This window comes from Syzygium oleosum, unplaced genomic scaffold, assembly GCF_021117445.2.
Source record: "Syzygium oleosum isolate NSW1041296 unplaced genomic scaffold, Sole_v2.1 Sole_v2.06, whole genome shotgun sequence".
NCBI classification, from domain to species: Eukaryota; Viridiplantae; Streptophyta; class Magnoliopsida; order Myrtales; family Myrtaceae; genus Syzygium; species Syzygium oleosum.
The window spans coordinates 6,211,970-6,265,048 of record NW_026607490.1 but is presented as its reverse complement, the minus strand read 5'-3'; the positions used below and the strand labels follow the sequence as shown (position 1 = coordinate 6,265,048).

The following is a 53,079-nucleotide window of genomic DNA, read 5'->3' as shown; positions in this document are numbered from 1 at the left end:
ATATTGTATGAGATTTTGTATGAAGATCACAACAAAATGCACATATTTTTTTCGAGATATGACTGAAACTTAAAAGAGCATAGTACATCCATATAAACAATCCCCACAATTTTGATCCCCTAAATGTTAATGATGGAAAATTGATCCAAGGATGCTCAACGGATAACAACTGATATTATAATGTTTGTGTTGAATGGGCAATTTGAAGAATGCTTCCTTTGTCGGGCAAGATCAACCACCCTTCGCCTTACTGCCACCTTCGTGCCCCCTTCCATAACCTAACCTCTGAACCCATCCACACAACTGTTCTTGTTCTTTAACGCGGCACTCACCCACATCTCTACATTGCTCATGTGCCACGCAAAGTCCTACCCCATGACACAACCTGAGCTCCCTCATCGACTCACCAAGTGGTGCATGAAGTCGCTCATTGTTTAGAAACAACAATTTAGGGAGAAAATTTGTTATGAATTGAAGTCCATGTTAAGTCAGGTCAAGTATGAAGTGATAAAATTAGTTTGCATAAAAATGGGTCAATTTGGGTTCAACTGACCCGACCCGACCATTTGACGGGCCTAGAGAGGAGCTAAGGGAGTCAAAGGTGACCCATATATAATTCACTTCAATTAATATGGATTAAAACATGGGTTTTTGACCTATTTTGACAGCCCTAATCTCTATATTATGATATAAATAAAAAATTTCGCTAGCATCCTTGTACAAGAGTGAAGTGAGCAACTTTTCCATTGATTACAGGTAATAACACTATCGTAATCATACGCTATGTGAGATGTATAAGAACATAACGAGCCGCAAGCTTTCATCTTTTTCTTCTTCTTTTTCATAATCTTGGATAAGCAGAAAAGGATACGGAAGACACGAAGGAGATTGTTATTCATTAATGTTGTAGCTTGTTGAAATAGTCGATCTGAGGGCACGAGTCTTTGGTTAATGTTTGCTCTGAAGTGATGGTAACAAAGTCATGTCGGTAAACTTCTAAAGGCGTGTATAATGAGGATCCCATCGTAATCTAGCAAGTGTTCAATTGATAAGTGAATTGCAGGATATATATATAGCCAGACCCTGTGGAGAGACTAATCACAGAAGCGATCCGTCCAATTGGTATAATAAGCCAAACCCGGTGTCCGCTTGATATGCATCCCGATCAATTTTGTGTTTGAATTTTACAAACTCTCGCTCATGATTGGCTTATTTCTTCACGTGTTACTATCATATGGCACACCCAATGCACAAAACAGCTTCGCGCCTTCAGTACTAAAATGCACACATATGATGATTCTTATCAATATTATCATCATCATATTATCCTAATAAGATTTTGACCATTCTAGATGCTAGCTATTTGATCGTTGATCTTTCGGCCACTTATAATCAAATCCAAAGTTACTTGACTATGTCATGAAAAGGACTATGTAATGAACCCTCTTAACTCAAATTAACACAATCACACTAGTCGAAACACTTCACCAAATGATACTTTCCATCAAAAAATGAGCGAAAGATAATTCAACCCAAGCAAAACGATCACGAGCACCTAACTGATCTCTTCTTTATTTTGTCCATAATATGCCTCAGTTATTACCAAAGAATGATGCGTGTGTAGCATGAGACATCATACTGTACAGAATTGAAGTGAAGCATCAGTGAACACTAACCGTGCAAGTTCTGCATATTTCTCTCCGCTCCTTCCTGCTCTCGCCCGTGAATGCTCACTCATGACATGATCCCTCTTTTGTACAATGCATCACCGCCTTCCACCCCGGAATTAATAAAGCTCGGTTGCCTCGTTAAGCTATCAGCCCCATCAGATGCCAGGACCGCTTTGGCATTCCAATGCCAAGGCTGAAGGAACGGCGAAACAGGAGTAGAACAAGAAGGAGAGGGGTGAAGTATTACCGATCCCCAGTTCCGGGCTCCGGGCTTCGCTTCCTTCACTCTCCTCCTAATCATCAATTTTCCCAAGTCTTCCTTTCTCATTTCAGACAAGCTCCGCACAATCGAAATGCAAAGAAGAAGCACGAAAACCGCATCCTCCTCGGGTATGAACTCCACCGCCAATAGCTTCCAGTTTATCAGAGCAGTTGCTCTTCCTGTCGGGTGCTCCTCTGTGATACGAACAACCGTTACAAAGTCAAGTTCTTCTTCGTCCAAGTCCAGGCCTTCGTCTCCTTTATCTTCCAGCTCTGTTTCTTCGGCATCACTCTTGGGGTTGACTTTTTTGACTTTGTATTGCATTCTCCGGCCTATCAACAACTTCACCTGAAATTGGTGCATATTTGCCTGAAAATTTGGCCCAATATTTGCGAGAAGATTTGAAATCTCAAAAATGATCTTGGCCTTACTGATGAATCAGAAGACGTTTGATTTCTCAAAGAAAATGTGAGACCCGATCTTGATGTTGATGACTCCGATCGCAGCATCAGTTCATCTCCGGAGGAAAACTGCCATGCAGCATCCCACTGCTCTGGAGGCTCTTTTGGCATAGCCGTTCCCACTACTTTCTCTGCACTAGATAATAGCAATTTGTTTCAGGGTCCTTCAACAACGAGGAAAACATGAGAAAAAAAAATTGCTCAAGTCCCCATATTAGGGCATAGAAGAGATTATCAGGACAAGCTCCCAGCTACCTAGTTCTCAAATCTAGCAAACCCAAAAAGGATTTTTCACCGTTAAGTTATGAAGTTAAAATTTTAGCATTGACATTGTTTCTCAGAAATACAACTTAACAAGGAGGGATGAGTAGTGTAACTTGCATGGTGTTTCATGCATTTACGACTCACGTCGCTAGCTTGCGAAGATCTACGTCGTAGCTCCTTCACTGTAAACACCTCTTCTTTTATCAATCATATGTTTGAGTAATCCTAATTTGAACTTTAGCAAAAGCAAAACTCTGTCCAATGGGCCTTAAGTTGACAAGTAATCAGAGTGAACGATGAAACGACTTACACCAGCAAAGGTTGAAAAGTACTGGTGTACGGCTAAGACCGTTTCCTTAGCATTATGGTATTGACTGCCAAAAGATGACACCATGACTAGTAACACTCAGAAAATGGAAAGGTTTCAGAACATACCAGGAGCTCTGCCGATAGAACCAGCGACATACGACCAAGAACCTTCACGTATCTCAATAATCCGGTCTTCCCACTTAACATTTGATGGATTTTCGCCACCTCTTCTCCAGAAGCCACCTCCCACCCTTTTATCCACAATGTCAAAACTTGTGTCATAGGGAGCTAGAAGAAAATTTGCAATCTCAGGTTTTATAGTCTACCTTAAGATGCACATGACTTAAAATTATGAGTAAGGAATGACTTGTTTTGCAGCTGATCGATATTCCCAATACACAGAAATGTAGAACTTTACCTTATTCGTAGGACAAAACATTCTCTTCCTGCATGGTCGAGAACAGTCCTTGACAACCATCGACCTTGTTGAGGATGATAATGGTTCATCCTCAGTATTTCATCGGAGATCATGGCTCCTGAATCATCAGTGACTCTATCCGGCACACACTTCAACAGATAGGGTGCTTGAACCGGTGGAGTTATCGAAGAAACAATACCAACCCCTTGCTCAACTTCTCTCCCTAAAGTAAGAGTCGGCGCCCTAAGTAAATCGTTCCAAAGAAACGCTTCAGTATTCTTTAGCTTACTTCCTTTGGAACAGCGACCACCGCAATGACGAAATTCAAGAATAACACCCCTGGTTCCAAACTCACAGTAGAGGTGCCAAACCATTTGCCAAGAGTCATACAAAATGCTGGATAGGGGCTTATCGATCTTAAGCTCTTTGTGGCATCGTACAGCACGGAGACGCACAAAATCACGTGTCATCTTCTTCTGTGTCGGCTTCATCTTTGGACCGAGCCTTGCAAACATGCAGACCTGTAATATGTGCCATCAGTACATTTATATTGCGGTTCACTTCAGCTTTTTAGTCATCTTAAGCCTTACCTGTTAATCATTGTCTCAAGTCGCATTTGATGCATAAGGTAAAGATATGCCAAAACAACTCGATTCACATGATTCAGCAAATTGTCCTAATACACAATCCACTTAGGAAACTACTTACAGACCTTGTCACTGTCCTGATTGTCAATGCCCATTAGAACACTTCAATTGAACAGAGTTAATTTGGATATAAGACACAATACACCATTCTAAACCATCGTGAACATCTGCGCCCTATTGCTGTGGATTTGTAAAGCTAGAGGATCCGATGGTAAAGCCAACAGACATACTAAAACTGGTGCTCCCTGCCTTCTCAAGTCAAATCCACAAGCCTCTATATGAAATTAATTCTCTTAACCGCTGCATTCAAATGCAGATGAACCCCCTCAAAGTGAAATATTCCGAGTTACCAAAGCTTTTGCCGAGCTATCCTTGGCATAATTTTCCAAATCATAACTTGGCATAGGCAGAGGCAGAACTCTATTATTTTCCAAACTAAACCTCTGGTCTCAAAAGTTCTTCATATCCTAGACTTTAGTACTTGAGTGCATTTACCCCAATGGACCATGACCACTACACCAATGGAGAAAGGGAAGCATCACACTATAGTCTCACCTCAAGCAGGAATCTAGGCATCAAGGATTTGTATTTGGTGTTGACATCAGTGTCGGACACTTCCCAGTATACCAGTGGCTTAAATGAGGGTACTCCTTCCCGGTCCAAAGCGATCCAACCTCCTGCTTTCTCGTAAGGTTGATCAAAGGTTCTTTCCCACAGCTTCTTGGTTTCTTCCGCTTCTTCTTCCTCTACAGTTTCCCACACTCTTGCCACCTTGCTGACATCGCACTCCATTTCTTTCAAGTCTTCTGCATATACTGTTGGATAGCTCTGAATCATTATTTGCCACAGCAGAAATTCTAGTAAGACAAAGAGGCTATTTGTATATTCATTTCCACAAGAAAGAAAAGGTAATTCAGCATCTGTTTTTATTTCTTTGTGAGATCTTATAATGATTTTCATCGTATTTAATAAGTCATTAATATATGAGAAAATAATCTTATGGAAATCTTATATAAGAAGATGCAAACAGAGCCTCGGATGAATAAGTAGTTATTTAAACAGAACCTCTATATTAATCGATAATGCAAGAAAATCCTTTATGTAACCATCAGTGACCCAACAAGAACTTAAAGGAACAAACAATAGAACCCATTAATCTCACCTGATGAGTTAGCCACATGATGAGAATATCGCAAGTAGGCACGAAGCGGCTGCACTTATCCGATACTCTTGGCAAGATATACAAGAACCCCTTATATCTTTGTCTCGCCGCTATCAGGTACATAATCTCAGTCATGTAGGGTTCCGAGAACTTCGAATACAAGGTCCTTTGCTTCAACGCTTCACTCAAAAGATCTTCATTTCTCACAAGCGTGATGGGCGACTCTGAATTTGCTTCATTCTCAAAAGGCTCAGATGGGTATCTGCGCATCCAGATTTCTCTGCATCTATTCAACGCATATTCTTCGTTCTCTTCATCAAAGATGGTCGGCTTACCGATGAGTTTCGAGAATCTTGATTCACAGTATTGCCCATAGTTCACCTGGAAGCAGAGCCTTTTAAGAACCAAACTTGGAAACGAGTGATCATTATTCTCGATGGGCCTTAGCATTATCTAATTAAACAACCAAAGTTTCGAACGAATGAACTAGTTAATGGAAACTCTAACTGGATAGTCTCCTCGTTTTCACTCGAATGACATTAATTTATCCATGAACAACCAGCATAATCAGTTGAAATCAGCTCATTTTCACACAAAGTCACCTAACTTCCAAACGATCGTGAACTTCACACACTTCAATCCTTCATACTCATTACAGAACAGAGTTATCTAAAGCATATGGCAGAATCAACTTAGACTTACTGGGTTCAGTGTATGACAAAACCAAACCCATTCAATATCCAGAGGCGGAAGAACTATGGGAGGCGTTGAACCCACTGAGATTTCAGCAACCAACGGCATCCACAGCTCATCATACCTGCAAAGAAAGAGAACACGACAAGCAGGAAAATCAAAACTTTTCCGCACCACCGTCTCACAGTCCTCCACATATTGATCACGGGCCACTTGAAAAGTGCTCGAGATGGGAACTTTCTCACCTCCGGATGGCTTCAACAATGGCGGGTCTGTCGTGAAGCCAAAGCGACCCGTCCACGGTCCTCAAGAACCCAATGTTCCGCCTGACCGCCGAAACAAGATCCAAGCTCACTCCCACAGTCTCTCCCTCGGATACTTCGCTGAGGCTTCTCGACACCGACATGATCAAACGAGACAGTTGCGAGATCTAATCCGATCTAGCCAACGATTGTCAAAGACATCGAGCAGTTTCGGTGAGAAAAGGTGATGAATGCCGCTGCGGGTGGTGCTGGTGCGAGAATTAAAAAAAGGAATGTCGTGAACGGACAGGAGGGACACCTTTAACAAGAAGTGAAGTGATGGGGAAAGAGAAGGGTCTTCGCCACGTGGCAAGCTGATTTCGGCTTTCGGGTATTCGGCAAGCGTTTAGGAGAAGAGCTTAGACTGTTCGTTGCTTTTCATTCTCGGATGTCAACTCACGATCGATTACTCTCTTCCCACAGTATTGACTATATTTACGTCATTCCAAAATCGCATGCCATTATGATGAAGGTCACCTCAATTGACAATCGAAGTTAAACTCGAGGCATTTCGACACGAAGCCGAAAGGCGCAAATATTTATTTGCTTAGCTAATTCGTGAGGGTCGGTTGCCTTTTCAATTGTATTTCATGAGCAATTTGCTTTCTTATTTGCTTTGGTAGGATAAGGAATTGCGTGAGCGATGGACTTCCCTCTCTCTCTCTCTCTCTCTCTGTCTTCACGTGGATTCCTTTCATTGATCAAGAAACCATCCTTTCTGGTTAATGTTTGTTTAAGGGATTAAAATAAGGTGGCATAATGCATAACGACATAGCCAAGACAGCGAAGCACGCATTAAAGTAGAGAGCAATTCTTGTCGCCGAATGAGCATTTCCCAGACGTAGAAGGAAGAGATCTTTGACAGGTGATGAAGCAGTGCAGAGGTTTATAGATCGGCCAGATGATTTCTCTGTCAAATGAATCGTGTAGGTGTAAGAGAGCCTGAGACTGCATGCGCAATCATGCCATGGAGATCTCCACGGATTTCACATTCAGCAATGCAGAAGAAAAAGAAAGCTAGCTTCCCGAAAAACGGGTCCGATCTCGCAACATCTGCGTTGAATAGGATCGCTGATTCAATTGCTCACTTAACAATTCGTCTGGCTGTATCTCTACGAACCAATTTATGAAGAATTCCATTCGCTCGTTCGTCCAAAACGCTTGTCATCGCAAGATTGGAAAGACCATTTGTCTCGTTATCCTCGCGGACGCGATCTTGCTTACATATTCAAGAAGGGAGGCCAAGAGTTCTCGGGGTTCATTGTCAATGGGGAAAAATCAAGAAACGGGTGGCTGATGAGCAAAAGAAACGTGACGATATTGATGGTAACATCCACCTTGTAATTCCACTTTCATTACACGCCACGACACCATCCACTTATAAAGATTCGGTGAGGCATTGCTTCGATTTGGTACGTAGTTTGTAGCCTTTAGCAAGGTCCCACGTGAAAGGAACGAAGCCATCGCCATCCAACTCCCACCCCCCCACCCACCTTTTTAATATCTTTTGATCCGATGAATGGATTGATTGATCATCACAACCAATTGCCTAAGTCAGAAGAATTACGTGCAATAGCAATAGTAGCCGACCTACACACTCCGATAATCTGTTAGAGAAAATAGAAAGAAGGGATCTTGTAGGATATGATTAAAGCCGATCCAATCCTCCGTTCGTTGGAAGTTGATCGTTAAGATGATAATTGATACAACAATTCAATCATTTCATTTAGGGTAAATTCTACCCTTTGTCTCTATACTTTCACATAACCTGAAATTAAATCCATATACTCTTAATTTATCTGATCGAGTCCATCCACTTTCTTAAATTCTCTAATTTAAATCCAGCCATCTTTTTCTTTCCGGCATAAATGTTCACATTAGCTAAATCTTATCCGCATCATCCTCCGACATAGTTCATAGTGGCTAAACTCTTCCACGGCATACATGTAGGCAATTTTTGTTTGCTAAATTTTGCCCACAATTGAATTTGGCCTGATTTTATGTCAAAGAGACTTGATTAGAATATTTATGAAAATAGGACTTGTTCAGAAAAATTAAAAAAAGAACAAAAACTTGGTTAGAAAAGATGCAAAAGCACAGAGACGAAAAGTAAAATTCTTTCTCTAATTTAAATTCAGCTACTCCTGTTATCCATTCAATATGCGTACATATTCAATGATTTTTCGAGCTTTCAATCCCATCCAATGATCGTTGCACATTTGTGATTGGGTCGCTCATCTCTATGTCAAGAATTTTTCAGTCAATCCTAATTCAAGTGAGTCCAACATCCTTAAATCATTTAAATGGTCTGGCGGTTCATGTGAAATGGGCAATCACATGATCAGGCTTCCTAGTCTGGGAATCAATGAGTCGACCATCACATGCACAGACATGGGCACTTCTAATGTACCTTGAGTGCACCTTTCAACCTGGCAAGTTAGCAACTAAAGACAAAAGTGAACAACAGCAACCCACAATTGAACTGATTCACCCAAGAAATTGCATTAAGAAGACAAAGTACAATTATCCAAAGTTCAATGCCTCAATGAGTCATAACAAAGAAACAGGGTCTTGTTCAATTTGTCATCCTTAAGTTGGTCGGGCCCTTCGTTTTCTCCGTTCTCTTCTCTTTTTCAGCCTGATTGGTAGAATTACTTTGCTTGATTTCAAACATTTAAGCACACAATCAACTGCAGAGGTGACAAAAAACTAAAGTTTTGGCAATGCCCGAAAGTTTAATGAGTTGAGGCTGATGTATCAATCTACCAATAGTACTGTTAAAAGTACCATTGCAATTTGCAAGTGTTGCTGAGGCACAAGCAAAGAAAGCGGTAGAGATACACAGTTCCAAGAAGAAAGAGCAAAGAGAAAAAAAAGAAAAGGAGGGAAAAGAAGAGCATCAGCTCAATCAATGAGCCAAAAAAAAGGCAGGAATAGTTCCCTCAGAAATCAAATATGAAGAGATCATTCAAATCATGGGATGATCAGCATTAGCATGGTATGTCATAAAGTCGTCACAGGGAACTTCCTGCAGAATCCGAAAACATGTTTCTTCCCACAAATGAATTGCGTCGACACCCACGAACTCGAACAACGTTGCAAACAATCAAATAGAAACAGGGCATGTTACGTGCAAGCAGTAATCAAGAAATCTGAAAAGGCAGAGATTTGGGCCACAAACACAGAACAACTCCTTCAAATGGGTCTTCTTCACTGAGCCCTCAAAGAATGAATTTCACAGCATTAAGAAGAACCATTCGAACAGACAGAAATCATTCGATCCACTTCCCTCGGAGCAAACTAGAAACAGCTTTTTCACTCACATGAGATCAGGTACATTAGCATGGTTCAATCAAAATCGTCATTGGGAGTATAACCATGCAGCCTCCTTACGAATTCATCAACACAGACATTGAAACAACCGAAATCAAAATCAGAGGAAACCCAAGAAACTGTTCCGGATCGACAAAGGAAACCACCCATCGTTGAAATCAGTCTTTGACGAAAAGGGGGTGACTTTCAAGGGCTCAGACAAACGTTGGAAACAAGAATTCAACTCCCTGACCTTGTGACGGGTCTCGTAATGAGCTGGGATTATGAACATTTATCATCACTGCTACAATCACCCACCAAACGACAACGACAACGACAACGACAGTAATTACCCATCAAAAGAAAGAAGCAGACAGCGCGAAACAGAGAGAATTAGCAAGGGAAGGAGAGAGGATTTGCCAAGAACACTCGCGAAAACGAAGAAGAATCGCGGGCTTAGCTTGACGGCTTCTGCTGCCGCAAGATTGACTGTGGGCGTAGAGGTTGAGGGGGGTTTTATAAAGAGGGGACGACGAAGAGCTCGAATTAGGGTTTTGCTCTCTAATGGGCTATGGGCCCAACGCTTATCGGGCCTAAACAGATCTTTGGGCTTGCATGGTTTAAGTGCTTGTTTTGCGAGCGGGATAAGTACACTAGAAGTCTTAAAACTTATCACGAAAATGCAATTAATTCATAAAACTTTCAAAAAGTGCAATCAACAGAAAGACTTGATCGAACCAATTTAACAAGTTTTAGGACTTGATTGCACTTTTTGAAAGTTTTAGAACTCGATTGCACTTTCGTGATAAATTTTAGGATTTCCATTGCACTTATCCCTTTTGCAAGCTAATTGCTCAAGGCCCTTAATATAGACAATTAATATAATTAAACAGTGAGTAATTTATCTAGCTTTCCCATCCAAATAAAAAAAATCTATGCGAATCGATGTATCGATATACTTCAGAGAGACAAGCACGGGAACTTCATTGAAAACTAAGAAATGAATCTCTATCTGGCTAAGACTCCATTCTAACCAAAGAAAAAAAGCAAAAATCAAAGATTGAATTCAATCATTTCAGCATCAATCATGCCATGAACTGCCTCCTCTCTTTCCTTTAATCATTGTCATGGGCCACATAACTTCCAACTTTAAAGAGGCGCATTAACCAAAACAAGGCCCATCCACGTCTCTATTTTGCTTAACCTAACTTTTGGGCCTCACTTCAATGCCTTCAACCACAAGCCCACCTTTCAGTTGATAGCCCTTCACTTGCTTCAAGCTCATCCTCACCTCCTCATATCCTTCACCACCCCCCATCAAGAAGAACTCTCCAACCTCAACCTCCATCCAACGATCCTCTCTCTCGCTCGGTACTCCGCCGCCTCGACAATCTCCTCCCATCTCCCAGTGCTTCCTAAGCATTTCCAACCGGTTCGCGTACATCAATCTCTCGAGGCGGCGTTTCTTCTGATCAGGAAGTTGCAAATGAGCTGTGCCCGGTCGAACCCGGTTTCCCATCTCGATCGATGTCTCGAAGGGCATCAGGTCGAGCCCGAAAGCATGTTCGGAGAGCTTGAAGATGAGGTGCGCCCCGTAGAGAGTGTTTGGGGATAGGGCTTTGGTTTTGATGCTCCCTTGAATTTCTATTCGATCGATTGTTCTTAGCTCAGCCACCTCTTTGAACCTGCTAGAGAAGAAAGGGAAAAACACAAGCATTGTCATCCAAGTCTGACTTTTTTTGCTGGTCAAACCACGACTAATGAATTTTCCAACTTGGTAATTCTCTTTATCAAGGTAAAAGTATTGCCATCAGCATCAGAGTCTAGCTCTGACCTCTTTATGCACCAATATATTCAAATATTAATATAACAAGAAAATAAAAATGGAAAAAAAAAGTTCAAAATCTCGCCTCGACTCGGGTAGGGTTTCCCAGATCCAATGCTCGGGATCGTCGCTCCGGTTTATGGAGAGCTCCCTTGCTGAGAATATGTACGATATTGTTCCGGATGATCTCTCCAACTTGAAGCTCTGAAAAAAAACATCAAATATCAAATAAATCGTCCGAAGGCATGAGCATGAGAACAAAGATTCAATCTACTTTTCAAAGTTCTGCGAGAAATATGATGTTGATGGAGGAAAATGTTCTGTTTTCTTTGTCTGCTGGCCTTATTAAGATCGTAATGCGTGCACATACTTTAACTTACATGCGCATAGGTCTTGATCATAAACAAGAAATGCCATATACGTGCACGAAACGCGTGGGAAGCAAGAACGTTGTTATTAAAACAGAGAAAAGAAACAACTCATCATGTGGGAACTTTACCTTTCTGCCGCCATCTACGAGAAGAGGGCGGCGGCAAAGCCAAAGAAAGAGCTCTTTCTTCGAAGAGAACTTGACGGGAGCGACCAAACCGGAGACTATATCGACTTGATCAGACGGCAAGAACCGTGCCCAGACAACGTCGGACTCGGCCGCCGACAGGAACGTGGAGGACACGAGAGAGAGCCGGCATGCTTCGGCCGGAGACACGAAGGAGAGGATCGCGGAGACGCAGCTTTCTGGCAATTGATTCATGTCGGTCTGCATGAGCTTTTCCGTGGGAAGAATTCAGCCAGAACCAGAAAGAGTGGTTAACGCTTAGCTAGATATCGTCCGAGTGTACGGAAATGCTCCTCTTTTCAGGTTTGGTTTGCTCTGATATGCACAAGAGTTCGTGTTGATCAGGGAAACGAAAGGTCCCGTGTAAATCGAGGTCAACAGCTGCAACTGATGTGAACCTACCCAATTCATCAAACCCACAACGTGTTTTTCCAGGAGGTAAAAGATACGGCAGAATATATTATTGTTGTTATTATAGTAATAATAACGATAACAACAAGAAAAAGAAGAGCACGTCATAAAGTAGGGTTAGCTCCGGGAGGTACAAGAAAAGCGAATTTCGTAATAAATGTAAATAGATTAGACTGTTTTTGTAAAGCATAGTTAATTCGATATTTTCATAGATAGGTCCGGTCTTTTGAGTTCGTGTGAATTCATCATTTAAATATATAAATTCATTTCGACCCTTTGTCTATCTATGGCATATATTATGTGATACTTGTGAATTATTTAATCTGGAGAATGTATACTTCATTGTGAAATCATTCAAGGTCGATCGTGATTTAAAGGAGTTGAATATTGGGCCTGACGGTTTGTCTTGACTAATCCCGATGGACACCTTCAAATCGCCTTTTGTCCGTGTGCATCTTATTTTGAACGAAACTCCACATCCTATATTTATACGCAATCCATGAAATCACGTAAAGTTGTGTGAATGCACGACGATTTCAATGTGGGGGAGGCTCGAGAAAAGCCAAGATAGAATTCTTGAGAAAGATAATACTATCATTATCATTATCATCATCATCTTCTTTGATGGTATTTGAATTTTCTAGAACTGTGGGCTATGAGAAGAATTTCAAAGGCAAATGAAAAGCATCCCATCGGGAAAGGGGGAGCAATGCTCACATGCTTCAAGCGTCCACGAGCATAGAGAATGTCGATTATCAAATCATGAAATTCCAATGTAGGATCCACGTGACAAGACGATCGGGAGTGATCAAGCTCATGTATGAGCATAATTCACGCAACAAATTTTCCCGTAGAGAGGAAACTTGGCGTTCGAAATGGACGGGAGAGAGGGAGACACTTGAGAACCTGGGGAGGGAGAAGAATTCGGTGGTCTTGAACCTCTCTCATCCAAAAACTAGCTCAAAGGACGAAACTCTCTCTCATACTTATAAACTGACCACCAACTCTTTCCACAACCGATGTGAGATGATCTCAACATGACGATGAGGACGGGATATGAGAATAGGTCCTTTCACCACCAAAGTGAATCGTCAATGGTAATTGACTAGGACTCCAAAATGCGCGTGTGTGCAATACAACGTGAAAATTACTTTGGTCTCGTTACAAATACTTTCTTTTTTTTACGAGAGGTTTCTTTTCAATCTTGGCTTAATAACCTAGTGGAGTCATTAATTTTTCATAAATTTCAATGATTTCGAAAGAATTTAACGTTCTATTTCTCGTTCTTGCCGTATAGCTCTAGCACAACGCCAACCTTAGGGAAAATTTAATTTTAATAGTCAAATCGAACGGTCAAGATTGCGTTGAGTTCAAGTCTAGTCCTATTGGACGTGCATTGCGGAATCTACTTCGCGATTCTTTCAACTATTAAAATTGGCTTAAAGTTTGGTTGAATGCCCACGAGTCACGTATTGAGAATATTCGAGAAAACTACCAATTCAATAATAAATTTGATATGGATACCAATTCAATAATAAAATTTTCAATTTTACTAATATAATCCTAAACCTTTGCGTAAAATTTCAATATAGTATTTCCAGTCAATTTTCGCTAGAAATTATCGACCCGGTAGTTTAATACTCAACGACCGTCTTACGTGGCACACTGTCACGTCAACGGTTTCCTGCTAAAATCGATCGGTCGAAAGGCTACATTAGAATTTATCGCAAATGTTTATGACCATATAGACATCCGTACAGTAAGTTTAGAACTGATTAAATAATTACCCGATAAGATTAGTTTACTATTCTACGGAATAAAATATAAGCTGATGAGCATACGTGAGCTTGACAGCATGTGGTTGTGTAGTGACTACGCAACGTATGAGATGGGAGATTGGTCTTCATGAGTCATGACCATGGAATTCGTCGGTTTAATAATAATCAGTGTCATATTGATGCGGACCAGACTCTTCATTCCTTCGTTTGCTTTTTTAATATACGTATATGATGAAGTCAAAAGACATAAATTAGGATATTAAAGAGAAAGAAGCTAAATCGAAAAAGTAAAAAGTTATTTTATCAAGATTCTCGAGAGAAACTAGAAAATTATAGTTAATATGGTCAAAATACCCCAAAATCGTCAAACTGGTACACATGTGACAAATCGATTCAAAACTAATTTTTGGATTGTCAAAAACCCCAAATTGGTATATTCATGATATATTTACCCTCCGTTAGCTTCCGTCAAATTTTATCATGAAATTACTGAATGCAATAGCTCAATTAACATGGCAAATTCATGTGGAAATCCATATCAGTTTGGGGTAAATTTGTCACAAATGTACCAATTTGAGATTTTTAGTAATCCAAAAATTAGTTTGGAGTAAATTTGTCACGGATAATAGATATACCAGTTTAAGGTTTTTCATTGTATTAACCCTAAATAAGATACATTTGCGCGCGCACCTTCATATATATGCATTTAGGACAATATTTATTATCTGTACTATGTCTCTATAGTTTTGCTCCTTTATCTTCCAAAAAAAATCATGAAACGCGATCTGAAAGGAAATATCATTAAAATAAGGCTTTCTATACATTTTTCATTACATGGATGACATTAATATGAACTCCTAACACGTGGTGGTACGTGTGCCATCTATTTAACAATTAACGTAAAGAAAAAAAATTTAAAATCGAAGATGGATGTAATAATAACTCAAAAATCATTTTTAACCAAAAATTTACGATGGAAGTTCCATGAGAGCTGGGTATCTTATTAAAGTTTAATTAGAGTTCTACGTCATCAAACAAGGGAGAATTGAGTTCAAGTTCCTATGGAAAATTCTAAATAAGAGTTCGAAGTGTCCTCATTTTCTCAAATAAAGATATAAAGTGAATCTTATTTCAAATAGGAGCTGGAAGTGCCCTCATTTTATCAAATAAGGATCTGAAGTGAACCTTGTTTCAAATAAAGGTATAAAGTACCCTTATTTTCTCAAATAAGAATTTGAAGTGGACATTGCTTTAAATAAATGTCTGAAGTGGTCATGTCAATCTCAAAAAAGGGCTTGACCTCACCAGCAGTTCAAGGGCATTTTCATCTTTTTTAAATTTTTTCGTTTTTTGCTTTCTTTTTTCCTTTTTCTATTTTTTTCTTTCCATAAAAAAAACTCAAAAAGAAAAAAAAAACTAAAACTTGGAAGAGAGAGACACACACACAGAGGCCCTCCGCCTGTGGCCGCCGCCCCATTGCCGCCGGGGCAATGGTAGTGGTGAGGGTCGCCGACCCTAACTAGGAGAGTTCTTGTGAGGGCCTGCTAGCCCTCGCCTCTGGTCAACAAGGGTCACCGGCCATCACCTTTGCCCCACCGGCGATGGGGGCTAGAGGTGGGAGGGACGATTCTTATTTGAGAAAATGAGGATACTTTAACCTCTTATTTGAAATTTTTCCAAGTTCCAATCATCAAATCTGAATCTAAATTTTTCTTATTTTGTAACTGTTCAACTTTATTTGCAAAATGCACGGAAGCTTCAAACGATTTTATTTATTATTATCGTGTTTAACCATTTTCACTTTATTTATTTTTTCATTGACATACGTTCTTTCATATACAGAGAAGTACATGCATATGTATATTGGCAGCCAGCTAGAAATGAATCTTTCTTTAATAAGACTATGTGGTGATTCGTTCCTTAAACTATAAGTTGACTTGGAATATTGACTTGTCAAATGTCTTGATGCTGACATTAACACTACGACCCAAATTTTGAACCGCACATTACACTAATTATAAAAAAAAAATACGTGGAAGAAGAAAGATAATTTAAGATTTTAAATATTTTAAATAAGGTTGTTGTCGTCGGAAAAATAAACTATCGAGGATATTGAGGGAAGAAATAGGAACTTCTATTTGTATTATATAACATTATATATTAAATTAATTGAGCATGATAGAGAGATTCCTCGTACAAAAATTAGGATGCCCACTTGACATTCGAAATAAAATCATATGCTGGGGAAGCTAGAGGTAATTAATTATATTGTAATGTTGGCTTTATAAAGAAAATATATTAAGGGCTAAAAAAAACATTAGGTTAGTAAAATTCAAAACTCCATTTTCGTCTTCTTATTTTATTTTTCGGGAACGCATGCACCGGGTTATAAATAAAGAAAAATAAAAGCATGTTATGCTTATGTTTGGAGACATTAATTTCTTTATGCCTTTTGTTTTGAAAAAAAAAAGTACTCTCGCAATATGAAACTAGCAATAAATTTGAAATATTGACTAAATCCTTGCTTTTTTAATTTAAAATTATGATAAAAGCGTGACGAGTTTGGGTCAATGAGAATAGCCGTTTGAAATTTGATGTTGAGAATGGATGTAGGTGGATTTTGGGGGAGAAAATAGGGAGGGGAAATTACAAGATCTAAATTTATTGCGATTGTACTAATTCAGTCATAAACCTTTCAATAATATTAATTTAGTCCTAAACATTTTCATACTTTGCTAATTATGTAAACTCAGCCAATTATGGGCGAAACTCGCTGATGTGGACGTTAGTCATATTAGATGGAATAGCCTGCACTAACGTGGACATTTTTAAATAATATTTTATTATTTTATTATTATTTTTTAGTAATTTCTTGTTTCTTTTCTTTACTTTTTATTATTATTTTTCTCTTTCTTTTGTTTTTTTTCCTTCCATTTTGGCCAGCAAGGGCCACCTCGCCCACATTTGGCGGGGCCAAGAAGGCCCTAGACGAGGCCATCATAGCCTTGTCGGCCGCGAGAGGCCAAAATGAAAGGAAAAAAAAAAGAAAGAAAAAATTAAAAAATTTGATTTTTTTTTAAATTGTAAAAAATGTCTATATTCGCGCCGACCGTACCAAGCAAGACAGCTAGCATCTACATCAGAGATTTTTTGCCATAATTGATCGGATTGACTCAATTGGTGAAATGTTAAAACGTTTGGAACTAAATTGGCACAATTAAAATATTATTTTATTATTTTATTATTATGTTTTAGTAATTTCTTGTTTCTTTTCTTTACTTTTTATTATTATTTTTCTCTTTCTTTTGTTTTTTTTTCCTTTCATTTTGGCCAGCAAGGGCCACCTTGCCCATAGTTGGCGGGGCCAAGAAGGCCCTAGACGAGGCCATCACAACCTCGCTGGCCGCAAGAGGCCAAAATGAAAGGAAAAAAAAAGGAAAGAAAAAATTAAAATTTGATTTTTTCTTAAATTGTAAAAAATGTCTATCTTAGCGTCGACCGTACCAAGCAAGACAGCTGGTATCTACATCAGAGATTTTTTGCCATAATTGATCGGATTGACTTAATTAATGAAATGTTAAAACGTTTGGGATTAAATTAGCACAATTAAAATATTTATGATTGAATTAGTGCAATTGCAATTGGTTTATGATTTGGTAATTACCCTATTTTACCCCAAAATAGGGATAGAGGTTTGATGTGTACAGTGTGCTTGGCAGGTGCAAGTATTGCATCGGGGAAACACTGTAAAAGGATGACTATTTCGGGGCGGATATCAAATTCAAAAGTTGACTTTTCATTTAGTATATATAAAAGATAAATGCAATTAAAATATAAAAAATAGTCGAAAAAATGCAATTAAATTTCAAAACTTTGAAAAAGTGCAATCAAATCATAAACTTGTCAAATTGGTACAATTAAGCCCTTTTATTAGCTTCATCCAATTTGGTTAAAGAAAAATGTTGAGGTCGTTTTTTTTAATGTTATTCGAATACGAGTGATAATGATGTGGCACAAACTAAGCACAACGTTGCAAAAAAAGCTTGAAAAATTAAAAAGAAATGCTATGAAAAAAATAAAAAAAAATAGAAGAAAAAGGAAAAAAATCGAAATAGAAAAGCCAAAAGTAAAAAAGATTGGATATGTTCACCGAAAGTCCTAAAACTTGTCACGAAAGTACAATTGAGTCATAAAGCTTGCAAAAAATGCAATCACGTCCTAAAATTTGTCAAATTGGTTTAATCGAGACCTTAAGTTAGCATCGTCTAACTTGACGTGGCTTATTTTAATATTTTATCTCTCATTAAGACTAAAACGTCGTCGTTTTATCCCAAATTTAATTTTTTTATAATAAATTGAAAAAATAAGATAAAAAAATTGTATAAAAACAAAAATAGACCCGCAACTAGCGGCTATGGCCAAGCCCTTGTCGATGGTCGCCGCCACAACCATCGTGAAGGGCTGGCGAAGGTCACTTGGGCTTTTCAAAGCTCGACTATCCTCGTTGGCCCCAGGCAAGGTCAAATTAAACAAGTTTCAAGATTTGATTGCATTTTCATGATAAATTTTGAAAACTTCGAATACACTTGTGCCTTTTTATTGATTAGGGCCAAGGATGACTTTTCGAGTGCGGACACCAAATTTAAAAGTCGACTCTAGTACTAGTTCCTTTGCTAGCACTAATAACCCGTTTGATTCAGCTTTCCCAATGAGTTTTGAGCCACTAAAGCCTCTTGGGGAAAATAAGAGGTGTTTGGCAATTATTTCTGGGATCCCATTGGCCAAAAATACTAGCATTAGGAAAGCTGAAAACCCAAAGTAATAGGGGCTTTCAGCAATTTCGTAATGTTATTGTGGGGGTTTAATAACTTTTTTTTCTTTTCAATATTATCGTCATTGATAATTGTGTGTTCCACGTTTTCCTAAAAAAACACTATTCATCTTCCTTAAGCTCCTTGGTTCATCATTGAAGTTGATGTCTAGGGTGAGGTCGCCCGTCGTCGAGGTTGAGAGTCACGCATGCTGCAAGCCCTCATCTTTGCCGGAACTGCTGTCTTTGTCTGAGCTATTGTGGGTCGAGGTCAAGGTTGACGGTCAAGCGACCAAATCTAGCCCTTCAACCGTGGTCACGTCGCGCATCCTCGACGACCATTGCCTAGGTTACGGATGGTCAAAGAGCCCGGATGGTCTTCGCCGGTGAAGCTCCAACGTTGCAAATCTCCAAATTAGAAAACCTTAGAATTGATGTTGCAAATCGCTAGTGAAGCCTCTTCACCTTGTTGAGGTCGCGTGTGACCGCAGGGGTTGCCTCATCTAAGTTCGTGCAAAAACCTTAGAATTGATGTTACAAATCACTAGTGAAGTCTCTTCACTTTGTCGAAGTCGCGTGTGACCGCAGGGTTGCCTCATCTAAGTTCGTGCAACCTCAGCCGACAGTTGCCATCGATGTTTGCCTGTGGTCAACGTTGGTGAAGCTCGCTTAGTCGTTGCCTCTGCAATGCTCACTTAGATCTATTTTTCTTTGTTTTTCTTTTCTTTTTTCTTTTTCCTTTTTTTTTTCGCTTCAAAGATGCTTTACAAAATATACATCAATATGAGTTATCCAAATACTATTGCTTTTACCAAATGCCCCTTCATTCAAAGATACTTTCGGAATGCAAAAACATTTTCTCAATGTTGAACCAAATAGGGCATTTTAGGTGCATGCAAGATTTTAGATAGACATGGATGATTTTTAGCATAAAATATGAATATAAATTCGAATTTGACCATATTTGCTCACAAAATAGGAGACTTGTCGGGCAATCAACCAGCGATATCGCATTTTAATTATCAACGATGCATATTATCATCTTTAATTTTTCTATATTGAGATGAAGTGAGATAAGATTATTTATTTCTCTGTATCGTTGTTCTAAGAAATAGCTTCATGGCTCTGCGCATCAAATTAACGAACGAATTTGTGTTTGATCCAAAGAGTAAGGATCAAATTGCACAAAAATTAAAGTTCGGGGGACAAATATGAAAATTCAGCACACGGATTATTTTAGTATTGTCCCAAGATAAAATAAAAAGGGGTTAGTATCATGAAAAACTCTAAATTGGTACACTCGTGATAAATTTACCCAAACTGATTTTTTTACTATCAAAAACCCAAAACTGGTACACTTATGATAAATTTACCCAAAACTAATTTTTTGATCACTAAAAACCCCAAATTGGTACACTTGTGACAAATTTACCCTCCATTAGTTTTCGTTAAATTAAATTAATCTCACGAAAAATCATAAACTAGTACACCTGTGACAAATTGAGGATAAAATCCTAAATCTGTACACTTGTCAACTGTCACGTGTCATCCAACACAGCAATTTAACGATAAAATTTAACAGAAACTAATGAAGAGTAAATTTGTTACGAGTATACTGGAATTTGGGGTAAATTTGTCATAAATTCATAAATTTGAAGTTTTTCGTGGTGCTATCCCAATAAATAAATACAGAAAATCTCAATAGCCCTGGTTTTTGGCGCCTTATCTTTGTCTCCCAAAAACCAAGAAAACCATCGGAGCAATCTTCGCTCGCTCTGTGAATCCATGGCGTCGGTCAACAGGCTTAAGCCCGCAGTCCTCCATCCCTCCCACTTCTCCAACCCACCACCACCTTCATCTCCCTCGTCACTTCCCACCACCACACCCAGAGCCCCCAAGTTGTCACGCTCTTTTAGCTCCGTTTCTTGGACCGTGATTCAGTATCACCGGAACCCCATCACGACCGTGTCTCGAAGGTTGTTCCTTCCTTCTGTTTCGGGCATCTGGGAGGCCCTCACCGGAGGAGGTGGAGGAGGCAACGATGCCCGCGAAGCGGTTCTCGCTGTTCGACGGGGAATGCTGCTCTTCAGACAGGTCACTGCGATTTCTATCATTTTGTTTTCCTTTCTTTTTTTGGTAGTTGTCATGCTGGGTTCTTGTGTTTGCCAATAATGTCTCTGTTTCAGCATGCTTGTTCGGTTCGATGGTGATTAGCTCAGTGGTCGTGGATTTTATAGGTTAATTAGGACGTCGGCATAGTGGTTCTTGCCATATGCTGTCATCTTGTGTACGAGCTTAATCTTTCTTCAGTCTCCTGTAGGGGGACGTTATTGGTTCTTTGATGGAATTTGATAAGGCGATAGAGCTGGATCCTCGTCAAAAGGCATGTAAGTTGCTCGAATTTTGCGAGAAGTGCTCTGCAGATTCTTCTTGCTAATGTCATGATGTTTTTGTGCATAACCGGAGGACTTCTTTTGGTGTGTTTAGATCTTTGGCAAAGAGGGCTGTCACTTTACTATCTCGATAGGTAATTGAATGATGCTTTATCAGCTTGAGTACTACCAACCCTGGTGCACCTATTACCTCTGCGTGTGAATGCTTGTTAAAGTTGTGTTATGCTAACACGCTTTAAATTCCTGAGCCTTTCAGTATTCATGCGATCTCTCTACATTTCTGTTCTATTTTCTCCCACCATCTTCGTGGAAATTCAAGTGAGGCCGATGCTTTTTGAATTTAGGATGTAAGAACAGTCTGATCCTTAGTTTAGGTTTATTTTTATGAAGGTTCGAAGAAGGTGCAGAGCAGTTCAGAATAGATGTTGCACAAAATCCAAATGACACTGAGGAATCAATATGGTGTTTTCTTTGTGAGGCTCAACTTTATGGAGTGGATGAAGCAAGGAAAAGATTTCTCGAGGTAAGTGCCTTTTCTTGGTCCAGCAAGTGTAGTAAAATCGCAATGTTGAAAAAATAGTGCATAAGCTAACTCTTCCAGCGGGCCAGACTAAGAATGTTACTCATCGTTGGAGTTTAGCTATTGCCTTGAATTTTGGGTGTTTGACCTCATGCTTTCAGATTGGGTGTACACAAAACATGCTTATGGTACCTCTTGCAATATTGTAATGGCTTTCTACTTGCATTTACTTTGCTGAAAAAGAAATTTCCACACGACTAATTTTCAATAAAAGCTCTGTATATGATTGTAGGTGGGGAGGGATCCACGACCTGTAATGCGGGAGGCATATAACCTGTTTAAAGATGGGGGAGATCCAGAAAAGGTGCTCAACCCGAATATATTTTTTTGGAACTGAAATTAGTTTGCATAAGATTTTAGGATGTGTTGATTGCATCTCTTTACTTCTTCGGAAAGATCTATGCGGAAACAGTTACTCTCTTTCTATTTCTTTAGCTTCTTTGTTGAATTTAGGAATATGCCTTTCAAAGGACCTCCCGTGCAAACACTTTCTGGCCTTTCCCCTTGACATTTTATTTAGTCAATCTTGGCTTCTATAATTTCTAAACATTTGGTTTCTGTTTCTCTGGGTAAATTGGTGGGCAGATTTTCTCTAGTTCTGGTAGATAGCTAAGAATCCTGTATATCTTAGTTCCTTTGCTGATTTCTCAGGGCTTGAACTGATGTTATGAGATAATCAAGATTCTACCTACTTTTAGGACCTAATGTTGTTTAAATTGGAGAGGGTTAAAGATTATCGATTGGTGAGCACTCCGGTTATTCCATTGCGTGCTTCCGAGCTCATCTGCTTATTGGGATGGTGTATGCACTCTTTCTTTCCGGATCTTCTTTATAGTTTTCTCTGATACTGAATGTCCTGAACAAAAGTTGGAACTTACTGGTGCTTCTGTCTGAAAATAAATGCAGACTCAGTTGAAGTCGAAGAAACAGAGTTGAAGTTGATGCTTAAAACTACTAAAATGTTCCTGCTTGGTGGGCTGAACCGGATAATTAAAAAATAAAGAAAAAATGTGGAAACTAAGTCTTGCATTTCTCAGTTCAGACGCCAAGTGAATACTGAACTCGTAGTTCATGCAGGAATACAGTACCAGTCTATCGACATTAAGACAGTGAGACAACTTATAAAGCTTCATAGGAGAATGAGGGGACATTGTAATCTGTTACTGTTTCCTAATAGAATAACATCCTCCAATCTTTTCAACATGCGCATGCTCTCATGTGCTTGTTATTTTCTCATGTTACATGAAGATCATATTACTCCCCTGTTGCAATTTGAAAAATTAACTTCTTCACGACCAGTTGCTGCTGATAAGTTCATAGCAAAATGGGGATGTTTATAGATGGAATAGGGACCAGGAAGTATAATTAAAGCCAGGCGAGAAAATATTAAGTGATCCTTAATGCCTTTTGCAGTCAAACCTGATGCCTTCAGGATGTAACATTTCTTCGCAAAATTCATTGTTGTTATTTGTTTCCGTTGTAGCTTGTTGCTGGATTTCTGAATGGACGGGATAGTGAGTACTTCTATGCTTCTTTGTATGCTGGCCTTTATTACGAAGCTGAGGTTTGCTCTCAACCCATGGAAACTTTATGCAATTAGTTGGTCCTAACCTTTAGAGGAAGACCCTCTTGCGTGAAAATATCATCACGCTTTTGCTTTAGGAGGTTTCTTGGATCACCGCTAAATCACTAATTGAGCACTCTAGCTGTTTATCTTCCCTTGCGCAACTGAAATCATGACAATGCTTTGACATTACAGAACAAGCCAGAAGGGGCTAAACGATGTATCATTGCTGCGTGTCAGTCCCCTTATGGAGAAAAGTAAGATTGGAAGATAGCTCATGCAGTTTGGTTTGTGACTACTCCATCAGAATATCATACTCATATGTGGCTTGTTTCAGGTCAGATGATTATATGGCTTCACTGGCCAAGGTTCACCGTCTTTGCAGAGATTGGAGTTCCACTTAAATATCACATTGCTGAGGGTTAACTAGAACGATTTAGAAGCTTGCATATCTGATCTTTAGGCGCTCAGCTCTGCTGGTTCATGTGAGTACTTAGTCCTTCCAAGAGCAACTTATTTAATTATTCATCATGCCTCCCACGGTTCTTCTCCTCATTTTTATTTGAATGAGAGATTGCTTATTTGTCATGAGTACCGCAAGCTTGGATCTTTGGAGAGTCTGACAAGCTTATTTAGCAGACAGTTTATGATAATAAACTGGAGAAATGATCACGTGCATGTCCAAAGCTTTCTTTCCAAATTGAGCCAGGCATTCTGATAATAAATATGAGAATGATGCCTTATATTGCCCGAATATTCTTAGCATATCGTGACGTCGTTTTTGAAGGAGCCGTCCATGTCACATATACGCTACATCGGCACCCTGCACATGAAAACCTAAATTGGCCGACCTTCTTTGCTGCTGATATGACGAGTTGAAATGTTCATAGTCAATAAAGCTTATCTTGTTTGGCTTTGGAGTACCAATCGATCTTTTCTCAAACATCAAGTTGGAAAAAGTCAAATTATTAAAGTTAAACGACTTATCTACATCTAAAGTTTGATGATGATAAGTAACACGTTGAACAAACACCGAACATCCCCTCCGTTCGGATCGAGTTTGTGTCGATATTCCCCTGTCGTGTCAAACTTCTCATTGCTGCATAACAGCGATCGTGCTTGTTCTACCTTGCAGCATATCCTCTAAAGGAGTTCCGTTCCGGGACGTTCGACGAAAGACTCGCCAAAGGAACCGGGGTAATTGTCCTCAGAGCGCCGCGTGCGCGTGCTTTTATTAACTTTTTTTAACAGTTTTTTATTCGCACGAGCGGGTCGAAGCAGCCGCCCACGATAACTTTCTGATGCTGGGCAGAGCGAGAGCTGCAGATGTCTTAGACCCTGTTATATCCATTTGGAGCTGGAAGCACAAAAGCATCCTCCAACCAAGTTCTTTGGCAGATTCTCCTTCCTTACTTGTGCTGATTCATGACCCTGCAATGATTGGTTAATATAAATACCAAAAGCCGTCCCTGGTTATTTTAAGGGGTGGCAATCATTTTGCTTTTGCAGCATATTCTCTCAGCTCCAAAGCACAAAATAGCAGGCAGGATATTCTTCCAATTGATCCCGAAACAGCATATGCTGCTTTGGAATCCCAATTTGGCTTGGGGGGTGGGGCTGAAATGACCGAGATAGCCCCCTCCCTGCCAAATCGACCTTGATGGGCCTACTTTGATTTGACCTCCCGTTGAACTTGTACAGGCAGTATTTGTGCTTCAAATGCAGAGACAGTGGTCCAGGCTTTAACTGTTTTCTCAAGTTAACGTTGTACGTTTCTTGCAAGCAAAACCCCACGTTTGGGAGGAAGGCCACGCGTCTGGGAACATTGGGGGGGGCTTTTTGCCCAAAAGACCCCAGTGACTTGGTGGGAATTCGGGAATAAGGGTAGGGGCAGAGCCGTACTTTCGCCTGACCGTCAGTTTGGGACAGCGTGGAGGTTCGGCGATATGCGAATAAAATATACGGAATCGGAACTGCGCCACTTTCCAGTTGCGTCTCGCCCTGTCGCGGGTGATCGGACCTTTCCGTGCTACCCCCTTGCCGTCTCGACACGTGTCCGCCATTTCACCCCGTCCTACCTGCGTACGATACTACCCCCTTCCCATTCGAAAAATCCTCGTGGGAAAACCCGAGGCTAATCGAAGTACAAATCCATGCATGGGTTCATCTTACATTTTCAGGATACGATTTCTACATCGCCAAGGTTGCAACGATGGTCGGACGAAATCGAGAACTAGAACCACGTAGCCAAAACGAAACAAATAGATTATAGAATCGAGATGATGTTAAGATTTGAGTTTGGAACGGCGCACGTTGCATGCATGCGACATTTTGCTCTTCTTCCCATAAGTTTTGGTCCAAACGGGACATGGTTTCACCAAAGTCCGAAGTCACCGCAGGTAACGGTCTCAAAAAACGACCCCCCACCTCTGTCTGAATCTCTCTCTCTCTCTGTGCAGCGCAGATGACATCAGATCAGACCCACAAAAAGCAGCCTCTGGCCCTGTCAAAAATAGCGCCATCTCTTCCCTGCAAACTATAAAAACTACCAAACGTCCTCTTCCCCCGAACCTCCCCCGTTCCCGTCTCTCTCTCTCTCTCTCTCACACTCCAACTCCCCCGCAAATCTCTCTCTCCCTCCCTCTCTGTGTTGTTACGTCACGCGATCTCGCGCTCGCTCGCTCGCTCGCTCGCTCTCTCCGCCGTCCCGCCCTGTCCCCCGCCGCGCGCCCGGCGATCCGAGGAGGGCGTGCGGAGCTGAACCGGGCGGCGGCTCGATCGGGTGGGGTGGGGGGGGGGATTCGTTTCGATCATGTCGACGGAGCGGCTCATCGACGAGGGGGCCGCGGTGGCGGGGGCGGTCCCTCGGGCCGCGTCGCAGCGGCAGTGCCTCGAATCGGACTGGATTTTCGACGAGCTCCCCGCGGCCACCATCGTCTCCGTGTCGCGGCCGGAGACCGGCGAGTTCAGCCCCATGCTCCTCTCCTACACCATCGAATTGCAGTACAGACAGGTGATCCTTCTCGTCGGTTCTTGTTGATGTCGTGAAGTGGGAATCCGATAACGGCTCTGTTTCGTAAGCGGTTGAGCTTTCGTATGGACACACCCTTCTCGTTTGCGATTCTTGGTTTTTTGGGGAATGTGGAGGAGGAGGTCATGTTGAGATTTGCCGGCTTTAACTCTTTTGGGAAAATATGAAAGAACGATGACATTTGATGCGTGTTGGGTTTCAGCTGTTTGCGTCCATGATGTATTTCCTTTGGGATTAAGTTAGGTCTAACTATGTAAACATTGGTGAAGATGCTAATTTAATTTTTCTGTACCTTATTCATCGAAATGGTGTTTATAGATTTTGCAATCTTTGCATGTGTCCTCTACCAAAGTTCGATTTATTCGGATGCATGTGTTTTGGCGAACGTAACAGCTTGAAGTAATTCACGCATTTAATTCGTGCGACTTTGCTAACTTGTAGAATTTAGGAATGAGAATTGAGAGCTTGAGGAATGCAGCATTGGAGTGATGAAAAGATGTGTGTATAGTTGCCAAAAGTGGATGCCCGCCCGAGAAATGAAAATTGATTTGTAAAGACCGCCATCTTCTTTATTATAACAGTTGGATGCAGACTGTTGAAGGAGAAATTTTTAAGATTCTGTTACTTAATTAATGATACATGAGCCATTTATGATGCTTGAGAGAACTATGCCCAGTTTGATTCAAAATTGTCCTTGCAGTTTAAGTGGCATTTATGGAAGAAAGCTTCACAAGTTCTCTACCTACATTTCGCTCTGAAGAAGCGTGCCCTTATTGAGGAATTTTATGAGAAGCAAGAACAGGTGCTCAGTTACATCATTAGTCATTTTCTATTTCCCCTGATCTTTTGTTCTGTTTTGTTAGATTATGTCCAAGGCTTATTATCACCCTTTTGAACCGTCAAAAGTTCTAATTGGAGGAATTTTTTGCAAGGTTAAAGAATGGCTTCAAAGCTTAGGCATCGTAGACCAGATGGCTGTGGTGCCAGATGTTGATGAACCCGATGATGGAGCTGTACCTCTAAATACTGAAGAGAGGTCTAAAGCAAGGTGAGCCATCCTGCTCCTTTCATCTTATCACCATTCCCTTACATTGGATATCTTAGTCCTTACAACATAGCTTGTTACATAGGAATGTTCCATCAAAAGCTGTTTTGCCCATCATACGCCCATCACTGGGGAGGCAGCAGACAGTTTCAGACACTGCAAAGGTGGCCATGCAGAATTATTTGAACCACTTTCTGGGGAACTTGGATATCGTAAATTCTCGAGAGGTGAGCACATTACCATGCCCACAGTTGTATTACTGAACGCCAATATATAATTGTTCTTTCTATTTCCTTTCCTTCTGCAATGCATACATTGCTTGAGTCGGCATGGTCGAGAAGAATTGGCATTGTTTAGTGTGGATGTCTACAACTCTCTAATTTTCTCATATTGCATCGGGAAGCTCTTCATTTTTGTTTCCCAAAATATCTTCTTACACAAATCTTATTTAGCATAGATATGAACTTATTTAACATTTAGTTTTTTCAAAGATAATAATACTATGTAACCAAAATAAAAGCTGAAAAGTCTGCCCTCCTGCATTGTATGGACTCTTTCTACCATATATTGCTTCATGCTTTTCCAATGTTTTTCAGGTTTGCAAATTTTTGGAGGTCTCTAAGTTGTCATTTTCGTCGGAGTATGGTCCAAAGTTGAAAGAAGGTTATGTAATGGTGAAGCATTTACCACAACTCTCAAAGGACAATAGAGAAATAAGTTGTTGGCCTTGTCAGTGGTTTGGCTGTTGCAGCAACAGCTGGCAAAAGGTATTTAATTCCTTAAACTTGAAATTAGATGGTTCAGTTTTGTCTTCGAGATGATCACTCAGATTGATCTTTTTATTTATTTGTGAAGTGTGGTTATTTCTGGAACTATTCAACACTTACTAGACCTTCAAAATGTCCGTGACCTTAGCTTGATTACAACTAAACTATAAGTTTCTGATGTTATGGTTAAGCATCTTAGCTCACAGAATAGAAACAACACTTAAAGTTGCCTTATGTTCTGATTTGGTGTCGCCTTCTATTTTGTGAAATCTTATTCGTATACATTCTTTTCCCGATAAATATAAGTTGAATTTTTAAATATATTTGCCTTGTAGTTGTGTCCCGAATTCCTGATTTACCATCAGCCTCCACAAAATACCCATGCGATAAGAAAGCAGAAGATTACCAACAAAAATTTGATGCAAAGGTCAACATTCAGATGCGCCATTAATCTAATTTATTCAATTATCAATATATATTGCTCATGGACTTGGGCAATTTGGAGCTCTTGTGATATTTAGGTATACATTTTTATGCCTTACATGCTGTCGTCCATGCAATTAGACTATTTCACTCTCTTTTTGCATACTTTATGTGAAATCATTGTGTCATCTGATTGTCATAGGTGTGGGCTGTTCTAAAACCTGGATTTTTGGCATTTCTGGAAGATCCACTTGACACGGAACCCTTGGATATACTTGTCTTTGATGTACTACCGGTCTTGCGAGGAAAGGAAAGTTCTGATACAAAAGGAAGTTCTCGGTTATCCTTGACTGATCAGACAAAGGAACGAAATCCTCTATACTATGGTTTCAAGGTAAAGTGAGAATTTGCAGCTTTCTTTGTTTGTGGAAATCTGGCCCTGGAAGGACACTAGCAGGCCAAGAAATTATTATTCCAGACTTCTTTGTTTTCGTGCTCGTGCATGCATGTGAGTGAGTGAGTGAGAGAGAGGGGGAGAGAGATTGCGTGCTCGGATACATGTACATGTATATGGCACTGTGAAATTAGTTAAGAAGCTCAAACCAGCAATTATGTATGGGCTATGGCATTATAAATTAGTTTGGCGGAAGTTTACTGTCCATTTTTCCAGTTTCAAGCTCCATATTTAGTATTCAAACAAGACCATAAATACAATACCTTTACCAATCCAAGATTCGGTAACTTCTAGATGGAGGCAGTTAATAAATGAATGCAGAAAGATGTTAGATATTATCAAATTGTCATTCTGCTTGAGTAAATTCTCAACTAGCGGCATTGATGAAACTAAGAACACGTATCTACCAGATGGATAATTTTACTTCTACTTATTTCACTAGTTTTAGTATTGGAGATTTTTCTGTTGCAGTGACACTCATATTATGGGCAGGTTAATTGCATCTAGAGGGTTGCCATTGTATCATTGTTGTCAGTTTTCTACATCTCCTAATAATGACACAAGTGATTTTTGGGCTTCACAATTACATAAAGCGGTTCCTGTAGACATTTGTTATTTTGTTATTATTTTCTGGCAATTATATATTATATTTACAAGAGTTTTGGAACATCAAAAGGTTTCATGTGGGAATCGCTCCATAAACTTGCGGACAACGAGTCCCGGTAAAGTCAGAGATTGGATTTCTGCCATTAGTGATGCTGCTCTAAAGCCTCCAGAAGGTTGGTGTCATCCCCATCGCTATGGTTCCTTCGCTCCTCCTAGGGGTCTGAATGAAGATGGGAGTCAGGCTCAGTGGTTTATAGATGGGGAGGCAGCTTTTGGAGCAGTTGCTTCTGCAATAGAAGATGCTAAATTTGAGGTTGTTCATTTCATCTATACTTGTAACAGATTAGAATTTTCATCATCTTATGCTGAAATGATGAGTTACCTATTCGCAGATATTCATTACTGGGTGGTGGCTTTGCCCTGAATTGTATCTGAGACGTCCTTTTGATAAGCTTTCTTCCTCCAGGCTTGATGCATTACTAGAAGCAAAGGCTAAGCAAGGAGTTCAGGTGAAGATGCACAAAAACCTGTCCTCTGTCATAACTCATTCTCTTGTGGTTTCGTCTTTTCTTCACCTTTTAGTGAGATTTTTTTAACATCACTATATTTCTCCATATAAAGTATTTCTTCTCCAATGGATTCAACTCTATTCCCAAAAGAGTAACTCGAAATTGTATTGAATGTGATATAATCTTTTCAGATGAATTTTTGGTTTTCCCTCTTTGTCCACAATCTGTGTTTGGGAGTCCATATAATCAGATTCACCACTGATAGGGGGAAAGAGCTAGACTAGAGAGTTTCAAAGCGAGTTCTCAACTGTATATTCTATTTTCTCTTCTTTCACATGAATATTAGGTTTTTAAGCCATGTTTACAGCTAATGTTGATTCCATAAGCTCAAATTATTTCACATGTACTTTCATTTGGTTTAATAAGTAGGCCATCCGTATCAAACAGCAGAGGCCAGATCTAAGGCCTTTGCCTCTTACCTCTATATGATGTAATCAGACACTGTTGGAATGCGTTACTTGCCAGCTGTAGAGTTAGCTGTCATAGCTATTAATTAGTATTAGCTGTCATCCTGCTATTAGCTATCTATTAGCTTCCAACTACCTATTAAATAGGTTTTATCTCTAACTGGGTTTCTGATGTATATAAATAGAGACTTATTGTAACTATAGAAAATAACTAATACATTCGTCAGTATTTTTTCTTCAACGGATACTTCTCCTTGCTCGTTGTCCTTCTCTCAGATTACCTGTTACTACGCTCAATAGACCACCCAGTAATCCTGTATCTCTTGATCCTGCAGATTTACATCCTTCTTTACAAGGAGGTTTCTATTGCTTTAAAAATCAACAGTATGTATAGTAAAAAGAAGCTCCTTGACATCCATGAGAATGTGAAGGTGCTGCGATATCCTGATCACTTGTCTACTGGAGTTTATCTATGGTAAGCAATTGTATTTAGCTCATCCTGATATAGATGCAGTCCAAACAGATAATGAAGAATCTTGTCCGGTCAGGTCACACCATGAAAAACTTGTCATTGTCGACTACCAAATCTGCTTTCTTGGAGGACTAGATCTATGCTTTGGCCGTTTTGACACCATTGATCATAAAGTGGGCGATTGCCCTCCTTCTATATGGCCTGGAAAGGATTATTACAATCCCAGGTACCCAGTTTTCTTTTTTCTTTTTTTATTGGTTGAAATAAAATTACTGTATGAAATATGTTCAAATTGCGATTGCTTAAATAAAGCAATAGATGAATCAATCAGAAATTCATGATAAGAACCTAACATAAATAAGTTTATCCTCGTGTCTTCCCGTATGCCTATCTAATGGTAGTACTCTACTGATGTCTGGCTAGAGAATCTGAACCAAATTCCTGGGAAGACACAATGATGGATGAGCTGGAGCGAGAAAAATATCCCCGCATGCCATGGCATGATGTACATTGCGCTCTCTGGGGACCACCTTGCCGAGATGTTGCTAGGCATTTTGTCCAGCGCTGGAACCATGCCAAGGTACCTTGATACTTTCACTCAACTTTATGTCACTCACTTCATGAAGATATCATATGATTAAATCACCTATCCATTTTCCAGAGAAACAAAGCTCCAAATGAGCAAACAATCCCTTTACTCATTCCTCGCCACTATATGGTCCTCCCTCATTATATGGGAAGAAGCAGCGAGATCAGCATCAAAAGTACAAATGCAGAAGAAAACCACCACGGCCATAGCAGGCGTAACTCCTTTTCCTCAGAGTCACCACTGGATGATATCCCGTTACTTCTACCACAAGAAGCTGATCAGCAAAGCAGTTTTGATCTTGACCATAAGCCAAATGGCCCCCATGCACACCGGAATCATCATGTCAAACCATCCGTTGCTTGCGAAAGTCTTTTACTTACTTTCCTGAAGTCCAAAGCTGACGATTCTGTTAAGGATACTCAGATGAAAGGTTTTGTTGATGAAGTTGATTGCCTCGAATGTGAAAGAGAAAATCTGCCCGAGGTTGCACAATTTAGCACGATACTTGTGGATGAGCAGCGGGAGACTTCAGATGAGGGTGACGATGATGTGGCAACTGGAGATGGACAAGTCGGTCCACGCGTCACTTGTCGATGTCAGGTAGATATTCATGATTGACCTTTTGAAATTCCAGAATGTTGGTTATTGTCCGAGTTTTAGGCATGAGGCTAAAAGTTCTACAAGGAAACTCTGCCATATGTAGGTTGTCAGGAGTGCAAGCCAGTGGTCAGCGGGAACAAGCCAAACAGAAGAGAGTATTCACAAGGCTTGTTGTTCTCTTATAGAGAAAGCGGAGCACTTTGTTTATGTAGAGGTAACGATCATAAAGTAACTGATTATCTTCTATGATTTGATGGCATCTACAGGATCCGCAATGGATATACTTGTGATCTCCCGTTGTATGGGCTTATTTTCTTCATTCATCTATTGCAAAATAGACCATTTGAACTACATATTGTTCTTCTGGATAAAAAAAGAAGAAGAAGGATACTACATATTCTTCTTCAAAATGATCTTGGAATCACTTGCAACTACTACCACTATATCGAATTCTTTTGCCATGTAAAGAACCAAATTATGCTGCTAAGATAGGCATGGAGGGAAGGTGCTTTTCTGAGTCTTTCGACAGATATATTTGTGGGTTTATTGAAACATGTGATGACAATTCCATGTCCATTAACCATTGGTTGAATCGTGTATTTTACATTGTGCACTCTGAAGCTGCACCTAGCCTGGAGTGGGACATCCTCTTTTACATGCCAAGTTTCGTCTTTTAGAGATTTTGAAAGAGACAACCAACCAGAAAAATAAACGCTGCTGGTTTATGGCTTTAGCTGACAGTAAGGAGCCCAAGCAAAACAGACTTTAGTTAGCCCGGGAGATGAAACGGACAGACAATTAGAACATTTCTACAAAAAATGGCCAAAACAAACTTCAGACTGTGCAACAAAATGAATTGTTTAACCCAGGGAGGTGGTCTCAACAATAATGTCATTTTATTTCTTGAAGATTGAGATTCTTTCTTTCAATGGATATGTGCAACTTAATTTTGCTCTTTTAATGGAAAAATGGCAACTCTTATTGATGGCTTCTTGCTTGCTTCCAGAATCAATTCTTCATATCAGGTCTTGCAAGGGATGAGACTATACAGAATCGTGTTCTTGATGCTTTATACAAGCGCATTTTGCAAGCACACAAAGAGAAAAACAGTTTCCGTGTTATCATTGTCCTACCTCTTTTACCTGGATTTCAGGTACTTATTATTCAGTTAGTTCTCTGATCAATATGACATGAGAGTTACTTGACATGACACTCAATAACAGGGAGGCATTGATGATGGTGGAGCAGCTACAGTTAGAGCAATTATGCATTGGCAATATCGAACCATTAGCAGAGGAAAGACCTCAATATTGCACAATCTCAAAGAAGCGCTTGGTGATAAGACAGAAGACTATATTTCCTTCTATGGTCTACGATCTTATGGTAGACTCTCTGATCGGGGCCCCGTGGCAACAAGTCAGGTATCTATTCGGAGCTTCTTGCTTATATCCATTATGAGCTCTAGTTCTTATTTCTCCCACTAATTATTCTGTTGGCCACGCTTAATGGCCATTAACTTATTGTCCTCGTACAAACAAGCAGTGGCATGTTAGGTAGATGATAGCTAGTTCAGAGAGGGTGTTGCCGTCCAATAGAAGGCGGTGTTACTTGATATAGCAGTTTGTTCCATGAGAATGAGTTTTGAGTGTCACTATTATCTTGAAGATATTGTTAAGTATATGTTCTTAATCATTAGCCAATTGGCTCGAAAAAAAAAACCATTAGCCAAAACTTCGTAGAATTTCAATTTGTCAGACAGGATGAAGTTAAATTGTTTAAGAATGTTCTTTTGGATCATTTGTTACAGGTGTATGTGCACAGTAAAGTCATGATTATAGATGATCGGGTGTCCTTTATTGGATCCTCAAATATCAATGATAGGAGTTTACTAGGATCAAGAGACTCCGAGGTAATGAGCTAGCTCTATGTCACTCTTCAAGTTCTCCAATTCGTTGCTCTTTAGATTCTTCAGCGCTTCTTTCATCTTGCTCTGCACCGAGACTAATGATGCTGCTCTTCTCAGATTGGGGTAATAATTGAAGATAAGGAGTTTGTGGAGTCATCTATTAATGGAGAGCCGTGGAAGGCGGGAAAGTTTTCTCACAGTCTCAGGTGTTCGCTATGGTCGGAACACTTAGGACTTCATCCTGGAGAGGTTTGTGACCCAATCACACGATTAAGACTCTCTCGATGCTCCATACAATATATCGCAATGTTTTTACTCAGTTACCATCATTTTGTCTAAATCCTCAAATGCCAAGACCATATATCTAATGGTGACTTCCGGCATACAATCCTTGCAGATCCACCAAATAAAGGATCCCATTGCCGATGCAACGTACAGGGACTTGTGGTCGGCAACTGCAAAGGTACGGCAAGTTTGAACAAAACATCTGGTTGCTGGTCTACGTAGGACTTTGCAATGAATTGATTGTATCATCCTTCTGCAGGCGAACTCCAAAATTTACCATGACGTGTTTGCTTGCATCCCTAATGACAACATCCAGTCAAGGTATGGTGCAGCCGAGCCTTCTCCTCACTCCTTGCTCCTTAAGTCAAGCTCTCATTCGTCTAACGTTAACCATGCCGCAGAGCATCATTGAGACACAACATGGCCCACTGGAAAGACAAGATCGGGCACACCACTATCGATCTAGGAATCGCACCCGAGAAGCTGGAGAGCACCGACGACGAAGACGCCAAAGAGACGGACCCAATGGAGAGACTGAGATTGGTCAGGGGGCATCTCGTGACCTTCCCACTGGAGTTCATGAACCAAGAAGATCTGAGGCCGATGCTGATAGAGGGCGAGTTCTACGCATCGCCGCAAGTATTTCATTAAGCAACAAATACGGTAGCAGTTGTAGGAGAGAAAACATTCGTATTCATACATACTCAAAAAAGTTAGATCATTATAGTAGGTCCAAGAAATTGTATAGTAATTACAAAAGCAATAATTGGAGGGAGGAACGCTAACATGGGAGTCGAGTCGACGAGTCTAACCAAATGCCGCATTGGCTGTGATTCAAAGTCTGTACAAATAGCAAGCAAATTAATCTATGCAATTTTTTTGATAATATGTACAGGAAGTGTGTTTGTATGAACATGAGATTGCCATTGCTGCGTAAGTATACACAATCAGCAGTGATGAAAACTACTTTCTGTCCTTCTCAGTTCTGTTCTCAGATCTTCATCTCAGTGACATAACGCGAGAGAGAGAGGCCCAGTCACGAGGGCTATGGGGATGATTGATGGTGGGCCAAGAGCCCAGCTGCGGCTGCCGCCCTCGAAGAGCAAACGGGGAATCATCTGGGTGCCATCGTCGCCATCTCGCGCTCGCCCTTGCAAAGCGATCACCGTTCGGTGTCATAGCTGGAGAGGATAAAGACACAAATAGTCCATGAACTTTTCTAAACTTTTACCCAACGTAAAATATTGTCCCTCAACTTTAATTTGTTCAACGTGGCCCTGGACTTTTAATTTGTTTAATTTTTTGAGGGGCCCAATAATGAGGGCTAGCTACGGCCCATGGGCTGACTGGTGGTGGGCAAGAGCCCAGTCGCGGCAGCCCGCGAAGAGCAAACGGGGAATCGTTTTTGGGTTGTCACCGTCGCAACCTCGCGCTCGCGCTCGCCATCGCCGAGCGTCACTTCTGCTGCGCGAAGATGGCGTCCTCGGGCCCCGCCGTCGGATCCGGAGCTCCGGTTCCGCTGGAGGAGCTCCGCCCACCGTCTCCGCTCTTCGCCGACGGGGCTTCTCTTCGCGTCCTCGGCAAGTACGCTGTCACGTCCTTCCTTCCTCCTCCTCCATCTTCGCAATGCCGTTGAATTGATCTGTTGAATCTGTGCCCCTGTGCTTTCTCCCTCCCCCCCTGATTCTCGTCGATCTGCCCGCCATTTCATTTTCCATTTGCTGCCTGGTTTGCGCTTTCGCGAGGGGTTATTGGCGCGAGGAATTCCGAGGGATTTTAGAATCTCGAAATGGAGCTTGTAGGAGCTAGGGTTTGCGTAGCGTGGCTGCGAAGCCGAGCTCCGGAGTGACAGCTCTCGTATACCTCTAGGACTAGACTAGAGTTACGACTTTATCATCAACATTCCATTGTTTGTGAAACTGAAACTGTGTTGGGTTTCATGAGGAGTTTAAGACTGATGCTGCGCGGCACATGGCAGGGCAGGGCCTGTAATGAACTTGGATCAGACATTTTCCTAGGTGATGATTCTGTCTAGATTACTTGTCAATGTGGCTGATATTGGGTTGAGTGAATTTCCGTTTCCGCGGCAAACGATCCTTATTTTGAACTTGGGATGAAGCAATCGCCTTTGCCCCGACCGTTTAGGAATCGGAAAGGCCGACAGATGCGAGGTCGGGGCAAAAGCGTTTGGATGAGTTGTCCTTTTGTTTTTCCTCCCTTTGTTGGTAGTTCCTACCGGAGAATCATCTGAACATTGTCGATTGGATTGTTTGCCGTGCATGTCTTTCGCTTTCTATTGTTAAATCAGTTTCTCCTTTCAGAATGCCATGGTTTCCAGGGACTGATATCCGCTTTTCACTTTAGGTTACAAGAGTATTCAGTGGAGACGACCGTAGCGATTATCGTTGATGCAGGTGCTAGTCTGAAGATAGACACGCAGCATCTGAGGGACCTTCATTTTCGTGTTGGCTCGATCTACCAGTTTATCGGCGAACTCCAGGTTCAACCTGATAATGAGGTGAGAACTTTCATGGTTGAGATTTGAGTTTTGCCGGCAAATGGGTGAGAGAGAGCGAGGGCAACGTGCATTGTGCGTGGTGGTATTTACCATTTGGTTTACGAAAGTGTTCTTGCTCTTCAGGCGGTGTTGCGGGCTCGAGTGGGTAGAAATGTCGATGGCCTCGACCTTAACCTCTACTACCAGTCCTTGCAGCTCGTTAGACAGTTTCAGGCCGAACGCACGAGGTATCAATCGACTTGACATGCGTTTTTTGCCAAGAGAGGATCTTCGGAAGTTCATTTAGGAAAGTTACAAAGGTCAAACAACTGGAGGGTTTTTGAACCGGCGGACCGTTTTCTTCTCAACCCCTCGGCGTCAACGACAGCGACGGTGGCTGGGATTATGCCCGCGTGGACCGATTAATATTTTGTTAGGTGATGGAAGCTGGAAGTGAATTTTGGTGTTGAGCACGGGGTGTTCCGTGTTCGTTCTTATTGTTGCCACATTGAAATCGTGTAAAATGGCCTGAGAGTTTCCCTGCTTTCCCCGTCTGATGGTGATGACCTCGCCGTGTATAGATGGCCTGAAAGCGAAGGACAAAAGCATCAGAACAGTAAGACCAAGCATATATGCCTTGCATCCAATGCACTCTCTTTGATATACGGTGGGTGTGTTTGTTTCGGAAAAATATAAATAAAAATGCTTTTTGAAAGATCATTTTTCGGGAAAACGTTTTCTCCTTTTACAGGTCGGGAAATTCATTACCCTAACTTTTAAGTATCCATATTTTCTTCAATTTTAAATGGATTTCCGTTTACTTATCATTTTCCACGAACTAAACATTCGGAAGTTCAGAAAAACTTAATTCCCTGAAATTTTTTCCATTCAAATAAACATACCCTAGAGTCGAATCACTTTCCGATACTGTGATTTACCATGTGGAAATTGCGAATGAACCTTTAATCTTTGGTTTGCCGTGGCATGTGGCAAGGGGAATAATATTCGTTCGAATCTATGACGGTGGGGGGCCGTGGATCGCGAACGAACCCCCTTTAAACCCGATTTTGCGAATCAAGGGCGCGAGCGCCTAGAGTCGCACGAACCTACACAACCCACTTTACCTAAATCCGATTTTCTACACGACCCAACCCAATGTAGGCGGGATCGGCCGCGCGATCTCGCCAGTCCTTCTAATCAGGTCCAACCGCCGCGACGAGGGTGTCTAAGGGAATTACTGTCGGCAGCTCGCTTTGCGCACGCGCTAAATCCTCTGCAACTTTCGTCGCGATCACACAGAGATTCCACGCACGTTTCATTTGGTTTCGCCTCTCTGATCGAAGTCCTCGATGCTGTCCCCACCTTCCCGTGCACCGCCCCACATGGGATTGCTGGCCAGCACCACGTGTCGGACTTCCCGTTGGCCTCTCGCTTTTGACCTTGCTACCGGCTCCGGGGCCCCATCCGACGACGGGGCGACGGGGGGGGGGCCCCCTCTCGCACCGACCCGGCGACCATCGTGCGGCCGTGGTTTGGTCCTTGACCTTCGGGTCCTTTCTCTCTCTCTCTCGACGTCGTTTTCGCTGCTCCACTTGTTTAATTTTGTTTTCGGAAATTACTAGATTCTTTTGGGGGATGGGATTCGTGAACAACGTGCGACCTGGGAGACGCACTCGGCACACGGAGCACGGTGCGCGTGCGTGCCGATTCCGAGTCACTTTGAATGGTGCTGCTCACTCGCGTTGAAAAAAGCTGCGACTCCGGCCCGCTGGATGTTGACGACACCTTGCTCGGCGTGATCGCACCGCGGGGGCGAGTCGGGCCCCCCCCTTCTCGATGCCCGGTCGCGACCCGATCCCCGATTTGAGCTCGACCCGTCCAGACCTCGCGAGTTAGGAGTGAGCAACACGGACCGACCGAATTAAGATTGGGCGGTTCCCGAGAGAGTCGGTCCGGTTTCCTAGTTCCATGAAATTGGAACCGGCGATTTTCGATTTGGTCTCGGTTCCTGAGGCGAACCGGACCGGACCGATGTTTTTTTTATTTCTCACGCAAATTTCTTTCCCTTCGCTTCTCACGTGTCCTGCTCGTAGCTACGTCGTTGAGCCGCTCATAGAATTAACCGCTACGAATATTCTATAAACTATCAAAGGGAATACAAAATCACCCAATTAGTATCATAATGGGTTCATGACGTGGTCAAATTCATGCACTTATTGCCGGAAAAGAGCAGTTTGGGTGTGCGAGGGGTTGCATTTTGTTTTAATTTTCATCTCCCATTGGATTGCTCGGGAACCGGACAGGACCGACCCGTTCCTGGGTGGGATCGGACCGTACCGGAAATCGATCCCCTCTATTTCGAGTCGCATGCGCGTCGCCAAGCAAACTGACGATGTTCCGGTTCGAGCCGTGGATTCGCATTCGCAAATGCCTGTTTCTCCCTCCAAGGTAAGGCTCATGCGACGTATTCTGCTCTTTTTTAGTTCGTTTCTTCGGCAAACGACACGCACAAGTGTCTCTTCGAGCATTCCGCACTAGTTTACGTCAGGTAAGAGGGCAACGTTAAACGTAGAAGAAAGTCATGATCGCCACCGCATTTCCTTGGTTTTACAAAGGTCAAGATTACTGTTTGTACCGACAGCTTTTGATAAGCCTCGTGAAAAGAATGCATAGAAAAAACTATTTCCGGGCCCCAAAATAGCTGGGGCTTAGCTTCGTGTAGTACAGATGATGCGCATGTCGGAATCCGCACCATAATCCAGGTGGACTTCAGGGACCACCACCAGGTGATCATGAGCCTCTTGACTTGACTCGGCCCCACCTACTTGATTTTTTTTTTTGGGGGTTTTCTTTCTTAATTTGGTCCCGGGCCGATCAATCGCCGAGGCGGTTGGTCCGGTGGTAAAGGAATCGGCCCGCCTTTCACGAGGTCACGGCTCGATTCATGTCGTGAGCAAACGTCCGAGCAAATTCGTGCTACGCTACCTGATTACAAAGATTTCTGTAGCGGGTGGGTGCGGGACCCTTATGATAGCAACTAGGCGACCATGTTCGGTTCCTCCGCCGTTTCGGCTATTAATAATTTGCTCTCAACTAAGCTCTCATTCGATGCCCATGCACTATAGGCCTTGCTTAAAGCAGCATAGCCGTGGATCTCGGCACCAACAACCTCCACAAAGCAAAAGGTGGGTCTCGATTAGTCAAATTTCCGCATCACTATTGAGTCCATGATGCAGCAAATTGCAATTGTATATGGTAAATGGTGGCTATGATGAGCAGTTCACTAGTTCGGCTCTTTTTCTTTAGTGGATCGTCGCATCCTATTAATAATGTCCATAAAAAAAAATAAAAAAATAACACAAACAGCCCCTAAACTTTTACCCAATGTATAATGTGATCCATGAACTTTAAATTTGTTCAATGTAGTTCCTGAACTTTAACTCAATGTATAACTTTTAATTTATTCAATATCGTCCATAAATTGTTGATACATGTTCAATTTAATCCATAAATTATGTGAAAATGTTCAATGACGACATAGTTCAGAGACTACAATGAACATGTATCAAAAGTCTGAGAATCACGTTGAACAAATTAAAAGCCCATGGACCAAATTGAACATTAGGCTAAAGTTCGGGTACTACATTAAACAAATTAAAAGTTAAAAGATCACATTGTATATTAGACCATAGTTCATGGATTATTTATATCATTATCCCTAAAATATATAATGATGACCTAGAGGTTTGAGACAAGATATTGCTAAAAATACTTAACAAAAAAAAAAAAGAGGAGGAAGTTGTTTTGATCCACTAAAGAAAAAAAAGCTGAACTTTCACAATTCTTTCTCTTCCTTTATTTTTGGGAAAATTTCATTTTGGTACCCAAAGTGAGGCCTTTTTCTCAATTTGGTACCCAAAGTGGACATAGTCCCAAATTGGTACCCAAAGTGCCCATTCAGTCTCAATTTGGTACCCAAAGTGCCCATTCAGTCTCAATTTGGTACCCAAAGTGAACATAGTCTCAATTTGGTACCCAAAGTGCCCATTCAGTCTCAATTTGATACCCAAAGTGAACATAGTCCCAAATTGGTACCCAAAGTGCCCATTTAGTCTCAATTTGGTACCCAAAGTGCCCATTCAGTCTCAATTTGGTACCTGAGTTCGCCGGACGGTCAAATGCTCGCCGGCTGGCAAGAAATTTACTGTTCCGGCTACCGGAACAGTATTTTTTTTACTTTTTTTTTTATTTTTTTTCCCTTTTTCTGTTTTTTTTTCTTTTCCTTTTCCTTTTCTTTTTTGTTTCCTTCTTCCCTCCGCCGGCCACAGCCATGGCCGGCGGAGGTCGCCGGCGTCGGCCCTCGCCGGCGTCGGGCGAGCGGCCCTCACTGGGCGGCGAGGGTCGCCCTCGCCCGGCGTCGAGGCGAGGGCCACCCTCGCTTGGGTCGGCCTCGCCCTCGACGGATCTGGCGAGGGTCACCCTCCGGCGTCGGGCGGGGCGGCCCTCGCTGTGTCGGGCGAGGGGCGGCCCTCGCAGTGTCGGGCGAGGGCCGACCCTACCTAGATCCGGCGAGGGCGAGGTTGCCCTCGCCGGATCTGCGAGGGTCACCCTCGCCGGCGTCGGCGAGGCGGCCCTCGCACAGGTGGCGAGGTCGCCCTCGCTGCGTCGGCGGCCGACCCAGCGAGGGCGACCCTCGCCGGCCAGGAGGGCCGGCCCAAGCGAGGGCGACCCTCGCCCGGCCCAGGCGGGCCGCCCTCGCCCGGACAGCCGGCGACCTCCGCCAGGCCATGGGCACATGGCCGGCGGAGGGAAGAAGGAAACAAAAAGAAAAGGAAAAGGAAAAGAAAAAAAAACAGAAAAAGGGAAAAAAAATTTAAAAAAAAGTAAAAAAATATCGTTTTGAGCCAGAACAAGAAATTTCTTCTTGCCCGAGCATTTGACCTCGGCGAACTCGTACCAAATTGAGATGAATGGGCACTTTGGGTACCAAATTGAGACTAAATGGGCACTTGGCGTATCAATTTGGGACTATGTCCATTTTGGGTACCAAATTGAGACTGAATGGGCACTTTGAGTACCAATTTGGGACTATGTCCACTTTGGGTACCAAATTGAGAAAAAAGCCCCACTTTGAGTACCAAAATGAAATTTTCCCTTTATTTTTTTTGCTAAGTTTTTTTAGAAATATCTCGTCTCAAACCTCGAGGTGATAAGGTCATCAAGATTCTAGCGTACACACACCTTACATTGCACGGGCAGCACATATTTTTTTTGGGGTCATTGGGCAGCACATAATAGACACTTGGACGTACGACACAGCACACCCATTGACATCTACACATTTTCAAACATAATATATATACTTCTTAATAAGGTATGGATGAACAACTTTTACCAGTCGTTGTCGAACTTCGAGATGCACATCGATTGGCGGAATGTCCAACGTGACCGTCTCACCAATTGGAAAAATCGAGAAGCACATGTAAATAATGTGCAGACTTTGCATGTTAATGACGATCATTCACAACTTAAATAAAAACGAAAAAGAAAATACATGTTCATGATTGTCCACTTAAGCACGCGCCTCCTTTTGTGGACCGACCCAAACTTTATTTTAATTCCGTCTCGCAATCATAACTCCATAATTATCCCCCAAGACTTATTAATCTTCCGTGTATTATAATCATACGGTCGTTGTTTCCTTAATTTGGTATAATGATACATCGAATTATATAGTCGCCGATTGGCCCGGTGGGAACGTCGCGAGCCAATCACGAGATGCCACGCGAGCTCGACAAGAGGGTTCCATTGAATTTTATAAAGTAGAAGATAAGGCCTCGAAGTGATATAATATATGGTTCCGTTTTTGACGTATTATAATTAAGGAGAAACGATTGCCATGGCCATGTATTGTATTGCTATTGTCATTTATATCACGCGTATGTTTTACAAGCTCACGGGAATCGACCTAACTTCATGGGGGAAAAAAAACAGAAATTGAGCCAAAAAAGGGTTAATGTTGTTGAAAATTTTAAAACGGTACCTCCATGGCATATTTATCCCATTCGTCTCGTAAAAAATTTTGAATCGAAACCTCATGACACATATATTTGTAACTAAGTTTTGATCTTACAAAAAATCTCAAACCTGTGCCTTTATGAAACATTCATCGTAAATTGAATTTCATCTCACAGAAAATCCAAACCGATACTACCGACCTAAATCTGCCCTCCCTTGAATTGCATATGTACTAACACTTATGGATTTTCCACATCGAATCTCTCATTCTCCATATCATATGCATCTTGTAGTCGCCCACCACGCGTATTAACACATGCGGCTTTTAATGGGATATTGTGTAAGATGCTAACAGAAAGTGAATTTGAATTAGGGGTAACAGTTTGGATTTTTTCGCGAGATAATTAATTTGGGGTAGATATAGCATGATTATACAAGTTTAAAATTTTTCGTGAGACGAAAATTAACTTAAAATAAACGTGTCATGAGGTACCAATGTTGAATTTTTTAAGGTAGTAACCACCACCTCCCCTCCCCCCCCTCCAAAAGAAAAACAAAAACAAGAACCGCGTGCCGTACACATTCATTGATTGATCCACAATAATTTCGAGTATACCAAATGGATTCACTTGATTATTCATGCGCTATTCCTATCATGTATCTAATAAATATTTATGTGCGACGCATTGTCATCCCAAAATATCTACGAGATGATGTTCTATCTTATTTTATTTTTTTTGCTAAATATTAATATATTCCGATGGACGGCTCACGGGTCACAGTCGATAAGACGTTTAATTCTTGCTTTTCAAACGGATTGTTTAAGGAATTAAAAGCAATTTAAAAAAGAAAAAGGTCAGCTGTTGATAGATATAATTATGAATATGCAACACAGACAAATAACTGCTAGAAAGCGAACCCCTTTCGTGTACATTAGAAAAAGGACCATTAAAGTAAGTTTTATGTCTGTGTCTCTAAGGTTTCATCAAATTTTAATTTGGTCCAACCGTATCAACATTCAACTGTTGATCTTTAAATGGGAAAGAGACACGTGTCCTGAATTACGGGATGTGTGAAGGGAAATTAACGGGTATAGAGATCTTAGTTGGAATATGTCAAGCTAAGCATCCCGCTTTTTTTTTAATAAAAAATAAATCCATGTGATCGTGTGAATTGAGTCTCGTCCAATCAGACGCCGTCAATCGTAATACTATAATCTGTTTGTTATGGTACGCCGAATTACACATAAAATCTTTCGTAAGCTAACCTCACCTCCTGTTGTCTATATAATCCGTTCTCGTTATGTTGGAATATGTCAAGCTAAGCATCCTGCTTCTTCTTTTTTTTATAAATTTTTCAAAAAAATCCATGTGATCTTACGAATTAAGTCTCATCCAATCAGGCGCCGTCCATTATAATAATATGTTCTCTTCGGTATGCCGAATTACACATAAAATCTTTTATAAGCCAGCCTCACCTCTTGTTGTTCATATAATCCGTTCTTGTTATGTTGGAATATGTCAAGCTAAGCATCCTGCTTCATTTTTTCAAAAGGAATTGTCAAAAAGATGCTTGCGATCCTACGAATTAAGTCTCGTCCAATCATGTGTGGTCGGTCGCGATGATATGTTATAAAATCTTTCACGAGCTTAAGAGAAAATAAGTAATAAAAAAAAAATAGCTTTCGCTTGCTCATGAAGCACGATGCAACTATCCACGCTCGGCCCAATCATTGAACTTTCGAATGCCATCCAAATGTTTTTTCCTTCGAAGTAAAATGACGGCAACTCACGAGAATTTATATCGCTAAAAAAATATCAGAGGCAGGTTGTACGGTCACGCGACACGTTAATTACACGGACGAAGACGCGAGAAACATATCGGCGATGATAGGTCTCCTTTTTATTGTCGAATTTATATATCAAATTTCCGTAATTACCTTTTCGGACCGATATTCTCCAAAATATTTTTTTCCCCCCATTATAATGGGGTGGTTGATGAATTCGAACGATGATGATGCGTCATCATCAACTCCTCCATATAGTACTGTACAAGGAGACAAAGTTACCTTTCCCTTAAAAATTCCCGATTTTTTACGAAGGTCAAAAAACGGAAATAATAATTATATTAAAAAAAATAAAAATCTCCTTCTCTCTCTCTCATGCTCGAGAGCCACACAAAATTACAGCAACAGTAGCCGACGACACGTCATTGCTGCTGCAGAGATTGCATGTATCTGCTTCGTTCGTACTCTTCTCCGACCATAAAAGCGATCGACGAGCACCACCCACCACCACCGTCGCCACCGTCATCATCTTCTTCTTCTTCTTCTTCTTCGGCCCCTTTGAAGAAGGCCGCGAGGCGGCGATACGCAAGGGCGGGTCTGCCTCCTCCTCCTCCTCCTCCTCCCGCTTATGGGCTGCGATCGTCTCCTACCTCCTCCGCTTCCCCCCCTCCTCCGGCCACTCCCTATCTCTCTGAGTCTCGCCTGATTCCCCGCCGTCGAAGTCGCCGCGTTAGACCACTCCCGCCGTCGAAGTCCCAGTTTTAGGCCACTCGGGTCTCTCTCTCTCTCTCTCTCTCTCTCTGTGTTTTCGTAGTCATCGCTGGCAATCTCTGCTCTGGAATTGCTGGGGAATGCGAGGGGACGGCGAAGCTACAGCGACGAGATAGTTGCGTCGAGCTATCGCTTTTTTTTTTTTGTTTTGTTTTGGCTTGGCATTGTTGGGAGGTCCGTCGGATGGAGCAATTTCGTTTTCTTCTGACAGATTTCTCTTTTTGGCAATTTTATGGATGATCTTGTGTTTTTCTCTCTCTCTCTCTCTCGCTCTCTCTCTCGGAAGAATCGTGCGATTGTACTGAGCTCTTGGTTTTTATGGAGCTCTGCGTTCTGGAGAATTTGGTTGAGCTTTTGCTGCTTCGAGAGGAGTGAATTTTGGTTTTTGACTTTCGTTTCTGCTGACTTTTCCGTCTTCGTCAGACGACGAGCAGAGCGGCGAGCACTGTTTTTGGAAATGCCGGAAATAGCAAGCGGCTGATCTCATCATCTCTCTCGCGACCTTTGTCTTCGTCGTGACGAAGCGAGGCAAAGTTCTCGTCGGACTGAGTTTTCACGTGGGACTCAATCCTCGAGAAGTCACTGGCTACCGCAAAAATTCATCCCTTTCTTTTCACGCTGAAATTTAAGCCCTGTAAGCAGAGGAAACTGTACCCCACTTCTCTATTGATCTCCGGGAAGAAGGAAAAGGTCGGGGAAATGAATGTCTGTTTCCTTTTCTGCTGTGGGTTTGTTCTTTCTCTTTGGAAAATAAGGAGGCTAAACGGCTTAGATTGCTTTCTTGTCTGGGTTCAATGAACTTTTCCAACTGTGAATGTTTGTGTGTGTTTTCCTTGTCTGCGCGTGTTTATGGAATTCCATGTAAGCATGAATATTCTCCGCAGTGTCTTTTGGATTCACAGTTTTTGGAGCTTTGTGCTTTTGAATGCTCAGTCTCAGCTATCCGAGTCAGATCGTGTTGTTCATCTAGTCACTGGGTCGGTCGAAATCCATGTGCTTTCATACTCTGTGTGGTTCTTGAGACTGAATGTGACGAATACGGAAGGGGATATTTAAAAGGGAATTAATCGAGAAAGGACTAGCTTTTCCGGAAAAAGAAGCTTTTTTTAATAGAAGAAATCTTCTTTCATCCCTCTCTTTCCGTTAAGAACCACATGGAGTATGCAATCAACATAAAAAGATGTATGGGTGTTGAATCTACACATGACGGAACACGGAAGGACTTAAGTGATCTTCGTTGTGCAGGTCATGGGGCATTTATCCACCATATTCAATGGCCTGGCAAGATCATTTTCGATTAAGAAGGGAAGGAACAGTGGGGATTGTGATGGTAGAGAGACTGCGGAAGCCATGGCAAAAGAGGCCAAAAAGAATGACTTGATACTGTGCTCATCTGGCATCGTAAATGTCGATGGCTCGAAAAACTTTGCTTCGGTTTTCTCTAAGAGAGGGGAAAAAGGAGTGAACCAGGATTGCTGCATTGTTTGGGAGGTATGCATCGAAACCTGATAGCTGAAAATTCAATTGTGGTCACATTCATTGTTTATGACATGAAATTCGACTGGCCAGTGGTTGTCATTTGCAGGAGAGAAATTGTTCTAATTTTGCAATTGCTTGGAACGTTTGGTCGCTTTTATTTTGAAAGATCATGTTTAAACAACCCGTCCTTTGGTGTATAGAAGTTCAGAGTCAATCAAATATCCACTTGCTCAGCTTTTCTCTTGTCTCAAGTCGTTAATAATACCTCACATGCTGTGAAGACAGATAAATCTGAGCTGATTTACGTTGGAGTTTCCTTTTTTTTTGCTTCATTTTGAGCAGAACTTATATGCTTAAGATCACTTGTATACCATTGATTGTTATTCATGGCTGGTATATTGTAGGTTTTCTCATTGAAGTTAGTATATACTGATGATGTAGCTTTTGGTGATAGGAATTTGGGTGCCAAAATGATATGATCTTTTGTGGGATATTTGATGGGCATGGCCCATGGGGACATTATGTGGCAAAAAGGGTCAGAGAGACGATGCCACCCTCTTTGTTGTGCAATTGGCAGGAGACTCTTGCTCAGGCTTCCCTAGATCCAGATCTTGACTTGGAATCAGATAAGAAGTGTCATCGTTTTAATATATGGAAAAGTTCCTACTTGAAGACTTGTGCCGCCATTGATAACGAGCTCGGGCAGCTTCGAAAGATTGATTCATTCTACAGCGGGACCACTGCTTTGACTATTGTCAGACAGGTATTAGGAAGAACACCTCAATTTTTCATTGCTTTACGTAGGCTCTGTTTGGCGTGCGTTCATGAATCTGCTGTCATGGTTATGCGATAGTTCTTTTCTGCTGCGGTTAGCACATGCTATAAGTTTATTGGATCTAGTTTGTTTAGGTTGCAAAATAAGAACTGATAATACGATAGACTTGCGAGAGGCAATATGAAGATGGCTAGCTTTCTAGGCAATTCAGATGTATAGTGGACTTTGTTCTCGGCAACCGTAACTTCGAATTTGGACTAAATGAGACATTTGAATATATTCATGACATGGAAGGTCAACTCCATCAATAGATTTCTTTATGTACAAGTGAAGACACCATATAAGAGAAAACAGTTGAACAACCATTTTGCTGTGCAAAGATTGGTGATTGGCCCACCAGGGGAGTGGTTGATTGAGCATTTCTACTTCTTTAGGGACCGTTGATTCTGTGGAAGCTAATCCAATTGATATTTTGGCAGGGGGAATGCATCATCATAGCCAATGTAGGTGATTCACGAGCTGTATTAGCAACTACTTCTGAGGATGGGAGCTTACTTCCTGTTCAGCTCACTGTTGATTTTAAACCCAATATACCTCGTAAGTCCCCTTGCCTATCACTCCTCTCTTGGTTTGTGCTTCTCTTCTGATCTTCACACTTATCTTGATCTTGCTGCAGAGGAAGCTGAGCGGATAACACAATGCAATGGGAGGGTATTCTGTTTAGATGATGAACCAGGAGTGCACCGTGTATGGTTGCCAGATGATGAATCACCTGGACTTGCAATGTCTAGAGCCTTTGGAGATTACTGCGTGAAAGATTTTGGACTTATATCTGTGCCTGAAGTGACACAGAGAAACGTAACCAGCAGAGACCAGTTTGTCGTGCTGGCAACTGATGGGGTATGTTGTCTGCTGCGAGTAGTTTGAGCTCTTAAAGGAGGGGGCAAAAAGAAGAAACTAAAAAGCTTAGCTTTTCAGAAAATGCATATTCCAGTTTGCCCTGACTTACCTATGTTAAGTTTTTAAATCGATATTGTCGAACAGTAGCATGCATGCAGTGGGGTATAATATGTGCCTTGGCAATAGAGGTTTTCTAGTTTTCTAGACAGTAACGCTACTCCTGACAAAAGTTCGATTTGGGCCAGTCAATTCAAATTGTTAGTCACACAAGTTTCAAGCACTCCGCTTGGCTAACCCAATTTCAAAAGCCGTGCAACCAAACTTTCTCACCTAGCATATTATCATGACAAGCAGAGGAGTAAGAATCCTCCTGCGAGAGTAGGGGAGATGATGTCACTTCTCCTAAAGAGCGTCCTTGTTGATTATTTTTATCATATGACCTTCATCAACCCTTTTGTTTGCACGGGCAGTTAGATATTATTTCGCATTATGAAGTATCACTGAATAGCGATCGCTTCTTATGTTGCTCTTTTTTTTGTCCTGTCTGTCAGGTGTGGGATGTTGTATCCAATCAAGAAGCAGTGGAAATTGTATCCTCAACGCCAGACAGGAGTAAGTCTGCTAAACGCTTAGTTGAGTGTGCTGTCCGTGCATGGAAACGTAAGAGGCGTGGAATTGCAACGGACGACGTATCAGCCATTTGTCTCTTCTTCCACTCTTCCCCTTTATCTCAGCAAGTTCACCCCATCAAGTCCCCGAAGTAATCATGTGAGGAACGGTTCATCTAACGCGGATCGTGATCCATGCTATATCGATCGAAAAAGTCCAGATCGTCCTGCTTTCATGTGCCCCCGATGCAACCACGCAAGCGCAGCTGTAAATATAAAGCCAAGTGTTATAAATCGGTACTTGTGCCGACAATTTCCTCTGCATAGATTAGTGCTTAAACAAGCCCTTTGGCTTCTTTGAGGAAACAGTTGCATTTTTGTAGTGAAATTCATTTCTTTCGCGCTTCGGATGAAGTTAATTGCACTCCTTTATGAGGTGGTGGTGGTGGAACATTGCATCTGCATCTGCATTTGCATGATCTAGGGAAGGAACTCGAATTCGGTCGGGATTGGCTATTTGTTTCCCAAAGGGAAACCAGCTATCAATTCATCGATCGGCCAGAATAGAAGCTTTGACGTTGGCTCTTTGTTAGGCTATTTGAATTGACTGGCGCAAATCGAACTTTTGTCGGGAGTAGCGTTACTGCCTAGAAAACTAGAAAACCTCTATTGCCAATGTTATGTTTGGTGATTCGTTGAGAAGAATCTGCACTTGATGATACAGCCATGTCTGAAGAAGGGCCAGGAAGGCATTTATGTGCACGGGCGGAGCCCATTATAGGCCACTGGGACTGCACAAGGTTGAGAAGATTACCATAACTCTGGTGCTCTTGGGAAACACGGATGGCAAGCATGAGGCTCCGTTGGTAAAGGGGTTGGGAGATGGGCCAGAGAGTACTAGGTCCGGAGTTCAGTTCTTGTTAACACCGCACACACATGCACGTGGAAGTAGTCATGGCCACGGGCCGGTTTCGGCCTGTTGACCGGGCCCCCGGTTCCAAATTTTTAAAAAATAATAATAATAATAATGAAATTTTTATTTAAAAAAAAATTTTTTTTTTTTTTTATAAACACAAATTAAACTCTAATTGCCATGCATTGTAAGTGCATTGATCTCCAATTACAATGCTTGGCTTGGGTGTATTGAACTCTAATTACAAGGCTTGGCTTGGGTTTTATAAACAATCCATTTGATGGTCTCATCATTCCCATTCAATGTGGGACTTTCGGCTTGCCTTGAACACCTTCAATGTGAGACTCTTGGCTTGTCTTCATGCAAATGCCAAGAGTCCCACATCGAATGGGAATGAAGAGACCATCAAAGGGGTTGTTTATAAAACCCAAGCCAAGCCATGAGCATGTGAAGTTGTATGCCTTTTGTGGCTACGATCATTTGTTAGTTAAGAGCAAAGGGTTCCATTGGACCGCCTAGAACCGGGAACCTGCCAGTCCGGTTCCTAGTTCCAAAATTAAAGGACCGGTCTTACCGGTTCGGTTCCCGGTCGGAACCGAAAACCGATCACCCCTACAATTTTCATTTTGATTATAATTTATATTGAATAATTCATTATTTCATATTTTTATAATTCATTATTTTTTTAATTTTTAAATTACGAACCGGAACCGGAACCACTAGGAGCGGTTCCGGTTTCGGTTCACACATGGCCACGAATTAGAATCGCCGGTTTCGAACCGTGGCCATGACTACGTGGAAGAGAGTAGTGAGACCAAAAAAAAAAAAGCAAAGATGGGAGAAGCATAAAGAGGAAGTTACCCGCCAGATAAAGCCGTCACATCATACATAAGAATAACATCAGAAATTATTATTCGCGCTAAAAGTAAAATCCCACGTCGTGAGACTACTGGAGTTAACTATGCCTTACATGCCACGTTGTGTACCTCCATCTAATGTTTCAAGTTTTTGAGTCGGATATTCTAACGTGATGCCAGAGTACGGGTTGAGTATTCGGGTCCTTCTAACGTATCATATAATGTGAGATGGCGAAACCTGTAATAGAAATCTCCCGTTTTTCAATTTGTGGACATTTATAAAACTAAGCATGCTTCAACGGGAGCGCTGCACAATGAATGACCTCTTGACCTATCCTTACATTTTGGGTCATACCAACAACTTGAGCCAGACCAAAACGTGAGTCCTATATGATGGAGTAGTTGACATAAAATTTACCTCTGCCATCCGTGACCAAGTTTCACCAGCATGACGGGGAAAAGTTACCCGATCAGTCGTAAACTTATTATATGGATAGTCGATTTAGTCATAAACTTTTCAATATCAATTTAGTTTTAAACTTTTGCACGAAATTTCAATATAATCATTTCAGGTAATTTTTCGCAAAAGATCGCTAACGTGGCGTCCAGTCATCACCAACCGTCCTACGTGGCATACCGTCACATCTGTATTTTTGCCAGGAGAACTACATTGGAATTTCGTACAAGGTTGAGAACTAAATTAGTATAATTGAAAAATTTATAACTGAATTGGTATCCATATAATAGGTTTATGATTGATCAAGTAATTCTCTGATGATGTTCTTTTAGCCTATTTAACTGAAAAAGGAAGAAAAAAAGTGAACTTGAGATGCTTCTACATGCATATGCCCCGCTAGATAATGTGAGATTCAAGCCAGACTTTTTGATTTTTTATAACACAAAAAGTCACATACTAGTACACCCGTGCTATGCTTATTTCAAACTAATTTTCATGTTGCAAAAAATCATAAATTAGTATATTCGTGCCACATTTATCCAAATAAATTTTCGTGTCACGGGAAATCCCAAACTAGGATATATGTGTCACATATACTTCAAACTAAATCATAGATTGAGAAATTGCCAAAATTTGATAATCCTGTCCTAAAAACTCCCTCAAGTTTCGAAAATATGCAAAATTCTCCGACCTTTAATAACACGAAAAATAATTCGAGGGTAAACGTGGCACCATCGTACTAATTCATGATTTTTCGCGGCACGAAAATCAGTTTGTGGTACGCATAAGATAGGTATACGGATTCATGACTTTTTATGACACGAAAATAAATTGAAGATAAACGCGTCACGTACATAGTACGAGTTTTTAAATGACATCGGGCCAAAAAAAAGAAAGGGTATATGAATAGTGGGGGGTACCGTACATTTGGTTGCATCCAGCACCACTCGTTTTTAGGCGGAGGCCTCGCAATAAATTTTTCTGGATAAAAGGTTAGGCACCGAAAAACCGTTTCCCAAAGTCAGAAAAAATAAATAATAATAATAATAATAACGAAAGGAGGCCTTGTCCGTACCGAGACGCAAGGGCAAAACGGGGAATCCGCAAGCGGCGGCCTGTCCGGCTCAAACCGTCAATCATAAGTTCGGTTTGACCCGGCAAGCGGTGGAGTCGGACGACACGACTTCACTTCACCAAAAAGTTGTTGACGCACACACACACAAATATTACGGAAAATTATTAAAAATAGAAATAGAGAATTGGGTGCGAGGACGACAGCTTGTACGCGCGTGGGGTTCACGCCGCCCGCCGCCGCGATATCTCGCGAGAAGATCTCCCCCCCGCCCCGCCCACCCCTCCTCCGGGACGCGATCGCGTGGGCTCTTATCGCGCGAAGTCGAGTACGTCTCCCACATATCGCTGTCGATGTGACGCGCAACGTGCGCGC

General features: G+C 41.5%; 6 protein-coding genes and 2 non-coding genes across 13 annotated transcripts; 4 read left to right on the top strand and 4 right to left on the bottom strand.

Moving 5' to 3' along the window:
- Positions 1–1,483: 1,483 nt before the first annotated feature.
- LOC115680249 (uncharacterized) lies at positions 1,484–6,515 on the bottom strand. 2 transcript variants are annotated; one of them, XM_030604022.2, is made up of 8 exons: positions 6,132–6,456; positions 5,896–6,010; positions 5,194–5,574; positions 4,587–4,859; positions 3,385–3,905; positions 3,093–3,217; positions 2,364–2,524; positions 1,484–2,280 (listed from the first exon to the last, which is right to left on the bottom strand). In XM_030604022.2, exons 1-8 carry the CDS (start codon positions 6,290–6,292, stop codon positions 1,735–1,737), a joined length of 2,283 nt encoding a protein of 760 aa, XP_030459882.1. In that variant the 5' UTR covers positions 6,293–6,456; the 3' UTR covers positions 1,484–1,734. The 2 variants fall into 2 exon arrangements, with proteins under 2 accessions (XP_030459882.1, XP_030459883.1); XM_030604023.2 differs by lacking the exon at positions 1,484–2,280 and having other exon boundaries at positions 2,381–2,529; positions 6,132–6,515.
- Positions 6,516–9,123: 2,608 nt separating this feature from the next.
- On the bottom strand, positions 9,124–9,213 carry LOC115680331 (small nucleolar RNA snoR53Y). The gene has a single exon (XR_004005634.1). It is a non-coding gene; the product is annotated as a small nucleolar RNA snoR53Y (small nucleolar RNA).
- Positions 9,214–9,707: 494 nt separating this feature from the next.
- On the bottom strand, positions 9,708–9,809 carry LOC115680330 (small nucleolar RNA snoR69Y). Its single transcript, XR_004005633.1, has one exon. It is a non-coding gene; the product is annotated as a small nucleolar RNA snoR69Y (small nucleolar RNA).
- A 596-nt stretch (positions 9,810–10,405) lies between these two features.
- On the bottom strand, positions 10,406–12,153 carry LOC115680296 (F-box protein VBF-like). Its single transcript, XM_030604097.2, has 3 exons — positions 11,825–12,153; positions 11,411–11,529; positions 10,406–11,185 (listed from the first exon to the last, which is right to left on the bottom strand). The coding sequence occupies exons 1-3, from the start codon at positions 12,086–12,088 to the stop codon at positions 10,705–10,707; spliced, it is 864 nt and encodes a 287-aa protein (XP_030459957.1). The 5' UTR covers positions 12,089–12,153; the 3' UTR covers positions 10,406–10,704.
- An 8,449-nt stretch (positions 12,154–20,602) lies between these two features.
- LOC115680136 (uncharacterized) lies at positions 20,603–24,912 on the top strand. 2 transcript variants are annotated; one of them, XR_004005598.2, is made up of 9 exons: positions 20,603–20,974; positions 21,201–21,267; positions 21,368–21,407; positions 21,664–21,796; positions 22,086–22,157; positions 23,337–23,417; positions 23,613–23,674; positions 23,755–23,902; positions 24,553–24,912. XR_004005598.2 is itself a non-coding variant. In XM_030603871.2 (8 exons), exons 1-8 carry the CDS (start codon positions 20,666–20,668, stop codon positions 23,819–23,821), a joined length of 831 nt encoding a protein of 276 aa, XP_030459731.1. In that variant the 5' UTR covers positions 20,603–20,665; the 3' UTR covers positions 23,822–24,093. The 2 variants fall into 2 exon arrangements, 1 of the variants encoding a protein (XP_030459731.1); XM_030603871.2 differs by lacking the exon at positions 24,553–24,912 and having other exon boundaries at positions 23,755–24,093.
- Positions 24,913–26,227: 1,315 nt separating this feature from the next.
- Positions 26,228–35,521, top strand: LOC115680314 (phospholipase D zeta 1-like). Of its 2 annotated transcripts, XM_030604123.2 has the most exons (20): positions 26,228–26,430; positions 27,149–27,250; positions 27,381–27,496; positions 27,579–27,720; positions 28,090–28,260; positions 28,886–29,077; positions 29,814–30,056; positions 30,136–30,252; positions 31,055–31,194; positions 31,268–31,417; positions 31,615–31,771; positions 31,853–32,380; positions 32,484–32,594; positions 33,387–33,533; positions 33,604–33,801; positions 34,188–34,289; positions 34,404–34,535; positions 34,684–34,749; positions 34,831–34,892; positions 34,973–35,521. In XM_030604123.2, exons 1-20 carry the CDS (start codon positions 26,230–26,232, stop codon positions 35,220–35,222), a joined length of 3,327 nt encoding a protein of 1,108 aa, XP_030459983.1. In that variant the 5' UTR covers positions 26,228–26,229; the 3' UTR covers positions 35,223–35,521. The 2 variants fall into 2 exon arrangements, with proteins under 2 accessions (XP_030459983.1, XP_030459984.1); XM_030604124.2 differs by lacking the exon at positions 26,228–26,430 and having other exon boundaries at positions 27,143–27,250; positions 27,388–27,496.
- A 478-nt stretch (positions 35,522–35,999) lies between these two features.
- LOC115680251 (CST complex subunit TEN1) lies at positions 36,000–37,612 on the top strand. Its single transcript, XM_030604024.2, has 3 exons — positions 36,000–36,155; positions 36,936–37,089; positions 37,213–37,612. The coding sequence occupies exons 1-3, from the start codon at positions 36,046–36,048 to the stop codon at positions 37,330–37,332; spliced, it is 384 nt and encodes a 127-aa protein (XP_030459884.1). The 5' UTR covers positions 36,000–36,045; the 3' UTR covers positions 37,333–37,612.
- A 7,754-nt stretch (positions 37,613–45,366) lies between these two features.
- LOC115680236 (probable protein phosphatase 2C 34) lies at positions 45,367–49,989 on the top strand. 3 transcript variants are annotated; one of them, XM_056312689.1, is made up of 7 exons: positions 45,367–45,596; positions 45,628–45,646; positions 46,889–47,134; positions 47,577–47,885; positions 48,377–48,494; positions 48,574–48,797; positions 49,349–49,989. In XM_056312689.1, exons 3-7 carry the CDS (start codon positions 46,892–46,894, stop codon positions 49,559–49,561), a joined length of 1,107 nt encoding a protein of 368 aa, XP_056168664.1. In that variant the 5' UTR covers positions 45,367–45,596; positions 45,628–45,646; positions 46,889–46,891; the 3' UTR covers positions 49,562–49,989. The 3 variants fall into 3 exon arrangements, with proteins under 3 accessions (XP_056168664.1, XP_056168663.1, XP_030459864.1); XM_056312688.1 differs by adding an exon at positions 46,067–46,277 and having other exon boundaries at positions 45,367–45,646; XM_030604004.2 differs by having other exon boundaries at positions 45,368–45,646.
- The last annotated feature ends 3,090 nt before the right edge of the window (positions 49,990–53,079 follow it).

Coding starts and splice junctions, on each gene's coding strand:
- LOC115680249 (XM_030604022.2), bottom strand. CDS start 6,292: ATGTCGGTGTCGAGAAGCCTCAGCGAAGTATCCGAGGGAGAGACTGTG. Junction 3,906..4,586: donor TGCCTAGATTCCTGCTTGAG/GTGAGACTATAG, acceptor CACATATTACAG/GTCTGCATGTTTGCAAGGCT. Junction 2,281..2,363: donor AAACGTCTTCTGATTCATCA/GTAAGGCCAAGA, acceptor CACCAATTTCAG/GTGAAGTTGTTGATAGGCCG.
- LOC115680296 (XM_030604097.2), bottom strand. CDS start 12,088: ATGCAGACCGACATGAATCAATTGCCAGAAAGCTGCGTCTCCGCGATC. Junction 11,530..11,824: donor TCGTAGATGGCGGCAGAAAG/GTAAAGTTCCCA, acceptor GTTTTTTTTCAG/AGCTTCAAGTTGGAGAGATC. Junction 11,186..11,410: donor GAAACCCTACCCGAGTCGAG/GCGAGATTTTGA, acceptor CTTCTCTAGCAG/GTTCAAAGAGGTGGCTGAGC.
- LOC115680136 (XM_030603871.2), top strand. CDS start 20,666: ATGGCGTCGGTCAACAGGCTTAAGCCCGCAGTCCTCCATCCCTCCCAC. Junction 20,975..21,200: donor GAATGCTGCTCTTCAGACAG/GTCACTGCGATT, acceptor AGTCTCCTGTAG/GGGGACGTTATTGGTTCTTT. Junction 23,418..23,612: donor GCCTTTATTACGAAGCTGAG/GTTTGCTCTCAA, acceptor TTGACATTACAG/AACAAGCCAGAAGGGGCTAA.
- LOC115680314 (XM_030604123.2), top strand. CDS start 26,230: ATGTCGACGGAGCGGCTCATCGACGAGGGGGCCGCGGTGGCGGGGGCG. Junction 26,431..27,148: donor TCGAATTGCAGTACAGACAG/GTGATCCTTCTC, acceptor TTGTCCTTGCAG/TTTAAGTGGCATTTATGGAA. Junction 27,251..27,380: donor TTTATGAGAAGCAAGAACAG/GTGCTCAGTTAC, acceptor ATTTTTTGCAAG/GTTAAAGAATGGCTTCAAAG.
- LOC115680251 (XM_030604024.2), top strand. CDS start 36,046: ATGGCGTCCTCGGGCCCCGCCGTCGGATCCGGAGCTCCGGTTCCGCTG. Junction 36,156..36,935: donor TCTCTTCGCGTCCTCGGCAA/GTACGCTGTCAC, acceptor TTTTCACTTTAG/GTTACAAGAGTATTCAGTGG. Junction 37,090..37,212: donor AGGTTCAACCTGATAATGAG/GTGAGAACTTTC, acceptor CTTGCTCTTCAG/GCGGTGTTGCGGGCTCGAGT.
- LOC115680236 (XM_056312689.1), top strand. CDS start 46,892: ATGGGGCATTTATCCACCATATTCAATGGCCTGGCAAGATCATTTTCG. Junction 47,135..47,576: donor ATTGCTGCATTGTTTGGGAG/GTATGCATCGAA, acceptor TTTTGGTGATAG/GAATTTGGGTGCCAAAATGA. Junction 48,495..48,573: donor TTTTAAACCCAATATACCTC/GTAAGTCCCCTT, acceptor ATCTTGCTGCAG/AGGAAGCTGAGCGGATAACA.